We start from the raw sequence: 70234 nt of genomic DNA on the forward strand, positions 1-70234 counted from the left end.
CACAGCAGGAAGAACCTTCCCGGTGGATACCACTTGACAATCCCCCGGAGAAGGAAGGCTTCCTCCTCCCCCAGCAACAGCGCAGCCAATGAGAGACAGTTACAGTTCAGCCAATGAAAAGCCACTATACTTAGAGCTCGTCATTTAAGCCAATGGACATTTTGTTTATAACGGTTCTCCCAACTCCCCACTTTCCTCTGTGGGGGACTATTCCGTCCTTTGTTCTGCAGACTTGCTTACGCTTTTGCCGTGGTTCCCTGGTCCTAGATTACATTTCTCTGTTATTCCTGAATAAACCATTTTTGCTAGTAAAATAAGTGGCAGGGCTTTATTTTTTAAGATTCTATTTTTAAATTTTTAAAAATGTTTTATTTATTTCTGAGAGAGACCCACAGCGTGAGCAGGGGAGGGTCAGAGACAGAGGGAGACGCAGAATCTGAAGCAGGCTCCAGGCTCTGAGCTGTCAGCACAGAGCCGGATGCGGGGCTCGAACCCACGAACCTGAGGTCATGACCTGAGCCAGAGTGGGACACTTAACCGACTGAGCCACCCAGGCGCCCCAAGATTTTATTTTTAAGAGCGCCTGGGAGGCTCAGTCAGTTAAGTATTTGACTTCGGCTCAGGTTATGATTTCACCATTCGTGAGTTCGAACCCCACATGGAGCTCTGTGCTGACAGCTCAGAGCCTGGAGACGGCTTCAGATTCTGTGTCTCCCTCTCTCTCCCCTCCCCCACTTTCTCTCTCACTGTCTCTCTCTCTCTGTCTCTCACCCCCCCCCCCCGGTTTTAATGCTGTCTCTCATGTTATTTAAACTAAATAAACTTTAAAAAGTTTGTTAAAAAATGAAAATTATCAGGCCTTACCCGGACCTACTAAATCAGAATCTGGTTACCACAAACTTTCCAGGTTATTCTTATGCACATCAAGATTTGAGAAGCTGTCAAGGCCCCTGGGTCACCCAGCCAGTTAAGTGTCAGACTCTTGATTTCTGCTCAGGTCATGATCCGTTGGTTCTCGAGGTGGGGCCCCACATGGGACTCTGCACGGACAGCATGGAGGCGGCTTGGGATCCCCCCCACCGCCCCTCCCTCACTCCTGTTCTCTCTCTCTTTCAAAATAAATAAACTTGAAAAAAAGAAAACCTCCTCTCTTGACACTATGACCCCTTTAATATCCATGATCTGTTTAATGGGGCCAAGTCCCATGAACCAAATTCAATATACTACCTTTGCAAATTCTGTGTTTAGTTGTCTGGCTTCAGGATTTCCTATCTTTTACATTTTGATGACTTGGTCACAATTTCGGTTTTAACATTCTACTCCAGAAGCATAAGAGAGCTATCGAAAACAAACAGGGGCTATTTAAGCCAGAGAATGCCCTTACTGGTCAATATGATGCTCTGGCCTCCTGAAAGACATCTGCTATTGTCTTGTGATGGAATGGAAGTTACTTGCATCTTTCTTGGAAAGATGGGTTTGTCAGTTTGCAGAGCTTAAGGTCATTAAACCTTCCAACTAAATATCCAGCTTCCCCTGTTCGTTAACCAGGTTTTCTTTTTTTTATTATTATTTATTTTGAGAGAGACAAAGAGAAGGAGTTGGGGGGGGGGGGGGGGGAGACTTGCAAGTGGGCTCCGTGCAGTCATTGCAGCGCCTGATGTGGGGCTCAGATTAATGAACCATGAGATCACGACCTGAGCTGAAACCAAGAGTTGAACTCTTAACCCACTGAGCCACCCAGCACCCGGATTAGGTTTTCAATCATCACATACCAACCCCTCCCCCACCCTGTGCGTTACTGTCAGAAGATGTTTTAGTCACATTCAGGTTATATCTGGCCAATCTGACAGTTGCATTTCCCAGTGTAAATTAGTAAAAATGATATTCTGATTTAAAACTTAAATTGTTTTCTGAAAAGTTGCAGTTACTAGACATCCCTTTTTGTACATAAAAACAGAGTGACAGTTTTCTTAATGGTAATAATTTATCAATAATTATCAGTGAGGAAAAGGAAGAAAAGAATGAGGAATAGGAGGAAGGTGGAAAAGAAAATTCCATGTTATTCAGTTTTATCTAGTTAATGTTATCATAAAAATGCTTTCACATAAAGTTGTCCACGTCTCAGATTCTTTATCTGCAATAGAAAGGGAATTATGATTATTACATTTGCAGAAGAGAAATTTATTATAAGTTAAGTGGTAAAAATATTGTTTGTTACCATATTGCCAGTGGAGTACCTGGAAATCCTCCTATTCTCCTCTGAATCACCTAACCTTTTTCTTTAATTTTTTTAAATTTATTTTTGAGAGAGAGAGAGAGAGAGAGACAGCATGAGCAGGGGAGGGGCAGAGAGAGAGGGAGACACAGAATCTGAAACAGGCTCCAGGCTCTGAGCTGTCAGCACAGAGCCCGACGTGGGACTCGAACCCACCAACCATGAGATCATGACCTGAGCTGATGTCGGATGCTTTACCCACTGAGCTACCCAGGCGCCCCTGAATCACCCAGCCTTCTTAAAGGAGGAGAAAGAAAAAAAATAAATTTATCTCTTTCATCCCACTCCATGTCTAAGTCCCTCTCTCTTCTAAGATTGGCTGGAGTGGGGAGCATTTCAAGCTCAGGAGATGTGTTGAGGACTCCCCCAATCCCCACTCTCCTTTCAAATAGATATGGAGTCTTTTTTTATTTTATTTTTTATTTTTTATTTTTTATTTCTAGGAGAGAGAAGATATGGAGTCTTTTACATAGTCTTTGACAAGTTCCGGGCTTCTGAGTTCCAAATACTTAAATGAGCAATGTTTAAAAAGAAATTTCAAAATCAAACTAACTCACTCACTGTATCAGCGTACGTGTCCACTGTGTGGAAGCGGCCGCTTCTGCCGGAGTGCTCAGGTTCCTGGTCACAAGTGTGCAGTTTATAGGATCGCCACAAGAGGGCAGCGCTGGGAAGGCCAAGTTCCTGGAAGCAGAAGGAGCCAAGAATAAAGGAATCGCTTGTTTGTTTTATTTTCTAATGTTTTACTTATTTCTGAGAGAGAGAGAGAGAGAGAGAGAGAGAGAGAGACAGTGTGAGCAGGGGAGGGTCAGAGAGAGAGGGAGACACAGAATCCGAAACAGGCTCCAGGCTCTGAGCTGTCAGCACAGAGCCCGATGCGGGGCTCGAACCCACGAACCATGAGATCATGACCTGAGCCAAGGCCGGACGCTTTAAACGACTGAGCCACCCAGGCGCCCAAATCGCTTGTTTTTTTGTTTTGTTTTGTTTTTTAAAGATCACAATATGGGGGCGCCTGGGTGGCTCTGCTGGTTAGGCGTCCAACTTCCGGTCAGGTCATGATCTCATGGTTCGTGAGTTTGAGTCCCGCATAGGGCTCTGTGCTGGCAGCTCAGGGCCTGGAGCCTGCTTCGGATTTTGTGTCAGCCCCTCCCCTGCTCGCTCGCTCGCTCACGCTCTCTCTCTCTCTCTCAAAAATAAATAAACATTAAATATTTTTTTAAATTTAAGTGTCCTAGAAGATCTATTGACTAAGATATCAGTGTTCTATTGTTTGAACAATGAAAGAAATTAATGAAGACAGAAATATATTAGTATTTGAGGGCAGTGAAATTGTTCCACTTAAAAGATAGTTTGAAATAAATTTTATATCTACTCTGAGGATGCCATAGCTGTAGAGTTAATCAAGTAAATACTTTGACAAGTGTTGGAACCTACCAGTTAGGATAGATGCTACACTATTCAGATGGCGAGAAATCGTTTCATGGAAACTTTTATGATGTGAAACAATTTATCAAATATTTTAAAGCATTTATACAAATGACACTGAGTCTCAACTGATGAAATCTCTAGAATTCATAATTCATACACTCTATAATTAATAATGGCAGGTAACAGGGGCGCCTGGGTGGCTCAGTAGATTAAGCGTCCGACTTCGGCTCAGGTCATGATCTCACGGTTCGTGGGTTCGAGCCCCGAGTCAGGCTCTGTGCTGACAGCCTGCTCAGAGCCGGGAGCCTGTTTCGGATTCTGTGTCTCCCTCTCTCTCTCTGACCCTCCCCCGATCACACCAGTGTCTCTCTCTCAAAAATAAATAAACATCAAAAAAATTTAATAAATAATGGTAGGTAACATTTACTGTGGATCTACTAAGTGACGGAAATATTGCTAAGTGATTTACACAAGTAATATACTCTCTGTTGTTGTAGAAAATATTGGCTCTTACCTCCCACACTAGGAGCATCTGCTCCAGAGACGTGAATTTTCATGACTCAGCTTACAAGAACAACTCCAATTTAGTCCTTTGTTCCACAAATATTTATTGAGGAACAAATAAATTGCGCCAGGTGCTAAGGATGAAAAGGTCGTGTTTTTAGGGAATGAAACTTATACAGTTTTATCTAGAATATCTGGTATGCCCAACATCCGCAGGGATTGTTATCAGCAGAACCTTCCTGGACCAGGAGTACAAATGGAAATCCACCTTCTATTGTCGAAATGTTTAAATGTTCTAAGTCAAGCTCACAATCTGTTAAATGAAATATGTTCTATTCTCCTAAAAACTTATTTTTTTTAATTTTTAAAGGGAAATATAGACACTAAAGAAATGGATTAGATAGGTGGTACGATTGATGACGCTGGTGATAGTTTTGGGTGCTGATGGATAGATAATAATAGATAAATAGATGATAGACGGATACAATATCTAGACATAAGGGGCTTTTTTTTTAAATTATAGTTTTTTAAAAATAGTTTTTATTTATTTCTAGGAGAGAGAGAGAGAGACAGTGTGAGCAGGGGAGGGTCAGAGAGAGAGGGAGACACAGACTCTGAAATGGGCTCCAGGCTCTGAGCTGGCAGTCAGCCCAGAGCCCGACGCGGGGCTCAAACCCACAAACTGCGAGATCGTGACCTAAGCGAAAGTCGGACGCTTAACCGACTAAGCCACCCAGGCGCCCCCATAAGGGGCTTTTTAATGATGCTACCCTTTTTTTTTTTAATTGCACTTCATTTTATGTGAACTGTCCCTTTCAGCTAGTCACCAAATGATCTTCAGGTGAGAAAGAGGTTGTTAATACAGAAAATAGAGGAAGAAGGAGTCAACATTCAACTCCAGCCCTCCAAAGTAAGATTTTTAAGTCTCCAGAAGAAAATAGTTTCAAAGGATTATGGTTTTCTAAACTTCAAAGCTTTCCCCTTTGTATATTAAGAGCTGGGTTTGGTAGGGCACAGAACACACTCGTATTATAAACCATAGCTAAAGAAGGCACAAAATATAATTTAAGAGAACTGCCCCCAACAGAAAGAGAAAAGAGAAAGTCTTTTGCTAGGAGAGTGGCTGACAAAGGTAAAGGTCACAGGAGAGGCAGGTGAAACAGAAAAGATAAGGCAGATGCGGCTTGAAACCACCAGTGACCACCCCCACCTCCTTAGATCTAAGGCCAAGAGGAAAGGTGGGGTGGCGTGACCCTCCCCTGCTCACACTATCTACCTCTCTTTCAGAAATAAATAAAACATATAAAAAAGTTTTTTAAATTCTGTGTCTCATTTGCCTCCATATTCTGCATTAAAAAATAGTATTAAAGAATCCCAAATTCTATCTATGAAGTGAATGAATAAATCAAATGGCACTCAGGTAGGTGTTTTACACAGATCACCTCAACCAGAAAGAATTGTTTTGAGGAGAACCTTAGTGGCTGAGTGGGTTAGACGCCCAATTCTTGGTTTTGGCTCAGGTCATGACCTCATGGTTCGTGGGTTCGAGCCCCGTGTCAGGCTGTGTGCTGGTGGTGCTTTGGATTCTCTCTCTCTCTCCTTCTCTTTCTGCCCCTCCCATGCATGCCTGTTCTTTCTCTCTCAAAATAAATAAACTTGAAAAAAAGAATTGTTTTGAGAATGTTATTCAACTTGATGACATGACGGCTTCACATCACAGCACAAATGATATCACTTGATAGAATGATAATCCAGTATCATTCACTGGACGCTATTCTATTAATATACTTAATATAATACCATTAAATGGTATGAGCTAGGGTTCAAAACAACACAATGTTTCTGCCATAAACACAGTTAAATTCCCAATTCCAGAAACCAAAGCACCCCCATTTCCAGAGCAGCAAGGAGATAGCCCGTTTTAAAAATATACATTGGGGGGCTCCTGGGTGGCTCAGTCGCTTAGGCATCCAACTTCAGCTCAGATTATGATCTCGCAGGTTGTGAGTTCGAGCCCTGCATCAGGCTCTGTGCTGACAGCTCAGAGCCTGAAGCCTGCTTTGGATTCTATGTCTCCCTCTCTCTCTGCCCCTCCCCCACTCATGCTCTGTCTCTCTGTCTCTCAAAAATAAACATTAAAAACATTTAAATAAACACACACACACATATATGTATATATAGTGGGCACCTGGGTGGCTCAGTCAGTTAAGTGACAAACTCTTGGTTTTGCCTGAGGTCATGATCTCACGGTTCGTGGGTTGAGCCCCTCATCGGGCTCTGCACATTGATTGCACGAAACCCGCTTGGGATCCTCTCTCTCCCTCTCTTTCTGCCCCTCCCCCAACTCATTCTATCTCTCTTTTTCTCTCAAAAATAAACTTTAAAGAGCACATCCAGCTACTGCAGGTTTCTTTGTGTGCCTCCAGATACAGAAGACACCTGCATCATATTGACAGGTGAAAACCATGAAGCCTTTTATTCTAATCTTAATCAGATATGGCTAAGTCGGCAGGATGTTATAGATTTATCACTTAGCACATTTCCAACTAAAACCACACATGACTGTAACAGGAAGAAAACTGTATTATAAAAAATATTAATTCAGCATCTTCTGTATTAAATACAAAATACAGAAGTAAAGAGAAGAAAGAATGTTGTTTTTCTTTTTACCTAGGATATCAGCTTGATCGGCCTTATGGACTGGAAGACAATGCAGTGGGTTACAACTGTATCGTAACACGGCGTTATAATTCCCAATTTACCCATGAGAGAGTGGTTTAAGAGGGTAAATAATCTCTTTTCTGGAAGGTCAATAATGAAGCATTCTTGCACAAGGGACAGTTCCTCGAGAGCTATTAGAAATAGAGTAGCTGAGGGGCGCCTGGGTGGCTTAGTCGGTTAAGCGTCCGACTTTCGCTTAGGTCATGATCTTGCGGTTCGTGGGTTCGAGCCCCACGTCGGGCTCTGTGCTGACTGCCAGCTCAGAGCCTGGAGCCTGTTTCGGAGTCTGTGTCTCCCTCTCTCTCTGACCCTCCCCTGCTCATGCTGTCTCTCTCTCTCTCTTTCTCTCTCTCTCTCTCTCCTAGAAAGAAAGAAAGAAAGAAAGAAAGAAAGAAAGAAAGAAAGAAAGAAAAGAAAGAAAGAAAAGAAATAGAGTGGCTGGGGCGCATGGGTGGCTCAGTTGGTTAAGTGTCTGACTTCAGCTCAGGTCATGATCTTATGGTCTGTGAGTTCGAGCCCCACGTCGGGCTCTGTGCTGACAGCTCAGAGCCTGGAGCCTGCTTCGGATTCTGTGTCTCCCTCTCTCTGCCCGTCCCCTGCTCACATTCTGCTACTCTCTCTCTGTCTCTCAAAAATGAATAAAAACATTTAAGGAAGGAAGGAAGTAAGAAACAAAGTGACTAAGATATTAAAATTAAAACATCCCAACTAAGATATAAAATAACCCTTATGAATTAAAAAATATCTATACAACATTAGAAAGAAATGAGTGATGGAGTTGTTTTAGCAGAGTATTGGGGATCCACCTCACCAATCTGTGCCCCTTGTGTAGATGGTACAAGAGTTAGTAAAGGCTCCTTTTACCATAGCCCATTTTGTTTCAAGAGAGAAGAGTCCCGAGCTGGCTCAGGTCTAACCCATCATGTTTATTGAGCCTCCTGCAGCCTGTGACCAGCAACATCTAGCAAAGAGCTTGGCACTGAATAAGCCTCATTCATTTGTCCACAAATCCAATACATGATGCCCAGAAACCAGATCAGATCATACCTATTAAATGGAAGACAAGCAGATACTTAAGTAAGGAGACCAAGGCCCCTACACTGCCATTCAGATAATAAGAAGCCCCTTGGTCCCAGATACCATCTCTGGAAAGAGAAACCGAAGAAATGCTTCCTGAAAAACCAGAACCAACTCCAACAGAGAGTTTCCGCCTAGAATTGGCAAAGTATTTAATGCACTGAACCTGAGCTAACTTGACGAAGACATTTTAAGTGGTGGAGTCTGCGTTAACTTTATGGATATTTTTAATTCACACAAACACGTCTTGTCAGTGAGCAAGACGAAATCAGTTATAAAAATAGAAAACACTACATTTGTGCTTATTTGAGTTCTAGAGGACATTCTCAAGTCCACTAAAGATAGATAATTCCCAAATCTACCCAAGGTATTTTTTCTTTTTCACTTTATTTTATTTCTGCATCCTGATACATGTACTCTTAAATATCCATCCCTTATTTTCCCCATCCCCCTCATCTGGTAACCATTAGTTTCTTTTCTATAGTTAAAAGTCTGTTTCTTGGTTTCTCTCTCTCTCTTTCTCTCTCTCTCTCTCTCTCTCTCTCTCTCTCTCTCTCACACACACACACACACACACACTTTTTCATTTGTTCATTTATTTTGTTTCTTACATTCCACATATGAATGAAATCATTTGGTATTTGCCTAGAGTTCTCTAACTTATTTCATATATCATAATACTCTCTAGCTCCATCCATATTTGTTGCAAATGTGGCAAGATTTCAGTCCCTTTTAAGGCTGGAAAATATTCCTTCCATTGTACATGTATACTGCATCTTCATCATCCATTCATCTATCCATGGATAATCGATGCTGCTTCTATATCTTGGTTCTTGTAAATAATTCTGCTATGTATCCCTTTGAATTAGTGTTTTTGTATTTTTCGGAAAAATACACAGTAGTATGATTCCTGATCATAGGGGTGTCCTATTTTTAAATTTTTTGAGATACCTTCATACTGTCTTCCACAGTGGCTGCACCAGTTTGCATTCTTATCAACAGTGCACAAAGGTTCCTTTTACTCCACATCCCCACCAATACCTGCTGTTTCTTGTGTTTTTTATTTTAGCCATTCTGAGAGGTGTGAGGTGATATCTCATTGTCACTTTTTGTTTTGCTGAGTTTTTGTGTGTGTGTGTTTTTAAGTAAGCTCTATACCCAATGTGGGGCTTGAACTCATGACCCCAAGATCAAGAGCCATGTGCTCTACAGACTGAGCCAATCAGGTGCCCCTCTCATTGTAGTTTTGATTTGTATTTCCCTGATGATGAGTCACGTTGAGCATCTGTCCGCATGGTTGTTGGCCATCTGTGTGTTTTCCTCAGAGAAATATTTGTTCATGTTTTCTGCCCATTTTTAATCAGATAATTTGTTTTTTGGGTATTGCGCTATATCAGCTCTTTATATATTTTGGATACTAACCCTTTATCAGATATGTCATTTGCAAATGTCTTCTCCCATTCCATAGGTTGCCTTTTAGTTTTGTTGATTGTTTCCTTCACTGTGCAGAAACTTTTTATTCTGATGTAGTTCCAATAGGTTTTTTGTTTTTGTTTTTGCTTTTATTTCCCTTGCCTCAGGAGACATATCTAGAAAAATGTTGCTCTGGCCAATGTCAGAGAGATGACTACCTGTTCTCTCTTCGGGGATTTTTATGGTTTCAGGTCTCACTTTTAGGTCATTTCTGAGTTTATAAATGCACAGAGCTGTCATCTTTGTGAAACACTTTCTAATCCCTCCAGCCAGAAATGACTGCTGTGTCTACTTAATCTGTACAAACTTGCTTTACTGTCTCCAAGTTAGAAGCTTCTTGAGAACAGGGACTGTGTTTTATTCTTCAATGTCTCTTTAGGGCCAGGTAAAGACACATAGTAAGAGATTAATAAATACTGGATAAAGAAATGAATGCATGAACAAAGGATGAAAATAGCTCTGGCATTCATAGGAGGTAGGGAATAGGGAAGACAGAAGTCTGTCTAATCACCTTTGGCACAGACTAAAGAGGAGGTAAGGAGTTAGAGACTCCACCAATCAAGGGAATCAAATATAAAATGTCTTCAAAACCCACTCTGGAGATGTTCAAATCATGTTCAGTTTCTACGCAAACCTAGACCTCACAAGCTTCTCCAGGAAACAGCTGACAACATTGCTATCAAATGTTTGATTGAAGAATGTGGCATAAAGAGTAACATACTCATCATTTTCCTGGGCCCAAATGACTAGTTCTGGCCAATGAAATGTGAGTATGTATCACATGTGTCACTTCCAAGTGGAGACAATGGAAAGCCCAAGTATGACTCTCTAGCCTCTCTCTTTCTTGCCCCAGAAGCTTCATGTTCCAGATGGTACATCTACAAGATGGCGGAGGCTTCAGTCAGCCTGGGTCCCTGAGTTACTAAAGAGAGCAAAGCCCTCCTCTACTGACCACATGGTGATAGATAAATCTCTGTGCATGTGCACTACTGAGATTTTTGTGTTAACTTGTTCCAGCGGCATAAAGTAGTCTCTTCTAATTGATGTCAAGGAGAAAGAAGACCCGGAAAGAAGATGGAAACTGGCACACGAAGAAGGTGTTTCTCGGCAGTTTCCTGCATCCAGGCATCCTTCTGTGTATTCGTTCTGAGCTGCTCTCTCAGGTCTCAGCGTGCTTCCTCTGTTGAACTTTGTTGGTTCCCTGTCACCATTTCTTACTGACAACTAGAACTAGAACCTTAAGAGCAACTGGACCCAGGGACACCTGAGTGGCTCAGTCAGTTAAGCATCCAAGTCTTGATTTCTGCTCAGGTCATGGATTCAAGCCCCACATCAGGCTCTGTGCTGACAGTGCAGAGCCTGCTTGGGATTCTCCCTCCCTCTCTTTCTCTCTCTCTCTGCTCCTCCCCGACTCGTGCTGTCTCTGTCTCTCTCAAAATAAACAAACTTTAAAAAAGAAAAAAAAAGCAACTGGACTTGGATGCATCTCCTTTTCCCTTTTACATCAGTCTGTGCTGTCACACTCCCCTTTCCCTGCTTTTGTCTCTTAGCATCTTGACCTTAACCCTTGACCACCTCTCCTTTCCTCCAGGTTAATCAAGCTATCACCTTTGACTCTATGTTTATCCTTCTGCCATTCCCATACTAATGAAAAGGCAGCATGTGCTTTAAACCTCTTCAGTTGCTCCTTAGTTTCCTGAACAAACTTGATCCCTGGATTCAGTGCTCCACGCACAGGCTCCTTTAATGTCCTTCTTGGCCTTTGGGTAAGAAATAACCTCCCTGAATTGCTTCTTTTCCTCAACCCAAGAAAACGGCACATGCAAAACATATGCCTTTGTGAACACAGTGTTGGGGCCCCCTCCCAAGGTTTTAGAGGCCATGATACTAGGCTCTGTTTGTTTCATGATTAATCCACCGCTGATCACAGTCTATATGATTAGCAACTCTGGAGCAATTGGAGTTCTCATGAGTGGTGATTCTTTAGCCACTTAAGTCCAAGGTTAGTGCTACCAGTTTGTTCTCCAAGCCAGAAGACAGTTCAAAGCAAAATATAGAAAATGTTATTATTCCTTTTAACATTTAAAAAGTCTATAAACAAACTCACTCCCTCATCATTAAATCCTTCCCCATCTGGGCATTCTAAGACATCTGGTGACACCCTGGAAGACCTAAGGCCCAAGGCTATACTACATTCACACCCCATTACCTCCCAGGTACTGCTACCAGAGCACCCGAAATTTTTAACTCACTTATTTATGTGCCACGTAACCTCCTAAACTAGACTTTGGGGGAACGGCTCTGTATTTCCAATGTCTGTAACTTATTAGATGCTCGACCAGTGTTTATTGAACAAATAACACTGTGCTGGACATTGAAGAGAAATGATCTTCTGTAAGAACAACCATCTTTGAGAATATTACTTGGTAATTGGATATTTTTTATGCCTTTGGAGCTTGGTAATTGGATATTTTAGCTCCAAAGGCATAAAATTTCAGCAATTGATAAAGCAAATTCCATTTTAGAAACAGAAGCAGCTCATCACCCATGAATGTATGACATCAAACTCTGCCGATCTCTCTGTCTCCAAAGATACACAGGACGAACCACAGCAGCTGGCAGGTGGACACTATGAGACCTCTTATTAAATCTTAATCAGACACAACGGAAGAGATAGGATATTTATATATATATATTTATAATTTGGCTGCTTTTCAATTAAAACCACACAGGAATATAACAGGAAGAAAAGAATGTTATTAAAAATGTTCTGCAATACTGTCTATATAAAGATGGAGATGAGCTACAGAAAGAATTGTTTTGCTTAAGAAAACAGCTCATTTATGGGGTGCCTGGGTGGCTTAGTCGGTTAAGCGTCCGACTTTCGCTTAGGTTATGATCTCGCAGTTCGTGGGTTCGAGCCCCGCGTCAGGCTCTGTGCTGACTGCCAGCTCAGAGCCTGGAGCCTGTTTCAGTCTGTGACTCCCTCTCTCTCTGACCCTCCCCTGCTCATGCTGTCTCTCTCTCTCTCTCTCTCCTAGAAATAAATAAAAAAAAAAATTAAAAAAAAAAAAGAAAACAGCTCATTTAGTCCTTCACGCTTTGAAAGGACAGTCCTCTTGAGCTGGTCTTCAAGACCAAGACAACTAAATTGTTCTGCACAATAAATTATCAGTAGGAATAACAACAAATAGAGAGAAGAAGACACAGGGTAGACGGCAGGAAAAGGATATGTGTGTGCCTCACAGATTTCTATGAGGATTTTTCCAGGAGGTTCAATGGCTCAAGAAGTCTGATTGTCCCTTGACCTGAGGTTTATAGCTGCTCTCCTAAAGTGGAAAGAAATTAGTCATTCGAAATGAAATTAAATGGCCACCTGCAAACGTGTTACCCTTCAGCTCTGGAAAAATAGCACGGTGTCACCTTAACAGTAAGAAGGGAAGAAAAGAAATCAAAAGGAAGTATGGAAGAAGACCAAGAAATAAAGGAGCTCAGTCGGTTAAGCGTCTGACTTCAGCTCAAATCATGATCTCACGGTTCGTGGGTTTGAGCCCCACGTGGGGCTCTGTGCTGACAGCTCAGAGCCTGGAGCTGCTTCCGATTTTGTGTCTCCCTCTCTCTCTCTGACCCTCCCCTGCTCATGCTGTCTCTCTCTCTCTCAGAAATAAATAAAACATATAAAAATTTAAAAAAGAAAAAAAATGGGGACTCATGTGCACCCATCTGATTAAGACTAGAGAAAAAAGGCAACAAGATAGAAAAGTTAATAGATGATCGGTTCCATCCCCTGGATGTCACAGATGCTTCTGATCAACTATGGGAAGTTTTGGTCCTTTTTAAACATGAACGGTGTCGCACGGCTTTCCAAATGTTAGAAGGCATGGTGGCTTTTCAGCATCAGCTTTTCCATGATAAGAAAACTGTAATATACCAACAGGAAACTCGCTTACCTGGACAAACCACTCAATAGAAAATACCAAAGAATACACCTTCATTCCACCCAAACTACTAACAGAATGGTACTTGGTGGGCATGGGGGTGGGAGACTGTCAAAGAGATTCCCTATGAACAATTATGATGCTAAGAATAAATTCTCAGAGAAAAAGGAATTGCATGGGGGAGAAAGGATCAAGCAGTAGAACACAGAAGGGAGTTTTTTCTAGAATCCAACTAGAACTCCAGAGCCATTGTCTATAATGAATTTACTGGAAGGATTCCTGCAGGAAGTTTCCCCATTAGAAAGAGTAGAGGAGAAAACTCATTGAAATCCTCACGTCACTCAACATACATTTTTTTTTAAAGAAGTTGTGTTCCTTGAAGAAGAAGGAAGGTCCATAAGTGATACAGTTAAGTCCATGGGAAGTCCGTTGGCACCACCTGCTGTTTCTCCAGGACTGGCAATACCGAATGGTTTCGATTTCCCGTATAGCTGATGTTTTCTTCTTATTATTGGAACATCTGCATATGATGTTTTCTTCTACTGTTGGGTCACTTATTGTAACAAAGATTGAGATTATTTGGATCTTTTTTAAACTAAAAAAAAAAATGGTGCCTTGAACTAGCTGATTGAGAAAAAGCAAAAAAGACAGAGAATGAGGACTCCAGGGTGAGTTCACCTCCCTTTGACAACTAGGTCCTGACTTGTGCTTCCTTCTCACAGGACCCAAACAACTTAGGGTAACTTTGGCTGAGAACCAACAGAAAGTGAGAGAACTTCAAATATATAATAGTGGGAGTAGTCGTTTATGCTGCACGGAAGTGGCTGCCAGATGTTAGTGGAGTCAGCACAGGGATTTTTTGAAATGATAAAGCCTGTGTAGTCAAACTAAAGGAAAAACGGAAATTTTTGGAAATTTTCTTGGAAACTTTGTAACTTATTTGAAAATTTTATCAGTTCAAAGAATCCAATTTATTAAGCCAACTTGAGACAAAACAGGTATCTCTTTGTGACTTGTGAGATTAAGCCATTCAGCTGGGGTCAGGGGATAAGAATTCCCAGGCTCCCAGAAAACTTCAGCTAGAGCAGAGCTTAGAGGAGAACAAAAGACATGGTCCCAGCAGCCGCCCTTCATCAAGATAAGAGACACACTGCCTTAGAAGTTGAATAATGTGCGGTTTGCTGGAAATCCTAGAACAAGCTGATTTAGGTGTTTTTTTCCTGAGATTGTGGATGGGTTTTTTCACCTGATTCAACTATTTCTTTTCTTTTCCTTTCTTTAAAATACAAGGCTATCATGAATATCTACGGGAACTGAAGTTCAACAATTATCCTCTTTATTTTGAACAAATGAGTTTTGTTTTGTTTTATTTTTCCATATGAATGCCCAAGAAGACTGAAAGATGGTGTGTAAAGAGCCCAAGATGATTTCAGGATCCCAAGGAAACTCCAGCCTTTTGATTCAGCAGCAGTGTCTGCTGTCTAGTTCTGGAGAAAAGAAATGGGTAAATGGAATGAAACCAGCCAGAGGAAACTTTGATCTAGATTAGTTTACCTGTCTACTAAATATTCTTAAAGGACAGAGAGTATCTCAATTGTAATGGATTCCTACTTTAGTTGCTATAAGAAAGATCACTAAGCATTTTACATAAATTCTGGAAGGAATCTTAATAGCTACTGTGGTAGATCACGGTAATCATGGTCCTCAAAAAAAATCTCACTTTGCTGTATCCACCTCTCTTTGTGAAGCATCATTTCTTCTCTTCCCATCAAGAGATGAAGTCTATTTCTCCACACCCTTGATCCTGCATTGGATGTATAAGTTTGTAAAACAAGTGGTTTGTCTTAACCAATAAAATGTTGCAGAAGTGAGATGGTATGAGACCCAGAGACTTGGACTTGAAAAGCCTTGTAGTTTCTGCTCTTTCTCTTTTGACAGGGAGGCCAACACCATGCTATAAGAAACCTAGTCTAGTCAGTTGGAGAATACCAGATCACCTGGAGGATTGAAGAGGCCCACCCAACCAGACACGTTATCCAGACCTTCTTAGAACATTCCAGTCCTAGTAGGGCCATCAGATGACTGCAGGAAGTCCCATGAATGATCCCTGACTACAGTCCAACCAGTCAGATTGCCAACCCACACAACTATGAGAAATCATTAATCACTGTTGTTTTAAGCCACTAAATTTTAGGGTGGTTTTTATGCAGCAAAAGATAACTAATGCATCTCCCAAAAACATCTAGAAATTGAATCAAACTCTGAGTGCTTTAAGTACACTAGCTCTTTAAGAAAAACTTTCCTGCTTGAAAATGAAAGTAACAATCTTTGTTGTCACCACTCTAATCTGCCCAAATATATCCATATCCCCACAAACTAGTAGTTCTTAGGACCTAATCTTAAAATGGTGATTTTCTATTTGGATAAGAATTTTTCAAATAAGCATTAAATTGCTTTGAATTAGGGCCACCTGGATGGCTCAGTCAGTTAAATGTCTGACTTCTCCTCAGGTCATGATCTAGAAGCCAGTGAGTTTGAGCCCCGTGATCCTGTGCTGACAGCTTGGAGCCTGGAGCCTGCTTGGGATTCTGTGTCTCCCTCTCTCTCTGCCCACTCCTCACTCCCCCACCCCCCTCACCTTCTCTCTCTCTCTCTCTCTGTCAAAAATAAATAAACATTTTAAAAAATTTTAAATTGCTTTGAATTATAAGTCCTTTATTTAAAAGTAAACATTACACTAAGACAAAAAAGTAAATACATATGTGTGTATAAACTAATAAATTATTAATAAAAAATTAAACATTTTTATTCTCTAGTAAAAACAATTTATCCCTTTAAAAAGGATTTTGGATGAGAACAAAGGAAATACTACTTTGGTTTAATCACCTTCATGTCCCTTCCATGTTACAAGAAAATGCACAACAGAAATATAAATGGACAATAAGCCAATGATAAGTTATCATGAAAAGCCTGAAGAGAAAATAAAAATAAATATTAAACATTCCAGGGTCTAAATTCCTTTCCAATATGTTGCTGCAAATGGAAAGATACTTTATTTAAAAATTTTCTTGTTAGGATCCTAAGATCTTAAAAGCCAAAAATAGAAAGTAAGAGGGCAAAAACAAATATGAGATTTAAATTTTAATACAAATTCACTTGGATTAAAGTAAATTGATGTGTGAATTTTGGACATAGAAGATTTCTATATACTTTCCTCCAATTTTTCTCACAGTGTGAAATACAACTACAAACATGGCATTATAATTTAGGTAAAATTTGAATTTTTCCTTCTAAAGACTGGATTAAGGGGCACCTGGGTGGCTCAGTCGGTTAAGCATCCAACTCTTGATTTCAGCTCAGGTCATGATCTCATGTTTGGTGGGTTCAAGTCCCACATCGGGCTCTTTGCTGACAGCATGGAGCTTGTCTAGGATTCTCTCTCTCTCCCTCTGGTTGCCCCTCCCTCTCTCTCTCTCAAAATAAATAAATATATACGTACGTACATGCATACATACAAGACTACATTAAATGAAACCTACTAAATCACTTACATTTGCTTAGAGAGAAAGTTGAGGCACTTGGCTAACTCAGTGGGAGAACATGCAACTCTTGACCTTGGGGTTGTGAGTTTGAGACCCATGTTGGGTATAGAGATTGCTTTAAAAAATTAAAATCTTAAAAAATAAACAAGTTCACTTTAAAAAAAGAGAGATGGGGCGCCCGGGTGGCTTAGTCAGTTAAGCATCCGACTTTTGCTCAGGTCATGATCTCGCGGTTCGTGGGTTCGAGCCCCGCGTCAGGCTCTGTGCTGACTGCCAGCTCAGAGCCTGGAGCCTGTTTCAGTCTGTGACTCCCTCTCTCTCTGACCCTCCCCTGCTCACGCTGTCTCTCTCTCTCCTAGAAATAAATAAAACATTAAAAAATAAATAAATAAATAAATAAATAAATAAAAAAAGAGAGAGATAAAGTAAGTTGGTACTTTTGCCATTATTTAACAGCATGTAAATGTTTATATATGCAAGTGGATGTTTAAATGATTTATGTAATTAATATTTAAATTTAATAGTTCAAATAATTAATACCTTTATAAAAGGGCTCTCTTCATCTTAGTCATTAGTCCAAATTATGTAGACTGCAGAGTTACCCTATATCCACGATCTGAGTAAAAGTTTAAGATGCCACATTTCTCTAATAAATTCAGATTATCAACAGTAATTGTACTGTAATTTCTAACATCCCAAAATGACTTTAGAACTTTGGAATAATACAATATGGTAATAGTTAGGTAATAGTCTATGTTTATTTGAAGATTTCTAAAGACATTAAATTCAATGCCTCTTCATGTTTTTTTTTTTTTTTTTTACAAATAGTTTATTGTCAAATTAGTTTCTACATAACACTCAGTGCTCATCCCCAAAGTGCCCTCCTTCATGCCCATCCCCCCCTCCCCCCCACATCCATCAGTCCTCAGTTTTTGTCAGCATTCAAGAGTCTCTCATGGTTTGCCTCTCTCCCTTTCCCCCACCACTTCCGCCCTTCTTCTCCCCCTTGGTCCTCCGTCAAGTTCCTCCTAATCCTCCTATACGTGCAAACATATGGTATTTGTCCTTCTCTGCCTGACTTATTTCGCTCAGCATAACACCCTCAAGGTCCATCCATGTTGCTACACATGGCCAGATTTCATTGTTTCTCATTGCCATGTAGTATTCCATGGTATAGATAAACCACATCTTCTTGATCCATTCATCTGTTGATGGACACTTAGGCTCTTTCCATGTTTTAGCTATTGTGGAGAGTGCTGCTATGAACATTGGGGTACATGTGCTCCTATGCCTCAGCATTTCTGTATCCCTTGGGTAAATTCCTAGCAGTGCTATTGCTGGGTCATAAGGGAGTTCTATTGTTAGTTTCCTGAGGAACCTCCACACTGTTTTCCAGAGGGGCTGTACCAGTTTACATTCCCACCAACAGTGCAGGAGGGTGCCCGTTTCTCCACATCCTCGCCAGCATCTAGAGTTCTCTGATTTGCTCATTTTAGCCACTCTGACTGGCGTGAGGTGGTATCTCAGTGTGGTTTTGATTTGTATTTCCCTGATGAGGAGGGATGCTGAGCATCGTTTCATGTGTCTGTTGGCCATCTGGATGTCCTCTTTGGAGAAGTGTCTGTTCATGTCTTCTGCCCATTTCTTCACTGGGTTGTTTGTTTTTCGGGCGTGGAGTTTGGTGAGTTCCTTATAGATTCTGGATATTAACCCTTTATCTGATATGTCATTTGCAACTATCTTTTCCCATTCCGTTGGTTGCCTATTAATTTTCTGGGTTGTTTCCTTGGCTGTGCAGAAGCTTTTAATCTTGATGAGGTCCCAACAGTTTATTTTTGCTCTCGATTCCCTTGCTTTTGGGGATGTGTCAAGTAAGAAGTTGCTGCGGTGGAGGTCAAGGAGGTTGTTTCCTGCTTTCTCCTCTAGGGTGTTGATAGTTTCCTGTCTCACGTTCAGGTCCTTTATCCATTTTGAGTTGATTTTTGTGCATGGTGTGAGAAAATGATCTAGTTTCATTCTTCTGCATGTTGCTGTCCAGTTCTCCCAACACCATCTGTTAAAAAGGCTGTCTTTTTTCCATTGGATATTCTTTCCTGCTTTGTCAAAGATCAGTTGGCTGTATACTTTTGGGTCCACTTCTGAGTTCTCGATTCTGTTCCATTGGTCTATGGGTCTGTTTTTGTGCCAATACCATACTGTCTTGAGGATGACAGCTTTGTAGTGCCTCTTCATGTTTTTTAAATGTAATGTTCACAAGTTTTTTTAAAAAGCTCTTAGCAAATGAGGAAGCATCTATAAACTGAAAAATTGTTTATACCAAAAAAATTACAACAAAATCATTCCTACTTGTGAAAAATTAGAAGCATTGCATGTATGAACAAGAACAAACTTTTTTAAAAGATTTTATTTTACATAATCTCTACACCCAACACGGGTATTTATTAAATATTATGTTGGAGGCTCTAGGTAGTACAGTATGGTTTATAAAAGTAGTTACAAGGATTGAAGAGGAAGAAATAAAAAGGTCATTGATTTTATATGATATGATTGTGATTATCAAAAATATAAAAGAATATGTCATAAGATTAATTAAACCTACTGAATTTGTAAGAGAATTTGTCAGCTGGATACAATTGGATACAAAAGATCAATTGTGGGATACCTGGTTGGCTTAGTCAGCTGAGCGTCCAACTCTTGATTTCAGTTTAGGTCATGATCCCAAAGTCATGGGATTGAGCCCCATGTCAGGCTCCACACTAAGCCTAGAGCCTGCTTGAGATTCTCTTTCTCTCTCTCTCTCTGCCCCTCTCCTCTGCTGGTGCTGTCTCTCTCTCTCTCTCAAAACAAAAAAAAAAAAAATTAATCAATTGCATTTTCATACACCAGAAATAAACAATTTTTAACACATAACTGAATAAAGACAATAATAATAGTAATAATAATCACAAGTACCTAGAAACAAATCTAACAATTCTAAAACCTTACATTAAAACAATAACAGAGGAGGCACCTGGGTGAAAAAAAAACATTAACAGAGATCTAAGTAAAGCTGAAAAATATTTCTACAAGTTTAACAGAAGAATTTTTGTAAAGATGTCAACTCTCCCAAAACTGATCTATAAATTAAATGCATCCCTAGTTAAAATCTCAACAGGCTTTTTCATGGACCTTTATAAACTCTTTATATATATAATGAATATATGAGCAAAGTCATGAGAATTTTTTAAAAAATTTTTTAATGTTTTATTTAGTTCTGAGAGAGAGAGAGAGAGCATGAGCAGAGGGAGGGGCAGGAAGAGAGGGAGACACAGAATTGGAAGCAGGCTCCAGGCTCTGAGCTGTCAGCACAGAGCCCAACACGTGGCTAGAACCCACGAACCATGAGATCATGACCTGAGCTGAAGTTGGACGCTTAACTGACTGAGCCACCCAGGCCCTGAGAATTTTTTAAAATGTTTTAAAATCTTTATTTATTTTTGAGAGATAGAGACAGAGCACAAGCAGGGAGGGAGCAGAGAGAGAGGGAGAGAGACACAGAATCCAAAACAGGCTCCAGACTCTGCACAGAGCCTATGCAGGGCTCAAACTCACCAGCCTCGAGATCATGACCTGAGCTGAAATTGGATGCTTAACTGACTGAACCACCCAGGCACCCCAATCATGACAATTATTTTTAAAAAAACTTAAAAAGAATAAACTGACAAAAGAGACTTTCTCTGAAAGAAACAAAGATTATGACAAAGATAATGAAAGCAATGTGGTATTATCATAGGGATACACAAAAAGATAAATGAAACCAAATAGAAAGGCAGAAACAGATCCACATGTATGTGGGCAATGGATAAATAATAGAGGCAAAATTGTGAATCACTAGAAAAAAAGAAGTCGTTCAATGTATGGTGCTGCAGTAATTAATTATCCAAATGGGAAAAAAATTAATTTGGTCTTTATCTCACACAAAGTATAAAAATCAATTTGAAATGGGTTAAAGTTTTATTTTTTAAGTTTATTTATTTATTTTGCAGGGTGGGGAGGGCATAGAGAGAGAGTGAGTAGGGGAGAGACAGAGAGAGAGGGAGAGACTCCCAAGAAAATCTGCACTGATAGCAGCAAGCGGGTAAGGGGCTGGATCTCATAAACTTCAAGATCATGACCTAAGCTGAAGTCAAGAGTTGGATGCTTAACCAACTGAGTCATCCAGGTGCCCCAAAATGGGTTATAATTTTAAATGTGTCAATCAAAGCATGAGAACTTACAGATTAATATATAAGATATTTTGATGACCTTGAGGTAGGTTAGGACTTTTTAAATTTACACACAAAAAGCACTACTCGTTTTTCAGAAAGACTGAGAAATTCAACTACATTCAAATTAAGAACTTCTGTTAATCAAAAAATACTAGAAAGTTAGTGAAAAGACAAGCCACAGACTGGGAGACTTTTGTAGCACATTTGTATAATACATTATAAAGTGTATTTATAATACATTATACATTAATCTCCAGAATATAAAAACTCTTCTTAAAAATCAGAAATAAGGGGCACCTGGGTGGCTTAGTCAGTTAAGCGTTGACTTTCGCTTAGGTCATGATCTCACGGTTCGTGGGTTCGAGCCCCGCGTCGGGCTCTGTGCTGACTGCCAGCTCAGAGCCTGGAGCCTGTTTCAGGCTGCGACTCCCTCTCTCTCTGACCCTCCCCTGCTCACACTGTCTCTCTCTCTCTCCTAGAAATAAATAAAAAAAATTTTTTTAAATCAGAAATAAAAAGATAACCCAAATGGGAAAATGTGCAATAAACAAGAATTAGGCAATTCACAAAAGGGAAATACAAACAAAGGAGGATGCTCAATCTCTATTAATCAGAGAAAAGCAAATTAAAATCATAATTCAATACCATTTCAAAATCACTGTAATGTAAAAATAAAAATTCATGTCTAACAATACCAAGTTAGAGAACAAGTTGGAATCCAACGATACTAAGTGTGGGAGTGATACAAATAAACAGGAATTATATAAACACGGACGGTGTATACGCTAGAATAGAAATCGGCCCACTCACTTTTGAAACAATTCAGCACTACCTTATAACCATTCACAATTCTCCTTGGCATATACTCAAAACTCTTGCACATGCGCACGAGGAAACAGCTGCAAGAATACTTAAGCAATGATTTGTTCCGTATAGCCAAAAGTAGAAACAATCTAAGTGTTACTCAACAACAGAATGAACAAATAATATGTGGTATATTTGTAAACTGCAGCTGTATACAGAAATATGAATGAGTCTGAAATAAAATGCTAAATGAATAAAAGCAGATTCCAGGAGACTACAACAGAATGATACCATTTTTAGAAAAGTGAAAAATAAACACACTATTGTTTAGGGAAGTATGCATGTGTGATCAAAGTATTTTTGTAAAAAGCAGGGTAGTGGTTACTTCTGAGGAAAAGGCAAGGCGAGAAAACAGAGGAGAAGCACAGAGTTTTAATGTTACTGATAACGTTCCCCGGGCTGTGAAGTTGAAGGGAATGAATTTCATGATTGTGCTTTGTAAATTACATATTAAATGTATTCTTTGTATCAAATATTATATAATAAATGATTTTAAACAATGAACAAGAAAGGTTCAGTTACAATTTCGTAACTGATGAGATGTGGGAGTGAGGGGGAGTTGGGAACCAAGGTTTCCAGTCTGGGGAACTGAAAGGGGCTGATGGTTTTTGTAATCATAACTAATTGTATTAGTTAGAAAAAGCTAAGAGTTGGGAAAAAAAAAAAAAACCCATCACATGAGACCCATTATGAGAAGGACTTGGGCCAGGACTCTATTTACTTCTGGCTTCATTCACTCTGGAGTATACCAACCAAGCTTAGGATGGCATTAAATCTCCTGAACATCTGGGTGCTCTCCCTTCTCTAGCATACAGCTACTCTGGTATGTGACCATAGGTCCAGTCAGAGAGGATTTGGAGAATATTTATTGAAGATACTTGTGGTGGTGTTGCAAGTTTCCTTTTGACAGGAACCTACCCTCTCTTGGATCAGTAACTGACACAGATCTGGAACCTAGGCAAGGGGTCACGATTTTCCACACCCTCTGCAATACTTTCATTGACTACCCACTCCTGCGCTTAGGAACACCATGTCTATTAATCTTCAGAGTCATTTCCTAGGGGTCAGGGGCCCCTGATTCCCACTCCAACCTTACTATCTACTATGGTCATTATGCCCACCTCGCTCTCATGCTTAAGTGCTTCCACACAGCCTCTGCTAGTCTAGAATCCTATCATCCCATTGACACTAGGGAACCTAGTCTTTTTTTTTTTTAATGTTTATTTATTTATTTGGAGATAGAGAGAGAACATACGCGAGTGGGGTAGGGGCAAAGAGAGAGAATCCCAAGCAGACTCCACGCTCAACATGAAGCCCGACACAGAGCTTGATCTTCCAACAGCGAGATCATGACTTGCGCTGAAATCAAGAGTCAGATGTTTAACTGACCCAGGTGCCCTGGGAACCTAGCCTTGTATGGGACTCAGTATAGCTTTTCAGTCAAGTCTTGAGCCCAGGGACATTTTCTATTATTCATTTATTTGAAGGAGTCTGTTCTTCTTTTGGAAGTTCTCCAAGTTTTGTGTATTAGGTTTCCTAGATCTGCCCGCCTAATCCTGTTTTCCATCATTTGTTTTTTCTATGTTTTTATAGGTATCTATAATTTTTGTTTGACTTTCAGACTATTAATTTAGTTCTTAGTGGGGGTTCAACCTCTTGTGTCTGTTTCCCTATTGCATTTTTACTTAGAAAATCATAGCTGGGGCGCCTGGGTGGCTTAGTCGGTTGAGCGTCCGACTTTCGCTTAGGTCATGATCTCGCGGTTCGTGGGTTCGAGCCCCGCGTCGGGCTCTGTGCTGACTGCCAGCTCAGAGCCTGGAGCCTGTTTCAGTCTGTGACTCCCTCTCTCTCTGACCCTCCCCTGCTCACGCTGTCTCTCTCTCTCTCCTAGAAATAAATAAAAACATTAAAAATTAAAAAAAAAAAAAGAAAATCATAGCTATTGGTTCTAGAAAGTTCTTTTGTGCTCTATTGGCATTTTCTTGAGAATTCCTGTGTGTGTGTGTGTGTGTGTGTGTGTGTGTGTGTGTGTGTATTGCTTGCCGAAGATCTCTCTTCTGACTCTCTTACCATGTGGCCACAGGCTATGGTTGAGTTCTACCTCAATACTCTCCTCCTCCTCAGCCTGTGTAAACAAAAGCAGGATCAACCCAGGCACCAGAAAGCAGTTCATCCAGACATTGGGGGTCTCTGAGATGCCACTGGTGGTCAAGGCAATCACTGCTCATTCACAGTCACCGTCTCTCTCGTGCTGCTCTCCTCTGACACAAAGCATCAGGGTCCCCTCAATGACTACTCACAAGCTCTGTAGCCAACCTGCAGCTTGCAAAGAGCTCCTTCCCGTACTACACAACTGCTGCCGCCTGAGCCTGGTCCGACACGCCTCTGTGCAGGACACACAACCCAGCCCCTGCAAAGGTCCCTCTCTGGGAGCTGTGCCCTCCCTGCCAGGACAGAGCAGTTGGACAAGGTCTCTGGCTCACTCATCTAATGGCTTTGTTCTGAAGAATATACCCTTAGGAGTCTCTCCTTTAGAGGCGCCTGGGGGGCTCAGTCAGTTGAGTGTCTGACTTCAGCTCAGGTCATGATCTCACAGTCCATGGGTTCAAGCTCTGCGTCGGGCTCTGTGCTGACAGCTCAGAGGCTGGAGCCTGTTTCAGATTCTGTGTCTCCCTCTCTCTCTGCCCCTCCTTCCCTCGCGTTCTGTCTCTGTGTCTCAAAAATAAATAAATGTTTAAAAAATTGTTTTAAGTCTGTCCTTTAGCATAGCCCTCCAGAAAAGTACCTGTCCTATTGACTTCGGACTTTCTGTTGAGCGAGGGAAGGCACAGTGACCAAGGGTTTCAGTTCATCTTCCCCAACCAACATCTGTCTCCACAGGTGCTGTAGTTCCTTTGGTGTTTCCTGATTCTCAACCACCGTTACCAGGATATATTCAGTTCCTTCAACAGGCATTGATTAAACTTCTACGTCATGCACAATGGTGAGATGTCAGAGGCAACAGACAGCAGGTCTGGCTGAGGAAAATACATTAGTTTCAGTGATGAGGGGGTTGTGAATGAATGAAATGAGAAATACACATGCGCACGAAGCTAGTACAGCAATCTAAGGTACATGCTGTGCCCCTTAAAGAAAGTAATAACAAAACTACTGCGGTAGGTCCCCTCCCTAAGGAGTGTGGTGAGAAAAGATCTCAGGATAAGGGAAGGCAGCCTGGTTACGTGAGGTCCCTCATGACCCTGTGACCTGAGACCACCCGATCAGACTGTATGTCTATTCATTACTCATATAGGGGAGACAACGAAGTCAAAAACATGTAAAAGACTATCTACCATGTGGCTCGGTTTTTCAGGTACAAACCCAGCCGAGCTCAGTGCCAGCACCAATAAATTTGCTTCCTGGAAAGAAAAGCCTCAGTGTCATGACTCCTGTGCGAGCGCCCTGCCACACTACAGACACCAGGGGACACTTGCAAGGTGCACTGAGGAGGTAGACACTGTGGGGCTGGGTGACTGAACATGAACTACAGGACGATAAAGAGTCATCCAGGTCCATGCACTGCTTTCTCCCATGATGTCTCCAAGAGTAGACGAACAAGGAGCCATTTTTGGAAGGAAATTCCGGTTTTGAGTGCGTTGAGTTTCCGGAAACAGAACGTAAGTGTGCAATGTACCTATGTGGTAGGAACCCCTCCCTAAGGATAGAAAAAAAAATGAAGAAAAGAGGAGAGAAAACTTCAAGGTCACTTAGATATGCGCCCAGGTGCCTACATCCTCCATGTTCTTGTAAACTGAGACAACTTAATCAGACTGCCACGTTTATGTGTGTTACCATATATGGGAGACAAAGAAATAGAAAATGTATTTAAAAAACTATGCCATGTGATGTGGGCCGCTCAGTTCTTTGGGTACGAACCCAACTGAGTGGTGCCGGCACGAATAAAGTTGCTTCCTGGAAAGAAAAGCCTTGGTGTCACGACTCTCTGTGTGAAAATCCTGCAACACCTAAGGCCCAGGATGGAGATCTAGGTGAAATTATCATCAACACTCAAATGGTAGTCCCAGCCACAGGGGTAGGTGAGGCCAAGGAAGAATCCTGCAAAGCAAGGAGCGCAGGTAAAGGACAGAGCTCTGAGGGACATCCACATTTAAGGAGCAGATAGATGTAGAGACACACCAAGGAGATGGAGAAGAAGTAGAATCTTAGAAGAGAAAATATGAGAGAGATGGGGGAGAGGGTTTTTAAAAGAGAGCCATCATGGGGCATCTGGGCGACTCAGTCGGCTGGGTGTCCGACTTTGGCTCAGGTCACAATCTTGCGGTTCATGAGTTCAAGCCCCACGTCAGGCTCTGTGCTCAGAGCCCGGAGCCTGCTTTGGATTCTGTGTCTCCCTCTCTCTCTGCCTCTCCCTCACTTGCTCTCTCTCTCTTTCTCTCAAAAATAAATATTTAAAAAAATTTTAAAGACTCATCATCAATGCAGCCATGTAGATGGTTCACTGCACAACACTGGCTAGCATCAGCCACATGGACCACATTAATGGCACCCCCCAAAGAATTGTGCAGTGGATCACTTGCACAACCGAGTGTGGCCATAAGATCAAATGCCACAGTTAGACCAAGTAAGATCAGAAATGTCCATAGGCTTTGGCAACAAATGGAAGTCGCTGGTGACCTCAGCAAAGCAGGTTCTGTGGTGTAATGAGGGCAGAGAGTACAGTGAGACATGTGAATGGACTGGACGTGGAGGCGGCAGGCATGGCCCTGTCCCTGAAGAAGCTTGGCTACGAGGAAGGAGGAAGGTACTAGTGGGGGCGGACTCATGGCTGAGAAAGGGTTATTTTGTTTCATTGATTGATCAGTGGATCCTTGATTCCAGATGGGAAATAGTTGAGCATGGCTATTTAATGAGGGGAACGGACCAGTAGGGAGGGAGACATTAAAAATAAAAGCTAGATGTGCAATCCTGCCAAGACAGAAAGCTGAAAACCAGAATAAGGGCTTATCCTTAAAGAGGAGGAAGATAACTGTTCTCTTGAAACACAAGGAAGGCAGAAGGACCCAATGGCTGCACATGGAGTAGCGGGAATGTAAGGCCGTTGATGCAGAGTTTCCCTGATGACCTTGCAGGTCTCTGCTGAGAGAAAAGAGGAGCTGCCAGATAGAAAGCTGTCGTGTAAGGCCTCTGAGTACGAAGAGGGAATTTAATAGCTCCGAGGCAGAAACTTAAAACTCAGTTTAATGTTTTAAAGAAAGTGTCTGAAGCTATAATCATCAGGTAGAGAGATGCTGGTCAAGAAAGCACAGAGTACCCCCCACCCAAGGAGATCTCCTGATGGCAAACAAGCACATGAAAAGGTGCGATGCATCACCTGCCATGGGGGAAATGCTGATTAAAACCATGAGACACCACCGCAGGCCTATTATAACGGCCTGAATTCGAGACACTGACAACACGAAATGCCAGTGAGGATGTGGAGCCACACAGGAACTCATCACTCACTGCTGGTGGGATTGCAAAATGGTACGGCCGCTGGGGAAGACAGTTTGGAAGCTCCTTACGAAAATAAACCTAGTCTTACTCTACAGTTCTGCAGTTGTGCTATTTGGTACCTACCCAAAGGAGATGAAAACTTTCGTCCACACAAAACCCTACACACGAATGTTGATAGCAGCTTTATTCCTTTTTTTTTTTTAATGTTTTATTTATTTCTGAGAGAGAGAGAGAGGCAGCGTGAGCAGGGGAGGGTCAGAGAGAGAGGGAGACACAGAATCTGAAGCAGGCTCCAGGCTCTGAGCTAGCTGTCAGCACAGAGCCCAACGCGAGGCTCGAACCCACGAACCGTGAGATCATGATCTGAACCAAAGTCGGACGTCTAACCGACTGAGCCCCCCAGGCACCCCGATAGCAGCTTTATTCCTAATTGCCAAAACTGGGGGGCAACCAAGATGTCCTTCAGCAGTGAAAGGATAAAACAATAGTGACCCATCTGGACAATGGGATAATATTCAGCACTAAGAAAAATGACCTAACAAGCCATGAAAAGACAATAGGGACACTTAGTATTACAAAGTGAAAGGAGCCAACATGGAAGGATCCATACGTGAGGATTCCGACTTGTGTGACCTTCTGGAAAAGGCAAAACTGCGGTGACAAAAGCTTAGCACCTGGGAGTGGGGGTGGGATGGGGGTGGGGGGCACATGAATGGACAGGGCACAGAGGATTTTTAGGGCAGTGAAAATACTCCTGGGATACAATGATGGATATAGTCATTATACATTTGCCTAAACCTACGGATGTTGGGTGATTATGACATGTCAACATAGGCTCATCCTTGATAAAAATAAATAAATAAATCAATAAAGTACCGCTCTGGTGACTGATGTTGTTGATGTGAGGAAGCCGGACCTGTGTGGCAGCAGAGGGCCTGTGGAAAGTCTCTGCACCCTCCTCTTTACTTTTTGTAAACCTGAAACTACCCTAAAAATGTTTTAACTGAAATGAAAAATGAAAAATATAGTTTTAAGTGGGGCGCCTGGGTGGCTCAGTCAGCTCAGATCATGGTCTCACAGTTTGTGAGCTTAAGCCCCACATCAGGCTCTGTACCGTCAGATCCTCTGTCTTCCTCTCTCTCTTTGCCCCACACCCCCCCAAAAGTAAGTATACATTTTTTAAAAACAATGATTTTTTTTAAGTTAAAACAAAAGAGAAAATAAGGAAGAGCCCCAAGGAGGCCTTCAATGTCCATGCAAGCTCTAGGTGAAGGGGGTGCCTGACCTGCTTCTGTGTTTGTCTGCTTAGTTGACAGGACTGTGGAGCTGGTCCATCAGCAACAAGACCCTGAGGCCATTAACTCAGACCAATCTCTCTCAGTCACCAAGCAGCCTCTTAATCCTCCACGAATGTGTTTGCCATGCAGGCAGAAAGCCCTGGTCTTATTGAAATGAACGTACAGATCAACTGCCAGTTACCCTTCTTCCTGGAAACAGGAAATCTTGGGTTAAAAGTTAAATTGTTTCTTTCCAGTTGCAGGCCTACCATCAGTTTTTGTTTTTGTTTTTGTTTTGGAATAAGGTGGCCCTTAACAACTTTGTATCAAGGAAGAACAAAGAGCTACTCGCAGGAAGTACCCTGCGTGCCTGGTGATCCCTTGGGGTTTGTAGCCTTACACCCTCTTCGTCTACATTCTAGGCAAACCTAGCCAGTCCCATGGCTTGAAATGCCATCTGTAGTTATACGCCCAGCCCTGAATTCTCACCTGAGACGTATATACCCACTTTATCTACTTGATATCTATTTTTGGAGATCTCTACCTCCAATCGAATGTGTTTGGAACTTTCAGTTTTAGAAAGTTAGAAAACTTTCCAGTTTTAGAACTTCTTATTTTCCTTCCCAAACCCACTCCACCCACGGCTTCCCCTTTGTCAGTTGAGGGCATCACCAATCTTGCAGTTGCTCAGGCCAAAAACCTAGGAGTCATCCTTCATCTCATTCCCTCACCCTCTACAATCCATCCAATCCAGTAGCAAGTCCTAGAGTCGGATCTACAAAATACATACTTGGGGTTCCTGGGGGGCTCATTCGGTTGAGCGTCCGACTTCTGCTCAGGTCATGATCTCACGGTCATGAGTTCGAGACCCGCATTGGGCTCTATGCTGACAGCTAAGAGCCTGGAGCCTGCTTTGGATTCTCTCTCTCCTTCTCTCTCTGACCCTCCCCCACTCATGCTCTGTCTCTCAAAAATAAACATTAAAAAATATATATACACCGAATTTGTCCCAGCTTCCTCCAACTGCCTGCTATCCATCCATCCATCCATCCCGCACTCCATCTCCACCCTAGACTAAGCCACCAGCATCTCTCAGTGGGCGAGCCACCCAACTGGTCCACCTGCTTCAGCTCAAGCCCATGCAAGCCTCCCACACCATGGTCCATTCCTTATGCTGCAGCCAGAATGGCCTTCTAACACTAAATTGCATCACATCATTTTTCTGTTCAAACTCTCCAGTGATTTCCTGTGGAGCTTAGAATATAATTCCGACTTTTCACCATAATCAAAAAGAGCCTACCTGCCCGGCTCCTGCCCACCACCCCCCCCCCTCTCTCCTGCTCCTCTCTTATCCACTGCAGCCTTCTTCCTGTTGGTGCACAGGGCTCCTTTAACGTCAGATCACAGCCTTCACGTTGGCCCTGTGGGACCTGGGCTGTGCTTTCCCCCAGACCTCCCCGGTTGGCTCCTCGTGCCCACAAGCTCTCCCCATTACTCTCTAGTGCAATGTGCATTTTCGTTTCTTCTTGGAAATTAAGACACGTAAAAATTACATAAAACTGACTGGTATTTTCTTATTAACTTGTATATTCTGTTAGTTAACTAGTATGTAAGCCGTGAGGACAGGGATCCTGTCTGCCTTGTGAAGTGTATCCCTGAACGGCACCCGGCACATGATGGGGCTCAGTAAGTACTGGCTGGATTTGACTTGGGTTCAAGAGATGCCTAGCACTGGTCATGCAAGAAAAGCATCCTCTTGAACACCTTCATGCCACCAAAGGCAGGCAAAGTAGATACACGGAGGTTTCGATTAAACCGGAAGTCGGCTCGGCTCTCAAGCCAAGCGTTAGATCTATCTACACATCGTGGAAATTGCTGCCTCAGCATGCCCAGTCCCAGTCAGGCCTGTGGCTTTGTTGCCTGCTCTGCTGAGCCCAGGACTCCAGGTGTCCTGAGGTCACCCAGGTGGTGACAACAGATGCCTCTTTCTTCTCACCACGGTTTTTTTTTGGGGGGGGAGGGGGGATGGTAGTTATTCCAATGAAAGTATTCCCCATGCACTAAGAAAAATTGAAAATTACAGGTAAGTATGACAAAGCAGGAGAAAAATCACTCATGATCTTCACACTCTTAGCATTCTGGGATATTTCCCTACTTTCCAAGGTATGTTGAGATAACCCGTAAATAGTTTGCTAACCTTTTCTTTCTCATTATATTGTTAAGCACTTAGGGTCATTGGAAATTGTTCCATAGATAGAATTAAATGGCTTAGTAATATTTCATTGTCTGGATAATTTACTGAACCACTTTTCTTTTAGAAGGTTTTTTTTTTCCCAATACTAACACGGCTATGGACATTTATCTCCACATATAAATATGTTTATATTTAAAAAATTTTTCCCCGTGGATAAATACCGATCTCTTTACAGCCCGTGATAGAGTCCCTAATCAAACCAGGGTAAGCCCGATGAAAACCTTTAGAAAGCATAAGCATTGAAAAAAACTACCGAAGTGCTCCCACGTCGTTCATAATGAAAACAAGGCCAATTATATCACACCCCATGTTTCCCTTCAAAGTATTATCATTAAGTATGAAAAATGCATGATTGTCAACCATCAGTTTCTCCTGCCACACTGTTAACTTCTATGGACACAGGGACCTTGTCCATCTTATTCATAGTACCAGGCATACACTAGGTGCTCGATACTACTGGTCGGATGGATGGGTAATCGATATACTAGGGAGAATGTGAAAGACAGAGAGAGAAGAAAACTGCTGAACACCAATCCTCCAAACACTGGCCCGCCTCCCACACCCCAACGCCTCCCGTGGCAGCAGAACTCACACCCCTGTCCATTCCATTTATTCTTCATACAAATTTTATTCATACAGTTTTATTTTTAAATCATTTACACGTATTCATACAAAGAAAAATAAATTTCAGGATGGAACCTTGGGACCATGGTAGTTTAAAAAAAAAAATCTCTCTGATCATTAGCTACTGAAGACAAGGCAAGAGGCTCAGCAGTCATTTCAAGGGGTCGGTGAACCTCCCCACGTGTGGGGCAGCAGGCAAGACCTCAAGCTGCTCCCTCATCTTCCCTCCGTCTACACCTTGGGAAGGTGCTGCGGGGGGAGGGGGTGTTTCAATGCTCTCCCCTAGAAACATTTAAGAAGTACAGCAAAAGGCGTATGGGAACACTGACCTGCCTCTGCTAGGAATCTGGCAAGACTGCCATCTCTGAGCCACGTTTCTAGAAGAGCTAGCTCATTCCTGCTCGCACGCCTTTCTAGGAGGGGGGCTTGCTGCACTCACCACCCCCCTCAGCCTACTTGCTCTGTCCTCCCACCAAAGGCCCCAAATCGGAGCCCTTAATCTGATGCCATCTGGTCTCTTCTAGGTTCATTCCACAAAGAGGCCATCCCCCTACCCCCCCACACACAGTCTCTGTACAGGTGACCCCAGCCCTCCTGGGGACCCCTCAATAAAGACGCCAGCATTACTGTGAGTGGCACTGCACCCAGGGAGCCCGAGCTACAGTCAGGAGAGGCCCAGGAGCAACAGAACTGGGAGCACCCCTATGAAAACTCAGCTCCGCTGGGCCAAAGCAACATTTAAATCCAATAGGCCGACTCCTAACATCCCGTCCCAGATCCCGCCATCACGAGGTGTGCGGTAGAAGAACCTGTCACACACGACTGCCCAAGGAAACTGTACTATCATCAGCTCCCAGTAAAAGGGGGGGAAAGGACAGGCAGATGTTGCGAATGTGGTAGACCCCATCAGAAATGGCAGCTGATGACAAGTTACCCTAGATCTTTGGGTCCTACCCAAAAAGCAGCACCAAGAAAGGGCATGATGAGCAGAGAGATCTGTAGCTGGATGTACAGCCCCTGTACCAAGGGACTCAGAGTCAACACAGGTCATTTTCCCACAGCTACGTAGGAAGGACACAGACGACCCCACCCCCTAGATTGAGGCAGCTCCTGAGAGGCCGTACTGCTTGTGGTCATCAGCCCACCCCCTTGGTAGGCCCGTTTGGGGAGAGGGAGTCACATCCAGAGCAGGGACCCCTCCAAGCAGACACTCGCAGGGCAGCCCATCCCACTGTCACTGGGGCAGGCCAAACATAGTTAGGAGCGTGGGCAGGTCCCGGCTGTCGGCTGCCCCATAAGCATCACTCTGGCCTAACATAGACAATGCCAAACGTAGGGTGCTCCAGATATTCTCTGACATGGCACCCCCTTCTCCCCGAGGGCCCCGGCTTTTCCTCTGCATGTTCAGGGCCTCCAAAAAGTGTTCCACAGCCTCCCTGTGGGGAAGAAAAATGAGAGATGGTGAGCAGAACATGACTCAAAGGAGCAGGTCAACCGGCCTGGGGAGAAGGCTGGGGCCAGTGAGTCAGACGCGGGACCAGAGAATGAGGCGCGAGGCTCAAAGGCAGGGGGAGAGAGCTCGTCCAGTAACCACTCAAGAGCTGCCCTCACCGGTGCGCTCCGAGGTTGATGCAGCTGATGCCCAGGTTATAGCGGGACCGTATGTAGCCGGGCTGGAGCTCAAGGGCCCGACGGTACGCGGCTACAGCTTCTTCACTCTGGTTTCCGTTGGCCAGGGTGGCCCCCAGCTTGTTCCACAGCAAATAGTCCTGGGACAGGGATGGAGAAGGGTTAGGAACGAAAGCCGGGCTCGGATACACTTCCGCCCGTTCCTCCCCCTCTTCCCCATCCTGTCCGGCTAAGGTAGGCTCCTTGCCACTCCTGTTGTCTGCTGTTCACTGCGTGACACAGCGTGACCGCCCTCGGTCGCATGCAGGCTCCCCTACGTGCAGACGACCCTGGACTCCCAGCCGTCCCGGCCCAGTCCTCCCAAGGCAACCAGTCTAAGAAACGAAATCTCCTGCGACTCCTCTGAAGTTCCCAACAAGTGACTCTTGGGTAAGACACAGTCAAGTTCTAGTTCTGTTCCACCCGAGGCTCACGTTGGGACGAACGCTGAGGGCAGCTGTGAAACAGTCCACCGCCTTGTCATACTCCCCGCTCAGGTTGAAGAGGACTCCCAAGCCACACTGCACATCAGGGTCGATGGCTGTAGGGTCCAGGCGCACAGCAGCCAGGAAGAGCTCCTTCACTTCAAGAAATAGGGAGCTGGATAAGTAGGGGAAAAAGGAAAAAAAAAACCACAAAACACAGGTGGATGGAGGGTCGATATTCCTACCCTCCCAAATTCCTTAGCCATTCATAACCCCGAGATCCCCCAATCTATCAGTCACCCTCCTACCCACAAAGTCCACTTTAAAAACATGTTTCTCTGTTTCATCCCAGCACTGTACCATGGAGTGTGGACCTCCTTCAAGTGGATCCTGGGTTTCCTGTCCCAGTTCTTTTTTTTAAATATGTTTTTAAACGTTTATTCATTTTGTGTGAGAGAGGCAGAGACAGAGCATGAGCAGGGGAGGGACAGAGAAAGAGGGAGACACAGAATCTGAAACAGGCTCCAGGCTCTGAGTTGTCAGCACAGAGCCCAATGTGGGGCTTGAACCCACGAACTGTGAGATCATGACCTGAGCCGAAGCTGGACACTTAACTGACTGAGCCACCCAGGCGCCCCATCTCCCATCCCACTCTTAAACCCCTGAGCTTCAATCTATCCCAGCTTCCAAAATCAAGGTCCTCCTCCTACCGGGACTCAAGTCACCATCTGCCCCCCCAAGCATCCCTCACACTCACTCCGACAAGAGAGATCCCAGGATGCGCTTGCTGGGGCCCTGTCCTGCCCCACCAGCCCCTTCTTCACCACGCACGACCAAATGGGCATAGGCCGGTGTGTAGCGCAGCCAGTCTCGCAGGGTTTCACAGGCCTGTCGCTGCAAGGACTCGTTGGTGAAGCTCACGGCCAGGGCCATCAGTGCTGTCCGGTTATCGGGCTTTAGCTCCAGACACCTGTTTGGACAGAGAGGGGCAGAGCTGGCCTACGCAGGGAAGCTGGAATACAGTCATGGAATGCAGAGCCCTGATGGCCTCGCCTGCCAGCTCCCTCAGGGTAAAATCCAGAGGGATCCTCTACATATGAGTTATAAATAAAACTACAGAAATGAGAAGGGAAATGTTTTAGGAGCCGAGGAACCAGTGAGGGTTCCACATATAAAATTACCAGCTCATGAAGGAATGGAACCAGGTATCTCCAATTCCCTCCAAACCTGAGAGTTTGGCCCATGGAAACGCTCTTGCTGGTGGCCAGAAAGATGAGGGTCTGGGCCTGGGATCCTAGCATTTTAAAGGCTATTTGTGGGGCCCCGGAGCCACTGCACCCCACCTTTCATGTACTCACTTCCGCAGCGCGCTGATGGCTAACAGCTCTTGTTCATTCTCTGCCTGGGTGGTACCCAGGTACTGCCACGCCTAGAGAGAAGGTGCCAGATTCCATCACCCTTGTAGTCACCTTCCCATCCTCCCTTCCTCTGGCTTCCCCTGCCACTCGCCTTCCCACACTTACCCCCTAAGCTGAGGCCCCCAGCCAGGCCCCCCTCCACCTGCAACTGTTCTGTGGGGGATGGACTCCCTCCAGCACTGAAGGAGGCGGTGTCTCCTACGAAGACAGAGCACCCAGTCCCTCACCTCCATGTGCTTGGGCTCCTGCTGCACCGCTGCCTCAAAAAGTAGCACGGCGTTCGGCAGGTCCCCCTCCTGAAGCCGCCGGAGCCCTTCCTCAAAAGGCTGCGGGTGGTCGCGCAGGGGGTTCTCCTCCTCAAACTGGTACCCCTGCAGGGAAGGGAAGCCAGGTGAAGGCCTGTCCGGGCAAGAGCCATCACAGTCAGAGCAGCAGAGATGGGAGGGGATGCCCAGCACAGAGGTGGGGAAGCCGAAGACCTCCAACAAGTATCTCAATTAAACGCCAGCAAATTCTCCAAATTATAAAGGAGAGCCTCCAGGACGACGGTGAACTCACTCAGTATCAGGTTCAGGCTGCGGTCTCCGGTTCACAGTAACTGAAAAGCTGAGCCAGTCTACAAACTGGGATCCGTGCCGGAAGGAAGCTCATTTTAGGAAGTCTCTAAAGGCCTGGATTCCTACATCCTTGACTGTCACCCTGGACAGAACACATTCCTTACGAGATCTGCTGATGGCAATGAGATGAGCTCTGCTTAGCTCTTCAAAGGGCACTTCCTGTTTGCCTGCAGCTGTGTGATAACGCATAATGGGAATGCAATTTCGAGTCAGAGGTCCCACAGCTCCAAAGCCACTCCGGCCTAGCTCCGAGAATCACCGTGAGCGCCCACTGGATAGCATGCGGCCTAGCACTTCGAAAATTTTAGTTGTTCCCTAAGTTCATTCTTGGCAGTTGCTAATATTAACCCATATCTGACTGTAAATGAAAGCTAGATCCCAAAACCCTGATGGCACAAAATGCTTCGGAAAAACACCGTTGTCTTCTGGCTGAAGATTTCTCATTTCAGGGAAGGATTAAAATGCTATGTGCAGAGCTCTGTCTATGGGTATTTCACGCTGGGCAGAGAGGTACTAAGACAGGAGTCGCTAGGAAGCCGCATGACTTGGGACCAGCAAATAAAAGGTTCCTCTTTGGGGAATAAATCGTCACCATCACAAAACAATATACCAGAATGAAAAGATGCAGACTACCAGGGAGAGCCCTTCTAAATGCAGCTGAGGACAAAGAAGAATGAAACCATCTATAGCAAAGACAGCAGTGAGGCCCTTTTTCACTATTGCTATGGAACCACTAATGAACCAGAAACACCTAAATCTTACCAGCCAAGTTCTAAACCCTGACAAGTCATTGGATGAAAATTATTTGTGACAGAAACAAATAATTACAGTGGAAGTCTAAGAAGCAAGATATATTACAGGAGATGGATTAGGAATAAACGTATTAAAAGTATATTCACGTCGAGAGCAGGTAACATTCCTGGGATATAGCTGTACGATATGAATACTCTGAAGGTAGATCATGACCCTCGACCAGGGATCAGCACATCTTTTCTGGAAAGGGCCAGATATGAAGTATTTTGTCACTACTCACCTCCACCTTTGGAGAGAGAAAGGGGCCACAAATATGTAAACAAATAAGCATGATTGTGTTCCAATAAAATTTTATTTATGGAAACTGAAGTGTGAACTTTATATAATTTGCACATGTCACAGAATATTACTTTTCATTTTTTTCAACCATTTAAGAATGTTAACGCCACTATCAGCTCCTCGGCTGGGCAAAAGTAGCTAGCAGCCCAGACCCCCCTGTGGCCGTAGTTTGCTAACCCCCGTCCCGGACGCAGATCCCTCCACTATCAACCTCAACAATCTATGTTTTAGGCCACCCTGTAGGAAACAGATCATTGTCATTTAGAACACAGTTTCCTAATGAAACCAACTCCTGCCCCTCAGAACTGATGCGAGTATCAAATGAGAATATTCACCTAAGTCGTCTTATTCTCAAAAAGCATAAAATATCATCCACAAAAATAGGCATGATCCTCGGAAGACAAGGCAACACATCCCTGCCATCAGGAGGTCCTTGAAATCCCCTCTTGTTCCTTGCCATCTGTCCTCCTGGCCATCGTCAATGCTGATCAAAGAGGAACTTTTCAAAATTAGAACGTATGCATAAATAGAAAAAAAGAATATGGTGGAGGAAGCTTCAAACCAAAAGAACGTGGCATTAGCTTATGATCGCTGTTGCAACCTAAAAAATCTAATCTGAGCCAATCGGGTCTGATCAGCTGTCTGGTCTATTCCAAAATCTCACAGGATCATGCAGCAGAAATAGGATTACTCCTAAGAGTCCAGCCCGTCACAGAACCGTCTGTATGCTAAAGAGATACAATACCTGCTTGAGCTACAGATGTTGTCTTGAAAATTCAAGGACGATCCAGTAAAAAAAAATAGTATATTCAGAGACCCATGAATTTGCATGACAATCAGGATCAGATCCACATTTAAAAACAAAAAAGGCACTACTGACATATAACTCAGTAATAGTTAGCACAGGGCTGCCTGGGTGGCTCAGTCAGTTGAGTGTCCAACTCTTGATTTCAGCTCAGGTCGTGATCCCAGTGTCGTGGGATTGAGCCCCAAGGCAGGCTCTGCACGGAGCGTGGAACCTGCCTGGGATTCTCCCTCTCCCTCTCTCTCTATCCCTCCCCTCCTCTAAAAAAAAAAAAAAAAAAGTATTCAGGAAAATTTTATGCTACCTAGTATATCGTTAATATGAGAGTAAATATTGCTAAGAAATGCTACTCATACAAAACCAGTGATATATCTATATTTATCAAAGTTATGGGAATTTTAACCTAAAATTTATAATTTGCCGTTTGCAAGACGAAGGGACCCTGCAACTTATCAAATTGCTTGTACAAAGTAATAAATGTGTACTTCCTCCTCAGAATTCTACAGAAGAAACTCTTATTGGGCAAAACATAGGGCAAGGTCCAAGAAGTAAGCTCTCTTTTCTATCATGTAAGATGATAGCTCTTAAAAACTAAGAATGAAATAAATGGTAAACAAATTCCTATTTTTCCCAGGACTGTTTTTCATTGGCTTTCAAATGCTAGCTTTCTTTTTTTCTTTTCCTATTTGAGAAAGCAAGAGTGCACGAGCAGGGGAGAGGGACAGAGGGGGAGAGAGAAATAAATCTTAAGCAGGCTCCACGCAGAGACCGACTCGGGACTCGACCCCACAACTCTGGGATGACGACCCGAGCTGAAATCAAGAGCTGGACACTCAACAGACTGAACCACCCACAGGCACCCCAAATGTTGGCATGTTTAAAGTTATCTTGTACTTCACTCGGCCCTATCTTTGCATAGCTCCCCTCTGTGAAGACCTACACCTCCTGCACCCTGCTTTACATCTGTGCTAGCCCCAGAGTTCTTTCCCAGCCAGATCTGAGCTGAGAGGAGGTATCGCGATTCACCTCCACAGTTCCTGTTTTGCCTCTTCCAAAACAGTTCTCTGCCTTCCCCCTCGTGTTTCAGCTCAGCAGCTCCATTCTTTTTTTAATTTATTATTTATTTTGAGAGAGAGACACAATCCCACGCAGGGTCCATACTGTCAGTGCAGAGCCCAATGCAGGGCTTAAATTCACAAACTGTGAGATCATGACCTGAGCTGAAATCAAGAGTCGGATGCTTACCCGACTGAGCCACAGACGCCCCCTTAGAAGTTCTATTATTAACCGCATCCCTAAATACTTTACAGCCCAAGGCAGATTCTGTTCTACAGCCATACCTCTGAAACAGCATAAGCTTCTAGGTCTAAAGTATATGCTCTATGCAAAACTAGATCATCTTTCACCAAAGACAGCTGGTAATATAATTCTTTGAAAACTGAATTGGCACAAGTGGTCAGTACCCACAGAAACTTAAATCCAAATTTAAAATGAACCTGTGAGTTAAAAAAAGTAAGTAGATATTAAGGTGGGGAGACAGAGAGACAGTCTACCAATTACCACTCTCTACCAAGGGGGTCATCTATCTCCTCAAAATGTTCTCAGTCAACCTCCAAAGCACAGCTCCTTCATCTGGCTTCTGAATGCATCACGGGCAAATCTCTATCCTAAGTGTTATGTCACCGTATTACCATTATTTGACAAGGACGGTCTATCACTATGAATCTTTACACCCTCAGAACAAAGCACACCTTCAGACGCTGGAGGAGGGAGGCAAGGGAATGACTTAGACTTCCCTTTGTTGGAAAGGGGGTTCAAGGAAGTCCTTACCTGAAAGTAGGGACCCTCCAAATTCAGGATGAAAGGAGAAACAAAAAACGAGGAAAGCCTGCAACCCGAAAGCCGAGTTCTTACCTTATCGTAGGAAGCAGACGTGAGGTCATCATAGTCAGAAAGCCAGGGGTGGGCCTCAGCGTCCCGCTTCGCCATCTCCTCCAACTCTGCCTGCAACTTGTCCCAGAAATCGACATCAGACTGCAGGGAAGGGAAGGCAGCTAGAAAATGGAGATTCGTCATGGCCCACCCCCCAGCACCCGCCCCCCAGCACCCTCAGCGCCGCTCGGGCACATCCCTGAAGGCAGCAGTTCTTAAATTTCAGTGTATTTGAGATCCTCTGAAGAGCTGTTTAAAATGAAGATTCCTAGGTCCTACCCTCAGGTTCTGAGTCTGCAGTGTGAGCTGGTGCCCTGGGATTTGAATCTGACCGACCCCACCCCAAGCAACTCTGACACAGAGGCCCAGGGACACTGGGACGGACAATGTTTGTCAACTCTGCTGTTAGGACACCCCCTCTCTCCAAAGGAGTGACCTCTCCGGAGGTGTCTGCTCCTGCGCTGCCTGCTCTCACCTCTATAGCTGACTTGGCTCGTTCAAACTCCACGTCGAGGGCAGCTGTGTTTACTGGTCTTGTGAACTGGTCAACCCAGGCATCCGAGGTACCCTGTGACAAAGAAGGACGATCAGGCCACCACCAACTTTCTACTGACTAACCACCCACTGAACACCAGCAACCTAGACACTCCTGAGAGCATTCTCAGGGTCTCGTTCCCACCCACTCAGGACCTCGATGCTACCAAGACAAGTTGGCAATAAAATCCCTTCCCCGTCTAGGACCACTGAACACTGGGCCCAAGGCCTGGGGCACCGGCTGGCTCTCAAGTGGGACTGGGAAGTGACAGTGTCCTACCTGCTGTTGTATAAACTCTGCTGCCCACTGTTCTGCCTGAGCTCGGCCCGACCCTGCACCGGACTCCAGGGACACCTGCCCCTCGCCAATCTGCCGCACGAATTTCAGGAACTGGGGCACAGAGACACACATAGGCCACTTGGGAGAGGACTTCCAGGTCCTTCCATGCTCTCTCAACCATGCCCCGGAGAAGCCTGCGCTCCTCCTCCCCCTGACCACCTCTAGCTGCAGACAAGATCTGCTAAAGACCCTGAAAATGTGGATAACAAAAAGGAAGGGATTTCTGGCTCTAAAGATTCGAGAAGATAGAGAAAAGCAGAAGGGTTAGTGTGCAAGAAGCGAGGGAAGGAGGCCAAGAGGAAGAGGCAGGGTCCTAAGTCTCTGTTCTCAAGACAGGAAGGAGTGGACCCAGGAGTTTATCTCCTTCTCTTTCAACTGGGTACGAAAAGCTGGACTCTTGACTTTGAAGGCCAGCTCTGCTGGGCAAAACAGCGGCGGGAAGCGGCTCACCTCAGAGTTAGCCAACTTGGGGTCATCCACCTTGGCCACAAAATCACTGGCTGTGTGCTGCAGATCCTCCTCGGGGTGGTACTCGTCATACCTGCAACGGGTAAGGACAGGCCCGTTCCGCACACCCGTGGGCCAGCTGCTTCCCCCTCTACTCCCCGCTCCCAGCCCATGGCAAGGAAGGTTCTTATCAAGGAAAAGATACAAGTTCTTGTGGAAGGCCTACAAATTCCAATTTACGCTAAAAAAGGACCCTGCTGGGGGGCGCCTGGGTGGCTGTGGGTTAAGCAATTCTTGGTTTCACCTCAGGTCATGATCTCACAGTTGGGGGGGTTGAGCCTCACCTCAGGCTCTGCACTGACAGTATGGAGCCTGCTTGGGATTCTCTGTGTCTCTCTCTCTCTCTCTCTCTCTGGCCCTCCCCCATTCACATGGTCTCTCTCTCAAAACAAACAAAATTTTAAAAGAAAAAAAGGACACTTGGGCAGATGTGGCAAAGTACTAGCTACGTTCTTTTACCTCTCCCATTCCCAAACACACCTTTGCAGAGGGAAGGAATACAGTGGCAGCCTCCGGATTAAAAAGGGAATAGGGTACATAAGGTAAAGCTATAAACTTCTGGTTGAGGACACTTAGGATTCGCGACTCACTTACATTTGCAACATACATTTCTAGGGGTAATAATATAAGTGGGAACCTTAACACTGCTCACTTAGTTAAGTGTCCGGCTTCAGCTCTTGTCATGATCTCATGGTTGGTTCAGCCCCACATCAGGCACTGCACTGATGTGCAGAGCGTGCCTGGGATTCTCTCCCTCTCCCTCTCTCTGCCCCTCCCTTCCTCCATCAAAATAAATAAACTTTAAAAAAAGCGGGTGCACCTGGGTGGCTCAGTCAGTTAAGCGTCCAACTTGAGCTCAGGTCATGATCTCAGTCTGTGAGTTTGAGCCCCACATCAGGCTCTGTGCTGGCAGCGCAGAGCTTGCTTCAGATCCTCTGTGCCCCACCCCCCCCGGCACACGCTCGCTCACTCGCTCTCTCACTCTCTCTCTCAAAATAACTAAATTTAAAAAACAAGAAAAGAAAAGGAGGGGACTGCAAATCAGTTTGAGAATGAGATATAGGAGGTGAGGGTGAGGGAGGCTGGGAAAACTACCCAATGCTCCTTTCACGGGGATCCGTCCACAAGGAAGTAGCTGGACTCACCAGCGATCAGCGGCGGCTGTTCCCTCGGGCTCTCCCAGCCACAACTTTTCCTCGGACTGTTCCAGATACTCCTCAGCCCAGCGGGCAGGGGACACAGACAGAGGATCTGCAAGGAACGGAGTTGGAGAAATCACCCAGGGCTCGGTGAAGGGTCAGGGAACAGGAGGGGACTACATGGATTCAACTGACCCTCTTAACCAAGCCAAAGCCAACGAGATCCTACGGAATCCCTGAGAGACTCCTGCTCAGAAGAAAACACTACTAAATTCTCAATGTCCAGCCTACTCCCAAGGGGCCTGGGGTGGACGTTTACTGGGTTGGAAAAAAGAAAACAAATGAGGAGACTCAGGAAAGGAGTCCAGACCGAACCCTTTTGCTTGAAGTGCCAGAGGCCTCACTCAATAAGAACCAGCAGGCGCTGAGGGGCCCCCTGCCCTCCCCCCGCCCCCCGCCTCAAACGTGTGGCAGGACACCGGTAAGGAGCCGAGGGAGAGCAGGAGACCTCTGGTCTGTTCGCCATCGACAGGGCTCACACTATCCCAACAAAACAAGCCTCCTATTTTATCGTAATATACCTCCTGGGAGGACCTAAGAACCAGAATGCTGGGCTGGAATTAGAAAAGACCTAGGACCACTCTTCCCACTGGACATTGGTTTCATTTTTTTAGTTGAGATGCAATGTGCAAACATGAAAGTATATAAAGTGTACCAAACGTAAGGACACTGTTCATTAACTCCACACGCGAATACACGCATCAAGACACAGAACGTTTCACACCTCTCACAAGCTCCGTCAGGCCATCCCTCCCCCAGGAAGAGACTCTATTCTGACTTGTCACCTTTGATTCGTTTGTTTTTTAGTTTATTTATTTTGATAAAGAGTGAGAGAGCAGCAGGGAAGGGGCAGAGAGAGCGAGAGACAGAATTCTATGTGGGGGATTCAACGCAGGGCTCGAACCCATGAATCGTGAGATCATGAGGAGCTGAGCCTAAATCAAGAGTCAGACACTTAGTCGACTGAGCTACCCAGGTGCCCCTCACTTTTGACTCATTTTAAGGCTATGTTTTTTAAGTGTAATTCTAGGAACTGTCCCAGAAGCTCTAGTGACAAACATAATAAACAGAACAGATTGAACAAGGGCACTGAACTCTTTCTCAGCCTCCAGGACTTTGTCCTTTACTATTCTGGGGCCAGAGGGGGAAATAACAATTAAAAAAAAAAAAAAAGAGAGAGAGCACGCAGACATTATTCAAAGGGGCCCTAAAGAGGGGCACATGGGTGGCTCAGTCAGTTGAATGCCCAACTTCAGCTCAGGTCATGATCTCATAGTTTGGGAGTTAAAGCCCCCAATCAGGCTCTCTGCTGTCTGAGCCGGCTCCAAACCCGCCTTCCGTCCCTCTCTCTCTCTGCCCCTCCCCCACTTGCACTCTCAAAAATAAGGCGGGGAAGGGGCCTAAAGAATGAGTCAACACAGACAAGGCACCAGCCAGCAGTGTGCTTTTCCTTCCGCACCGCATCCACACTTCCCCACATGGGGACTGAGATGCCCACCCTATCTTTGTCCCCAGTTTGAAGCTCTGTCATTGCTTTCAACACGGAGAAGGCAGATTTATGTCCTCGGTATTAAGTGTGTAACAGAACTGTCTATTCCATTTAACTGAGACTGTGCCTCAACAATTTCAACAAGGTAAACTCAACATGTGGCAAAGTAATGTCAAAATCTGTAGAGAAAAAAAAGTGTACAGACTTTCAAAATACACCTAACTATAAATATTACTAATATAATAAACTAAGATGTGGTTGGCAAATTTTTTTTGAGTCCTTAATTTCAAAGACTCTCAACATTTTTATCCAGATTCCCTCCTAGTTCTTACAGGTGACATTTCTCTTTCCTTTGCCGCAACGAGGCCGTCAGCCCAAGAGTGGAGACCTAATAATATAGAGACGTCACTTACTTAAGGAGACTTCACAGCGCCCCCTGGTCCCTTCCTCCCATTCTGTTGAAAATTAACCACTGCTCCTCCTTATTCTCCAGCCACTCCTTACTCTCCACTAGAGTGTTTTCCAGAAGCATACTCCAGCCACAAATGCTCCTCAAATTAGAGAGAATGAGGTCTTTGTGAAATGCTCCTTTCAAGGACGAGAAGCAATGGAAAATATATAAAGCATCTGGACTTTAAGAGACATGAGGCAGATTAGAAAAAAATCCCAGAGGTGAGAAAAGTCATCCTCGAAGAGCTGCAAATTTGGTATTTGGCCATATTAGCCGTCAGACTCAGAATTTTCTGGCATTGGGAACCTGTTCCAACAGAGAGTCAAAATGAAATAACCAGAAGAATTCTGTTTGGCCTTCACACTACTTTTTGAGAAATTCTTACAGAAAATCAGATCCATTTGGATCCCTGAGATCCAGAAGGCATACAGAGAAGGGGCTGTCCTCGCTTACGTAAATTAGTAGAGTTAGAACCAATCTAGACTCCAAACATCCAATTCAGAACATTCACCTGACTTTCTCATTGATTGTTCCTTCCACCTAGGCACACTCAGCCCAAGCTCAAAAGTCAAAAATTCAGAGCTTCCCCCCCATCCCTAAACATTTCTGAGTTTGCTAAATAGCCCAGTGGTAAAGAATGTAGGTTCTAGAGTCAGCTTTCGGGCACTGAAATCCCAAGGCCACCTCTTATTCACTGTGCGAGTTACTTAACCCTTAAGTTACCATTTCCTTATCTACAAAATAGAGATAAGAAGAGCTACCTCATAGGGATGGTTGTAAAGACCAAACGAGATAACGCACGTGTAAAGCACAAAGTAACAAACATTGGCTATTACTATTCACATTATTACTGTCTGCTCACAGCAAACCCATAAGGAAAGGAGAAAACAGCAGGATGAGATCGTTACTCCTTTTATTCCACAGCCGTTCCTCTGCCATGGGACAGGGCGGGGGGGGGGGGGGGGGGGGGGGGGGGGGGGGGAATCCTTCAATGTCTGCTACTGCCGCCTACCCCCTTTCCAATGACAGCGCTGGGTTCTCTCCCGTGACTACCACAGGGGCGGCACATACCATGTTAGCTGGGGCTGTCTAAATTCAAATCCCCTTAAAGACATATTTCATCCCTGCAGCCAAGTCACAAGGCGGAGAACTATCTGGCCCAGGAGATTGAGGGGCAGGGGTGGAGGGTGGATTCCATCAAGAAATATGGCAGACTGAGAAATGAGCTTCATGTGCCAATGGAATGGCTCTGTAACTCGACTGTGATAGTAGTTACACACATCTACACATGTGATACAGCCGCATAAAACCATAAACACACACACACAAAGGCATGTCAAACTGGTTAAATTTACTAAGCTCTGTGGGCTGTACCAATGGCAATGTCCTGACTTTGATATGGGACGTAACGAATAGTCATGCAAAATATTACCCCTGGGGAAAACAGAGGGAAAGATACACAGAACCTTCCTCTACCTTATTTGGCAACTTCCAGGGAAACTATGAATTATTTCCAGATAGAACATGAAAACAAGACAATAAATGCACATCTAAGTTCCTTTTAAGCTTGAGTCTAAGATCTTAACAATAGGGACTTGAAAATAATAAGGATTTAAAGCATATAACATTCCATCTTGAAGTTAACGTATCCATAAAGCAAGAGGTAACCTATATCATTGATATAATATCAGCCACAAATATTATGAGAATATAAAAATGAATGACCAGAATTAATTTCCTTTAGCTTCCTCCCAGACCTCTCAATTCATTTGTTCAATAAATAGTGAAAGTCCACTACGTACAAAGCAATAACTATTGCAATTGGACATTTTTATGCAGGCGGGCCCCAAATAGCTCAACTTCCCTTTCCGGCTCTCCCTATCCCTGCCTCCCAGGAGAACGTACGAAACAGAGAAGGGATCTCCCAAAAAGGACTTAACAGGTAAGACAAGTCCAACGTGTTTTTCTAAAGTTGTGTTTCACTTACAGGTTAAGGAAGATTTCGCTGGTGGCAAGCAATTCAGGTCATTATAACAAAAATCTCATCAATCTCAATGCTTCCAGTAGCAATAATTTTTTTTTTCTGAGTTATCAAAACTGACTGATGCCGGGGCGCCTGGGTGGCTCAGTCGGTTAAGGGTCTGACTTTGGCTCAGGTCATGATCTCACGGTGCGTGAGTTCAAGGCCTGTGTTGGGCTCTGTGCTGACAGCTAGCTCAGAGCCTAGCTGGAGCCTGCTTCAGATTCTGTGTCTCCCACTCTCTCTGTTCCTCCACATTCACACATTCTCTCTCAAAAATAAATAAATATTTAAAAAATTTTTTGAAAACCTGACTGATGCCAACACATTACAACAGAAGTCTCTTTATAATAAGACACAGCATTTAAGTCCAAGGTTTGTATGAAAAACTGAGTGTTGGTCTGGTGGAGTATCCTTGTTACAACTCAGAGTTTCACTTGAGGGAATTTCACAAAGGAGATTCTCAATGATAGTGTAATGGGTCTAAGTATGGAGCCTACGGTCAGAAAGATACAAGTGTGAATGTCATCTCTGTCACCGAATGACTTTGGATAAAGTATGGAACCCAAATCTCAGTTTCTTTATCTACACAATAGGGAAGGAATACTTCCCTTGGAAGCATAACTGTGAAGACTAAACGTATTTAAGATCGTAAAGTGCAAAGCACTATTAATGAAACCAAGAAGATCTGCTGTTCTACCTTAACTCCAACTTAAAGGTGGGAAAAGGGAGTGATGTTAAAAAAGGCCAACAGCTTTTATTAAAGATGAGTTGCAATTGTTAGATTTGAGGGGTTTTTTCCTAAAGGCAGAAAGCCCTAGTTTTAGAGGAATAAAAATGATGGAGGGAGAAAACAATGAGGTCCCATTAATGATCTCAGGAATCTATGACAACGTGAACACCCTGAGAGTCTAGAATCTCTGTAACTTTGCCCATCTGTATCTCTTGTTATTCTTAATTTTTTAAACTGGGAAAAGGCTAACAAGTACTTCCCTTTGACAGCAATGAGGAAGAGGAAAGCTGAAGAGAATGCCCTTCCCCCAGGCCCCTATTCAGACAGGCTTGGGGGAGAGGAATCAATCCCAAGGGAGGTAATGACCATGGACCCTCTCGAAGAGGGAGACACAGATGGGACCCTGAAGAGCTTGGGGTGCAGGCCTGGCGGTTGAGCACCACGGTTAAGCCCACAGGGTCTGGAATCATTCAAACCCAGAGTGAAACACCACCGCTTACAAAACTGAATCAGCTTTGGCAAATCACAGTTTTCTTATTTATAGGCTAGGAATAAAAACAGTAGCTACCTCAAGAGTTCTCAAGGGGATTAAACAGATAATGCATTTAAGGCACTTAATACAAAGCCCAGAACGTGATAAGCAAACAGTAGCTATTATTATTAATTTTTATTATCATCATCAGGTTATGGTCTTTGCCCTCTAAGAACCTGTACTTCAGGCCCTTGAGCTCCACAACTGCACTTCCCAGGCCTCAACTCTTTTCAAGATGACCTAACGCCAGAATCCCGCAGGCTGTACTGACTCTTTCTTCCTGGGCAACACTGCCATTCATCCAGTCTGTGGATCCTCGCCACCAAACTACAGTAATAAAGTTCCAGATAACAAAAAGTACCTAACCCCTCGTGTTCCCTCTCCGGGTGCCCTCTCCCATTCTCTCTTCAGATATAGAGATATAAAAAGATGCAGTGAGATAATCTCCAAAACCTCTTATCCAGTTCAAGTTTCAACAATTCCCTATTATCACCTAAGGGAAATCAGGTGCAGGGCCCTAGAGAAATGAGTCGAGAATCCAGAAAGGTCACAGAAGCCAAAGTCACTCTACATCCTAAGAGGAAATAGGGAACAGACAAGAACTTTGCCCCACGCAAGCCTCACCTGTAACTTCAGAGATGAATTCTTGGGACCAGTCAGTCTCATTATAATCCTGAGTTACATCCACGGCATCTCCAGCTGCAAGGAACTCCTGGGCCCAGTTCTCGGACAAGGCCAAATCTGCCACACCAGGAGCTTAAAAGAAAGAGATAGAAGGAAGGGAAAAAAAAAGAAAGAAACACATCTCATTCTATTATGCCTAAGGAACCCTCAGTGCACGTGAAAACACTCTGCTCCTTTTGTCTCCTTCTGCATCTCAATTCCTCGGTCCTGGACACTGGTGACCACCCCTCCCAGCGGACTCCGGCCCCACCTCTCTGGGGTGCCTGGCGGAAGTTTGACTGTTCAATCTCTTGCATCTCTGCCAGGAGGTCATCCATCTTGAAGGTCTGAGGGGCACGGGATACAAGGGGAGCATTCTGGTCCTGGAGGAATTCGGCCACCAACTGTCAGGAGAGACATGATGACATGAACTCAGCAGGAGATAGGGCCCAAAGAATGGGGGACTGGGGTGGGGGAAACGGGGGACGGTCAGGGGGGTTACTAATGTCAAACACAAGCAAAGGGAAGCAAAGAAACTATAGATTTGTAAACACTCAAACGAATACATATTTCAAAGCAAGCAGGAGGAATAAGGCAAATCTCGTTTGGCCAGGAGGGTCCAAAGACTGAGATGACGGTGAGCCAAGTTTCAAGTAAAAACACAAGGGGCGAAAGAAAAATGCAAGAAGTGTGTTTACCTCATCTTCAGAGGCTACTCCCAAAGGTTTGGAAACCTAAGACAGAAGAGAAAGGGGGGGCAATATGGTTCGGTGGTAAAGACACACAACTCAGTTGAACATGGGTTAAAATTCCAGCTCTGGCATGCCGCGTGACCTTGGGCGAGTCACAAAACTTCTCTGAGCCTCAGTTTCTTCATCTATAAAACGACTGCCTTCATCCGTATGAAGAAGTACAATGCTTAGTGCCAAGTTAAGTAAACACTCATTAGGCGACAGCTCTACTTGCTACACAACAGAGAGCAGTTATCCCAAAGCCAGAGGGTCTGGCCCCTCCATCCCGGGTCAACGGCTTGTGTTTCTACATCAAGAATACTCACCGCCTCAGAGGCTGGGGCTCCTGGGGGCCAAGGGCCGGGCCTTAACCCCTCCTGTCGAAGGGCCTTGTCCTGGGTAAAGTGCCCGGCCAGCTTCATGAGTGGGTTGGCACCCCCGCATTCGGCCTCCACCAGCTCCCGCATTGCCATGGTGACCGCCAGCTCACTGATGGGCAAGGGTTTGGAACTGAGTTCCGGCAGCCAGATCCTTCCCAGCCCACAGCTCGGCCCGTAGCTCAGGGAAGCCGGCAGACGTCTGTCCCAGCCTGTTAGCTCCCGGCCACCCTCCACCCCTGTGCCTTTTGCGACGGCCCCACCTCTGCCGGGAGTCCGAGAGGGGGCCGGTGGCCTCCTGTTCCCCCCCCACACCCCAAAGGCCACCGCTTTCAGCCTGGGCCTCTCCAGCGGCCTCCTACGACTGAGGTGTCAGGCGGCGGGACCTGCCGGCAGCCGCCCCCTACGGAAGGGCCTGGACCCCATGGATCTGGGGGGACAATTCCGCAATTGGGCTGTACCGGAGCACTGGCCGGGCAAGGGCGAGTGGGACCCCGGTCCCCCACACCCCCAGTAGTCTGGCGAGTCCCGAGGGGAGCCATTCCTTCCCCCTAAGTCACCTGAGCCCCTCCTCGCATACGACCGGTCCCGGCCCACCCCTCTAGCCCCACGGCCCACCCATTTCCCGCGCCCCAGTCGCAGCTCCGGCCCCGCCCCCGGCACCCGCGAGGATCCGGCCGGAGCCGAGGAAGACGGAGAACGTGTCCCCGCACCCCCTCGGGGCCCTGCGCTCACCTACGCGCGCCGCGCTGCACGACCCGCCGGGGCACCTGGTGCGGCCAGAAGGGGGAGGGGAGGAGAGGGAAGGGGGTGGAGAGCCAGGGGCGGGGCTCGAGCTTAAAGGGGCCGTGGCGGTCGCGCAGCAGTAGTCTCCCTGCGAAAGCTGTTTGAAAGGGCGGGGCCTTAAGACTGCGACGCAGCGTGACGGGAGGAGCCGTGAATCTTAAAGGGGAAGAGCTCCTTAAAGGGGAAGTCTCGGAGTGGCGACTCAGAACGTTCAAAAGGATCCTCGGCACTAGGACTTGTTTGATGGAAAGCTCAAAGAAGAGTGGAGCTGAGAGGGGCTCCCTGAGCTTTGGGAGAAAGCCAAGTGCGCGTAATCCTGGACCCAGCTCCTCCTGACTCTTCCCTGCTGGCACATTGTGACCCAAGGGGATTCCCTGCCCTTTCTGGGCCTCAGTTTCCCCTTCTAAAAAGGGGCTGGCTAGTCTTAAATAAGAAAGACCCTCGCGAGGGTCGGATCCGAGGCCTCCCTCAGCCTTCTAGAGAGGGCCACTTCCAAATTGCCCCTAGTGGGACTTCGTCACAATCTCCTTGGAGACAGAGGCCTGCCCCCGCCCCCCATCCCTCTGCCACCTCTGCGTAATGGGGAAAATAGCACTGGATGACGACAAATTCCAGAGACTAAAATTGGGTCCAACGCATCCTGAGTCCTCAAGCTGGTAACATACAGCTAAGGTGCACGGTGAATCACTCCTCTTCCTTCTTCTCTCACCACTGGTCAAGGTCACCATGGTGGCCATATTCCCACCGCTCCAGACTTTGAAAGGACAGACATGATACAAGAAATGATTTTTAATCACAGAATAAGCCTCAGGCTCACGATCTGCCACAGAATTGGCTCTGGTGTCAAACTTCAAGGTCACTGGGAAATAAACCCTGATATCTCACCTGGCTCCAAGACCAAGGAAGTCTTGGTGCCATCAAGGGCAGAAGGTGAGGGGTGCCTCGTTGCTCAGTCTCAATCGGTTAAGTGGCCCACTTCGGCTCAGGTCAGGATCTCACAGTTTGTGAGTTCGAGCCCCGCGTCAGCTCAGAGCCTGAAGCCTGCTTCGGATTCTGTCTCCCTCTCTCTCTGCCCCTCCCCCACTCATGCTCTGTCTCTGTCTCTCAAAAATAAATAATAAAATGTTAAAGAAAAGAAGAAGAAGAAGAAGAAGAAGAAGAGGAGGAGGAGGAGGAGGAGGAGGAGGAAGAAGAAGAAGAAGGGCAGAAGGTGCTCAGAGCTGCTAATAATTGAGCAAGGATGAGTTAGTACCAAAACGACGGGAGCACCATCCCAGCCCAGGGGGCCGGAGAGGAGACAGGTAGACAGCAGGTGGCGCCCTGGGCTATGATTATTTCCCGGTGTGCCGCAGATTTCAAAGGCTTTCAAAGGCGAAGGCCCTAGGGGAACAGAGGGGTTTGGCTCCATAAACTCCTCCCTGGGAAAGTAAAGAAGCTGTTTTGACAACTCAGGGGAACAGAAAGGCAGGGCAGACCTGAAGACTGTGCAAAATTTCTCCTTTTCCTTACATTTTCACCATCTTTCAGACCCACCGCCCCCTTTCCCTGGAGAACACAAATCCGCCCTTGCCTGTTCACTGTCCTCACACTGCCCTCATAAAGAAAATATCTAGTACCTAATAAACTAAACCATGCCAAGGAGGAAGGGATGCCCTCTGTAGAGTGTAAAGGACCCCTGGAGAGAGCAATGTTTAACAGAAAGCATATGATAGGGTAGAATTTTAGGAAATCAAGGCAACTGGAAAGGATTTCCCAGTACCACCCAAATGGTACCACACAGAGAACCCCCTGATCTGCTAGGAATTTAGTAACCGATTAGCAATAACTCATTATGTGGCCCCCTCCTAGGAGAATGGTAATAATGATAATAACTGATGTTTATTTAATGTTTACGAAAGCCCAGGCATTGCACTAAACACTTCATGGGCATTAGTGCTTTTAATCTGCAGAATACCCTCTATGAAATAGGTATTACCAACCCCACTCTACAGATAAGACCTGCCCAAAATCACACAGCTAGGAAGTCAAAATTCAATCCAGACACAACTCCAAATACCCACCCATTATGCAACACTGCCTCCCAATCTTAGAGAAGCCTTGTTTATAAGCCCTGGAGAACTTCCTCTCCCAGGCCACAGAATTCTGCACAGAACCTGGCCCACAAGTCCAAGGGGAACTCTGGTGCTAAAAAAGGACTAATAACGCTAGTTAGGTGTTGAACATTCACTATATTGAAGCTTTAGATTTAAAATCCTCGGTTCAACTTTAAATTATTATTCTAGTCATCAAAGTAATACTTTTTTTAAAAAGAGACTCATTTTCTATTTTTTTTATTTTAGAGAGAGTGTGTGAGTGGGGGAGAGGGGCAGAGGGGGGGAGAGAGAGGGGGGGGGGTTCTCAAGCAGACTCCATGCTCAGCACAGAGCCCAAAGCAGGGCTCGATCCACAACCCTGGGATCATGACCAAAATCAAGAATCAGGCACTCAACTGACTGAGCCACCTGGGCGCCCCAGTAATAATTTTTATAGAATGGAAATTTTACTTCATACTTTAATGTTTAATTCTACATATTCTTTAATAACTGTTTGATTAATTCAACTTTAACAAGGGAAAACCCCCTTAATTTTAGAAATAGACTATATTTACTGTGTGCCAGGTATTGTTCTAAGCATTTTTCAAATATCGATTTATTGAATCCTCACAATAATTTAATAATAGCGACTATAATTATCCGCATTTTACAGATGAGGAAACTGAGGCACAGAGAGATTAAATGACAGGCCCAAGCTTATACTAAATAGTAAAGCTATAATTTGAACCTACACCGAGATCATCAAACTTTATCTGTAAAGAGCCAAACAGGAAATATTTTTGTCTTTTCAGGTCGTACAGTCTCTGTCACAACCACTCAGCTCTGCTCTCATAGCACAAACCCAGCCAAAGATAATACACAAACGAATGAGCGTGCTCATGTTCCACTAAAAATTTTTATGGACACTGAAATTCACATTTTATATAATTTTCACATGTCACAAAAAATCCTTTTGATCTTTTTTTAACCACTTAAAAATGTCAAAATGATTCTTAGCTTGCAGATTGTACAAAAACAGGCAGCAGGCCATAGTTTGCTAGAAATAGACTTTGACCTATGTAATCTGGTTCCAGAGTCCATGTTCTGAAATGTTATGCTAGATTTTACCTTTTTAACAACATAAATTAGATTTCCTTAAACATTTTTAACTACCTGACATTTAATATACATATGTTTTTAGGCATTTTTTTTTAATCCTTATGTTTTTGAAAGAGAAAGAGACAAGAGACAGAGAGAGAGCATGAGTGGGGGAGGGGCAGAGAGAGAGGGAGACACAGAACCTAAAGCAGGCTCCAGGTTCTGAGCTGTCAGCACAGAGCCCGACACGGGGCTCGAACCCACCAACCACAAGGTAATGACCTGAGCCCAAGTCAGAAGCTTAACCAACTGAGCCACCCAGGCGCCCCTATTTTTAAGCATTTAAAAAATGCTTTTAACGTTTATTTATTTTTGAAGGAGAGAGAGAGACACAGAGCGTGAGCGGGGGAGAGGCAGAGAGAGCGGGAAACACAGAATCTAAAACAGACTCCAGGCTCCAAGCTGTCAGCACAGAACCTGACACGGGGTTCAAACTCACCAGCCGTGAGATCATGACCTGAGCCGAAGTCAGATGCCCGACCAACTGAGCCACCCAGGCACCCCTAAGCATTTTAAATGCCTAACAGGCAAATAACCTTATTAGGCAAAACTTTTCTAAACTTATTCAACCTTGTGCATCTAATAAATTAACTCATAAACATTTGTCAAATTCCTTTAGTCCTCTTAAACTCTCAAGTCCAAAATTTTACTTCCCAAATTGAAGGCTAATACATCAGATTCTCTTAAACACCAAGTATTTTAGTTCATAAAGTCACTTACCTATACCTCTGGAAAACAAACTTACTGGCTCAGGTAGGTCAAGATCACTAGACTAAATTTGGAATCACAGTGAAGGTCCTTAAGAGTCATATTGAAGACCAAGGCAAAAGCCTTAGGAGCTCCATATTCCCAAGACAGTGCTATGTGAATCACAAGTAAACACTCTCAACCCGGTTTTAGAGACGAGTTCTGTCTGCCATGTTATGACACACTGTATATGACACATTATAGGACACATAAGGCCATTTCCTTCAATCAACACGGTATCCAACTCACAGGTTACAGTTTTACCCTTAGGTGCAACTAATTTCTTTACTCAACTTCAATTGAGTAAGCAAATTCTTGTAGAAGTGCTGAATTCTATATGTCTTTTTGTTGGAGGAGGAGCTGGAAATGGGAATCACCTCATCTGGTTTGATTCTTTAGTTTCTTAATGATGTAAGATGTAGTGTTATGCAACTGTCTGTGCTCTGGAGCTTGCAAATCAAGGGACAGTCTTTACACCAGTATGTTTTGGAAGGGCTCCTTGGCTATGATTCGCCCATCTTCCCTTCCTCTCAGTAGCCATCACTGGCAGAAATAACTTGGCAGAGGAAGAAAGCAGTATGTGTAGGGAGACATGGCAAATCCTGAGCCTGGGCCCATCTAAATACACCCGGAAAAAAAATCTCAGTTTCCTTTAAGTGTTCAGAAAAGTGAGATCTAGATATAGCCGGGTGTATCCAGGGCTACCAACCTAGTTTTAGGTGCAAAGTACCCAACTCCATCTCCGGCCACACAGCAGGGAACTCCCCAGGTAGCAAGGACTGTAATACACACTCTGTCTATCCCTGCTTCCAGCAGAATCTTTCCACTTTTAGAAATCCAGAGAGGTGTCAGAATATGTCACCCTTGCCAAAATCCAACTGGGAACCTTTTGATCCTCTCTCCTTCGAAGAACGGAGGGAAGGCAGAAAAAAAGAAGTCAAGGTTTTTTACTTGAGAGTCTTTCCCCAAATGAGTTTTGCTCCTTCTTCATTACTTTTCACCAAATATCTGTAGCTGACGTAGATAAGCAGTGTGTTTGTTTTCAGGAAGAATGGGGTAGATCTACTTTTCTCTATTCCTCCCACTAAGTACAACTAAAAACAAAACAAAACCTGGACATTGTATGTAAAATAAACATAAGGAGATTCCAAAAGGTGGAAAAAAGAAAGCAGACTAGCTACGGACTTCAGTGCCCAAGAAACAACATGGTAGTGGATTCTGTGGGTTTTCTTTTTGCCTCTTATACCCCAGGGTGCTAGAAAGGTCAGTAACCTAGAAACACCAACATAAACAGATAAAAAAAAATTCAAAAGCTCCAATAAAAACCCCACTCTCCCTGGCCAAAAGCCCAGGAATAGGGTAGCCTGCAAAGACAGAATCTTATAGACATCCACATTGCTCCAGCAAAACACTAAATAAAAAACTGTGGGGACCATCTGGGTGGCTCAGTTGGTTGAGTGTCTGACTCTTGATTTCAGCTCAGGTCATGATCCTAGGGTCATGGGATTAAGCCCCACATCAGGCTCTGTACTGACAGCATGCAGCCTGCTTGGGATTCTCTCCCTTCCTCTCTCTCTCCCTCTCTCTCTCTGCCCTGCCCTCATTTACACTTTCTCACTCTTTCAAAATTAAAAAAATACTTAAATAAAAGTGGTAGCCAAAATTTACAAAGAACTCTGAAAACTCAATAAGAAGATAGACAGCCCCAATTTTAAAATGGGCAAAAGATCTGAATAGACCAAACAAGATTTACAGGTGGCAAATAAGTATATGAAAAGATGTTCAACATCATATGTCATTAGGGAATTGCAAATTAAAACAACAATGTATTGCTAAACACCTATTAGAATAGCCAAAATCCAAAACTCTGAAAATACCAATTGCTGGCAAGGATGTGGAGCAACAGGAATTCTCATTTATTGCTGGTGGGAATGCAAAATGGTACAGCCATCTGGAAACAGTCTGGAATTTCCTTACAAAACCAAACATACTTACAAAACCAAACCAAAAAAATCCAACAGTAGTGATCCTTGGTATTTAACCAAATGAATTGAAAACGTTTGTCCATATGAACCCTATACATGAATATGATAGCAGCTTCATGCATAATTTCCTCAAACTTGAACACAACCAAGATGTCCTTCAGTAAGTGAATGGATAAACTGTGATACATTCATACAATAGAATATTATTCGATGATTTAAAAAAAAAAGAAGAAATAGACTAAAATTTAAAAAGAAAAAGAAATGAGCTTTTAGGTGTTGATAAACCCTTAAAAAAGAAATGGAGGAATCTTAAGTGAAAGCAGTCAGTCCGATAAGGCTACATGCTAATATATGATTCCAATTGTGTAGCATTCTGGAAAAGACAAGACCACAGAGACAAGAAAAAGAACAAAAGATCAGTGGTTTCCGGGGCACCTGGGTGGCTCAGTCAGTTGAGTGTCTAACTTCAGCTCAGGTCATGACCTCACGGTTCATGGGTTTCAGCCTGGCATCTGGCTCGCTGCTGTTGGCACAGCACCTGCTTCAGATCCTCTGCCCGCCCCCCCCCCCAACGCTTCCCCACTCACGTGCTCCCTCTGTCTCTCAAAAATAAACAAAACATTAAAAAAAAGATCAATGGTTCCATCAGGGACAGGGAGGAGGGACTTAGAGCAATGTAACTATTCTATATGACACCGTGATGGTGGGTGCATGACGTCATGCGTTTGTCAAAACCCATAAAATGCACAACCCAAAGAGTGAACTCTAATGTAAGCTGTGGATTTTAGTTGACAATAATATGTCAATATTGATTCATCAACTGTACTGAACATAACCACACTAAAGCAAGATGTCAGATAACAGGGGGGATGGGCACAGGGGAGACGTGACAAGGCATATGTAAACTCTGTACTTCTTTGCTCATATTTCTGCCAATCTTAACACTGCTTTTCTGTAAACCTAAAACTACTCTGAAAAATAAAGCCTACTAATTTTTTTAAATTAGTAAATGGCAAAACAAATACATCAAAAAGGTGGTTCTTTAAAACGTTAAGAAAATAGGGGGACTGGGAGGCTCAGTCGGTTAAGCGTCCCACTTGGTCTCAGGCCATGATTGCGCAGTTCGTGAGTTCCAACCCATGTCGGGCCCTGTGCTGACAGCTTGGAGCCTGGAGCCTGCTTCTGATTCTGTGTCTCCCGCTCTCTCTGCACCTCCCCTGCTCATGCTCTGTCTCCCTCTGTCTCAAAAATAAATAAACATTTTTTAAAAATTGTTTTAAGTTAAGAAAATAAACTACTAGCAAACCCAGTCAAGGAGTCAGAAGGGGAAATATAAGTACACAAAATCAGAAATAACAGGGAAGAAAGAATCATAAAAACAGAAAAAGAAATTTTTTAAAACATTGTGAGACTACAGTATTTTGCATACCTTTTTAGGCTCCTTCACCAGCCGACTTGAGTGTGGAAATTTGCATACACAAGGCTATTGAGGGTGCCTTTAGGATCAACCTGTGTGGTAGAGCGAAGAAAACAGGACTGAGCAAAAAAAAAAGAAGCTGAACTCCAGTGCAGTCAACACCAGTGTTCAGGTAACTTGTCTTTTAACTCATAAGTCATCAGATCACGAGGAATGAAATAGACAACATTACACACCATCCAGAAATGCCTGCTTGCGCTTGGGTGTGTCTCGTGGGAAAGGGGTAAGGGTATTCTCTATTTGGGAAGAAGGATTCAATGGATATTTTGCCAAAAATACCAGAAGGGTGGACTGTTGTAGAGACAGCAGGCTGATTACTAAACCTCATTCCTCTTCCTCATGGGCATGCAAACTACATTTCCCAGCTTCCTCAGCTGTAAGGGAGACCAGATGACCAAACATTAGCTCACAGAACCTCAGCAGTATGATAAGCACTACTGCCAGGTCTGGCCTGTGAAATCCCCCTATGTGCCATCCTCTGACTCTTGACCTTTCCATCTGTGCATAGTGACCTTGGAAATCATGTGGTAAAATAGCAGAGATACCTGAGTCTTTAACTCGAAAGTGATTATCCCAAGGAAGACACCCCAGAATCCAGGACAATACACATACAACCCAGACCCACATTTTCTCAGGTCCACAGTCCCTCATCTTAAACTCTTGGAGGCAGATGTGTCTCAGTATTCAGAGCTTTCAAGATTTTAATAAAGTAAATACAGTATATGAATTGCATACCTTCCCCAGCCAGCACCCTAGAATCAAGCACATTAGTACTTCTTCTGCAAAAATACATGAATATTTACCTCGAGATGATCTATAAATAGCCTCACCCATTCAGGCCAGGTTTTGTCATCAAATGAGTTTTGGCATCAGATCTATTAAAAACACTTTTGGGGGGCGCCTGGGTGGCTCAGTCGGTTAAGCATCTGACTTCGGCTCAGGTCATGATCTCACGGTTCGTGGGTTCGAGCCCCGAGTTGGGCTCGATGCTGACAGCTCAGAGCCTGGAGCCTGCTTCACATTCTGTGTCTCCCTCTCCCTCTGCCCCTCCCCTTCTCTCTATCTCTTAAATAAACATTAAAACAATTTTAAAGAGTTGGAAATTTTAAAATTTCTAATGCTGGTTATAAGCTTGAGTAATATCTTATAACTTTCAGCTAAAACTCATGACTCTAAAATCAACAGATATTCCAAGTTGAAAATGCAAAGCTTAACGTCATACGGAATTTTAAACCTACCTAAAACTTAACATCAAAATATTATGATTCACTGTCTCTATACTAAATTTTATATATCTTCTCAGAAGATCAATTTGACTATCTCAGGAAGGCTGAGGTCATTAGGTCAAAAAATTAGTGCCATGAAACAGTCAGTTATCAGTAAAGAACAGGACAGGAGCACACAGTGGGGGTGGTGGGTGAGGGAGGTGGTAAGGGGCTACCTGGTGCCCAAGTAATTTTTACTGATGAAATCACTGAGCTTTCTGCTGGTGGTATTAACCTGCATGGACCACAGGGCTGGGCTTGCTGGACGGGCTCACAATTTGCAGTTCAAATCAGGGCATCTTTTGCACAGAACCTTATCCCATCTTGGATAGATGAATGGCTAATGCACCCCCACCTAGCCCTGAGCAAGTTTCCCGTTACTTATGAGGTTCTCCATTCCTTCTCTGTTTTTCTTGTCTTACCCAATTTCCTAGCCCCTTCATTTGCCTCTTTTCTAATCCTCCATTTAAGGGTCATCAGTCCCACATAAATCTTTTCCTATTCAAACCTGCCTGGCCTGGCCTCTAAGACTTCACACTCCTTTCCTATGTGTCTGGCCTGTCTTTAAAGACCATAAACTTTTCTTCTAGTGAAATCTGTCTCTTCCTCCAGCTTAATCAGCCTTCTATTTTTCAATTTTTCTCATCTCCAAAATCCTACATAAAACCGAATCCTACATTGTTCCGTTGTTGTTGTTTGTCACTTGATCTCAGCCAGAAGGCCAAGAAGCTGTTGTTCTTAAGCAGTTCTTCCTGACGTCTTTTTTTTTTTCTAGGAGAGAGAGAGAGAGACAGCGTGAGCAGGGGAGGGTCAGAGAGAGAGGGAGTCACAGACTGAAACAGGCTCCAGGCTCTGAGCTGGCAGTCAGCACAGAGCCCGACGCGGGGCTCGAACCCACGAACCGCGAGATCATGACCTAAGCAAAAGTCAGACGCTTAACTGACTAAGCCACCCAGGCGCCCCAGTTCTTCCTGATGTCTTGAACAATTGTGATTCTTAGAGCCTGAAAGTTCCAGACAGAGGCCTTTTTATTTTTTTTATTTTATTTTTTTAAATGTTTTATTTATTTCTAGGAGAGAGAGAGAGAGACAGCGTGAGCAGGGGAGGGTCAGAGAGAGAGGGAGTCACAGACTGAAACAGGCTCCAGGCTCTGAGCTGGCAGTCAGCACAGAGCCCGACGCGGGGCTCGAACCCACGAACCGCGAGATCATGACCTAAGCAAAAGTCAGACGCTTAACTGACTAAGCCACCCAGGCGTCCCAAGGCCTTTTTAATCACCTTCTTGAGACTTTGGGCTTGGTGTACGTTCAATTATTTATCTTAACAAGGAAATGGTATATCTCCTACACAATAAAGGATCCCCACTTCTTTTTATATCTTTATTGGAAAACATGTGCTGCCCTTGGTAGGTCAAGCTGCAGTCTGGGTCTACCTACAAGACTCAAATTCTCAGCCAAGGGCTGTATAATTAACAAAAGGAGTATTATGATGGTTACAATTCCAGAGCCCCCATGAGATGACCGGAGGTAACTCCAGGCCTCTCCACACTCCGTCCCCTTGTCCCATGATTCAGCACACAATGACAGTAAGAGGCTGACCACGCACGGGCTACTCAGGCCTATACCAAGTTCACACACTTCGCTCATTTGAGGTACGCAACCCAACCCGAAAACCTGGCTGAAAAACAGAGCGGAACAGAAAGCTATTCTATCCACCAACACCTTACCTGGAAAGACTTCAATGCTAAAATTCTTCCCATTTTGAAGTGAGACCAAAAGACCCTCTATTTGGTGAACTAATCTCTATTTTTGCTTTTAAACGCAGTTCCAGGTCACCTTAGCCCATCTAGCTCAAGGTCAGCTGCAGGAGTTGGCACCTGAAAGCCTGTGAGACCTTGCTTGTTAAGACCCTGGCAGTTCCTGTTGCTTAAACCTCCACCTGTTATTAAAAAATAATCCTGTTGTTTTATTTTTTTTAATGTTTTATTTATTTCTGAGAGAGAGAGAGAGAGAGAGAGAGAGACAGCGTGAGGAGAGGAGGGTCAGAGAGAGAGGGAGATACAGAATCTGAAACAGGTTCCAGGCTCTGAGCTGTCAGCATAGAGCCTGACACGGGGCTCAAACCCACGAACCGTGAGATCATGACCTGAGCCAAAGTCGGACGCTTAACCGACTAAGCCACACAGGTGTCCCTAATCCTGTCATTTTAAAACAGCCTGACTATAAAAACAGTCACTCTCCTTTGGGCATTAGCCACAATAAACTTCTAGAAGCTGCCAAGGTGAAAACGAAAACCTCGGTGTGCTTGACTCCAAGCTATGTGTTCAACACCACAATCCCGGGCTTTGGATAGAAGGAACTTGGGGACCCTGCCATCCTCAAGACTTTGTGCTTCTAAACACCCCACTGCTCCCGGGGCTAGGGATGGCTTTGTCCATCTCCTGATAATCAGTGATAATGAGAGCTAACGTGACATACTGATTCTGAGTTACTTCAGAAAAAGTTACCTTATTTAAGTCTCATTCAACCCTTCAAGTAACAATTCCCCTTGTTAGGTGATAAACCAAAGCTGAGAGAAGTTAAAGACCAAGACTGGACGCTACGTGTCTGGGATGTGAACATAGGGGCCTGATGGCAAAGCCCACCTCAAGCCTTCCTCCCCACCACCTCATCTTGCCAGGTGATGCCCTTCTGGGCTTTAGGATTTCCTCAAACAACATGGCCGTTCGAGAGTAGTCTTGAGGTAGAAGATCATTGGCCCAGCAGTCTGTGAGGGGACGGCTGAACTTTCAGGGGACAAGGTAGCTTGAACAGCCCAAGTCCCCCTTGGGCCTGGCACCCTGGGGCCCTGTCCGGTTGTTGGGTGGAAGTGGTATTACCTGTCTTCACTGCTTCATGCCTTTTGGACCCTATCCTCTCCGTGGTGCCACGGAAAGAAGGAAGACTACTCCCCCTCCAGGGCCCTAGGTAAAAATCAGAGGTCTTCTCAAGTGTCCCTTTGGCCCGTTCACAACCTCTTCCTCACCCCCGCACCACCCCCACCCCCACCCCCACCCCCCAGAGCCAGCCACACTGCAGCCCAGGGAGAAAGGGCAGCATAATCCCAACACGCAAAAACTTGAGGAGAAAAGACCACGTATGATGGAGGGCACGGTGGAGGGCTGTAGAGTTGGGGTGAGAACTTCAAGATCTGGGGTCAGGTCTTCGAGACAGGATATTCGGGACAGAGCTCCCCTTACCGTCCTGAGCGACATCCCACCACGCACGACGGGCTTCCTACTCCCTTTCTGACAGAGCCGGCTCCGCCCGTCCCAGAGCCTCTATCCCCTCCTCCTACCCACCGCTGCTAAATTTAAACCCTCATCTGTCCTCTTCCTGTGGGATGTGGGTATTTTAAGGGAGTGACGGTGTGGTGCCGCAGGAGAAGCAGTGATACCAGCGCTGTGAAAATCAGCGTGCCAGCTCGTCCTCTCTGTCTGCCAGGCGCACCCACCCGCCAGGGACTCACCCGTCTCCCTCTGCACCTAGCCCGCTGCCTCCTGCTCTCACTCTCTCCCAGGAGAGAGAGCTCACCGTGAGCCCTCTACAGGGCACTGGGTGAGGAGAGGACCTCAGGGGGTGGAGTCCAGGAAAGCAGTACCCACAGTACCACCACTTCCGCTGTGGTACGAGCAGCACCACAGAGGAAGATAATGGACACAAACTCCCCCTCGGTCCATGCTTACGGACACCGCCACCAAACACCCCAGTGTCTGAGGGATGCACAGAATCAACACACAGCCCAGAGGAGCCCTGAGGTGTCATAAGCCTGGTGGGGGGGGTCTGGGGAGACATGCTTTAAGGAGTCCCCAGCATGAAGATTAAAGTCTGAAGGGAATATAAGATCTTCCATAGCTCCCAAGAAGACCAGCAGCAAATTCGTCATCCTTGACCTACCCCAACAAAGGCCGCAGGGGTCGGGGCTGGTGGGTGGGGAAATGGAGGCTTCCAAATTGTTCCTGATTGGTGCATCAGCCCGAAGGTTGCAGAGACTCCTGAGGTGGCTAGTGTGCTATGTTTACACACCACCTATGCGTCTGTGTCCACCTGCCTAGAAGGCACAGGTGAGTTTTCAGGTCTCTGGTCTGGTAATGGGAAGAAGGACACACTCTTGAACTAGCAGAGACCATATCTGCTTCTACAGCGTGGCTTTTCCCAAGGGCGTCGCTTTTCATCATGCACCTTTTAGGAAGCTAATCAATTTACACTGTAGAGAGTGAACTTAAGGGGAAAACAGGCCTCCAATGCAGAAGGAAAGATCTGAGTTAGGCCAAGGGAGATGTGTTGGCTGTTTCTAATTAACTTGAGAAGAGGCAAATTGGAAACCCTGTCCAAGGCCTGGCATCCTGAGGCTCTGCCAGCTGCTTGAGGGAGGTTAGGGAACATCCCTCCAGGAGAACTTGAGCAATGGAATCAAAACCCATTTGGACTCCTGCCTGGTGCCCTTTCTCTACATGATTGGAGTTGGCATTTTGCCTCACTCCTGATTCTTATTGTGTGTTTTTGTGTGTGGGGAGGGGGGAGTGGGGAGGAGAAAGACAAAGACACAGAGACAGAGAGATTGAGAGAGAGAAGGCAGGCCAACAAGCAAGAACAGCAATTTGGGGCATGCAATGGCATAAAGAGTTCAAGGTCTTCTCCAGGCCTCCAGGCTCCTACTCGGACGCTCAGCCCATCAGGACACATCTACCTGCCCAATTGTCAAAGAGGGAGATAATGGTCAGCAAGGGCTGACACCTATGGTGTCAGACGTTGAGGGTAAAAGGAGAGGAAAGCATACACCTGTAAGACATGGTGGTCAATGGTTCTGATTCTGGAGAGTGTCCAGGAAACGGGTACAGAATGATACATTTGGGCAGATGTTATGAGAAAGACTCTGTGCTGCCCTGTGCTTTCCATGCTGCAGATGTGTGCACGGCAAGCGAGGACAGAGTTCACCACAAGGTTGCCCTCTCCCCCACCTGCTCCCTAGAGCCAGGACTTGAACAAGAGGTCAACAAAGACCCCAAATCACCAGGCTTAGCCACGCAGTAAGGGTTCCAAGGGCAAACACAAGAATAATGGGATCTACTTGGCTTTCACTCTCTCTTGCACCTCTCTGAGAACAAGGCTCTCAGATGTCTGAAGTCTTTACCTTTGCAGCCGTCACCTGAGCTTCTGAGGGACTCCAGGTGGAACAGGTAGAGCAGTCTCCCACTTGGCATTGCCCCAGACACGGAAACATCAGTGTGGCACCGAGGAGGGCCCCACTACAGACAGGCTGCTGTGGGGCATCTGCTAGGTCCTCTGTGCACTGACCCCCCCCCCAAACCAGAGGCCCCCAGAGCCCCTCCCCTCCAGCTACGAGGTCTTCTCTCAGCCTGAGAGCCACACACATCACCTCACTCATTATGGAGCTCCTACCATGTGCCAGGTCCTATGTGAGTTGCTGAGGATACAGCAGACCGGTGCTGGAGACAGACACGTGCCACAGCCCAGGAGGAAATGCTGTGATGGAGGCGTGAACAAGGGGCACCAGAGCACAGACTTCCTGGAAGAGGCAGTATCCAAATTGAGTCTTGAGTGATACATGCAAGATTGCTAGGCACACAGAGGGAGAGAGCGTACTAGGCAGGGAGAGGGAACAGTACATGCAGAGACACTAAGGCAAAGGAAGAGCAGGGTGAGTTTGGAGAAGCACCAGTGGTTTATACAACTGGAGTCCAGGTGAATGGGGGTGGTGGGAGCAGAGAGGGCCAGGGAGGGAGGGGGGCAAGGCTGACCCACTGGGTTAAAGGGCCTCCCAAGGTGTTAGGACTTAACCCTGGCGGTGACAGGGAGGTAGAGAGGTTGTCAAAAGGAGAGTGGTGGACACATGAAACGATGCTCAGCATCCCTCCTCATCAGGGAAGTGCAGATCAAAACCACACTGAGATACCACCTCACGCCGGTCAGAGTGGCTAAAATGAGCAAATCAGAGGACTTTAGATGCTGGCGAGGATGTGGAGAAATGGGCCCCCTCCTACACTGTTGGTGGGAATGGAAACTGGTGCAGCCCCTCTGGAAAACAGTGTGGAGGTTCCTCAGCAAACTAACAATAGAACTCCCCTATGACCCAGCAATAGCACTGCTAGGAATCTACCCAAGGGATACAGGAGTGCTGATGCATAGGGGCACATGTGCCCAAATGTTCATAGCAGCACTCTCAACAATAGCCAAAGCAGGGAAAGAGCCTAAGTGTCCGTCAACTGATGAATGGATCAAGAAGATGTGGTTTATCTATACCATGGAATACTACATGGCAATGAGAAAGAAAAATCTGGCCATGTGTAGCAACATGGATGGACCTTGAGGGTGTTATGCTGAGCAAAATGAGCCAGGCAGAGAAGGGCAGTGAAAACCATATGTTTTCACTTATAGGTGGGACAGGAGAAACTTAGCGGAGGACCATGGGGGAGGAGAAGGGGGAAAATAGTTGGGGAGAGGGAGGAAGGCAAACCATGAGAGACTCTTGAATGCTGAGAACAAACTGAGGACTGATGGGGGTGGGGGGAGAAGGGGGGAGATGGTCATGGGGGAGGGCACTTGTGGGGATGAGCACTGGGTGTTATATGGAAACCAACTCGACAATAAACTATGAAAGAAAAAAAAAAGCAGAGTGGCGTAACCAGAGCTGCACTCTAGAAAGGTTACTCTGACCAGAGTTGGGCTGGAGTAGAGCAAGGCGCCCAGGGCAAGAACAGGTAGAAGGCAGGTAGGAGGCTCTTGCAACAGATCTGCAACAGGAGTCTCTTGAAGCATCAATTGAGGCAGCAGCGACAGTAGGGAGAGAGTAAGAAAACCGTATTTGAGAGATTTTAAGGGGGAAAACATGGCAGGGTCCACTCACCACTTGGACATGAGGTAAAGGGAGAGGGAGAAATACAGGCTGACTCCCAGGGTCCTGGCTTAGGGAATGGCACGAAAGGGGAAAGAGACAGGTAACAGGGAAGAGAGCAGAATTTGGGCAAAGGTTGGCTGCGGGGCGCAGGCTGCCTGGGCAGAGGGACCAATGTGTAGTTGTAACCAGGGGTGGGACACATAAGTGGGGAGGCATCCGCACACAGCTGGTGGACGAAGCCATGGCCAGGACAGGGCACCTGGCGGGTCCTGGATGACGCCTGGGGAAGGCCAGTGAGCTCCCCCTTCACCCTAGTTGTGTTAACGAGAACCACTGGTGGTCAAAGCCCCTTCTTCAACAGAAAGGAATTAAGACGTGGATCCCGGGCCTGTTCTGCGGCAGGGAGGGCACCGAAGGATGCGCTCTATGCAGTTCCCTCTTCTGACATGAGCCTGTCTTGTTACCGCCCCGACTACATGGGAAAGATGAACCGGAGCTCATCCTCCTGTTACAAATAGCAGGGTCGCCTGCGCTCTCCCCCTGGACTCCGGGGCCAGAAGCTACAGGCGGAACGTCCGAGAGACGGGAGGGCTCACAGCGTCTCCTGCCAAGCCCAGACGTCTGTGGATCCTCTGAACCGTCCATGCTTTTCTAGGCGGTGCTGAAGGAAGAAGGCGGTGGGGACCACAGCCTCACATACCCAGTGGCCTGGCCTTCTGGGGATTTATCTGGGGGCGCTTGGCTGGCCCCGCCCCCTCACTTCACCCCTGCCAGGCCTGTAGCACCCATGCAGGATCAGTCAGGCAGGAGGCAGCTCACGGAGCTTTTTCTGGTCATTTTATTTGAAAACCCTAGGGTGCGTCCCCTCCCTCGCCACACCCATCCCCTGCCCACCCTCCCCCGGGACATGACGATGCCACACACACACACACACAAGGCTGTGAGCTGCACACGGAACACAGGGGTTGCGCTCACAGCAACATGAAAAAATATACATTATATATAATACACCTGGGGCCCCGTCCCCCCGCCTTCCCCACAACCTGGCCACAACCAGGTCACACAGGAAGGGGCAGGGGCTGCAGGCCCTCAGGCAAGGGCGGGGGTGGGGGGTGGACAGAAAAGGAAGGCAGGTGAGCCAGGTGAAGCAGCAGGGATCCCCAGGGTGAAATGGAAAGAGAGAGAGGAGGGGACGGAGGAGAAGCCCCCAGCTGAGGAAGCCTGGGGAAGACAGGCCTGTGTGGACAGGAGGGTAGGGAAGGGTTCCCTCCAATCCCGCCGGCCCCTGCCGCTGCTAGTGACCCCCACCCCATGCAGCGCCCAGCTGGTGGGGAGAGACAGAGACGTGGGCGAGCTAAGGGGCCACTGCCTTGGGGACAGAGAAGGCAGCCAAAGTCTTCTGGGGACCAGGAGCCCAGAGGCACAGGAGGGAGGTGGGCTGGGGGGCAGGGGGGAGGCAGACCCCAGCGCGGCCCACTGGGATTTGGGGAGTAAAGGACGATTCATTCGGAAGGCTCTCTCCCTCTTGGTCTCTTCTCTGAGAATGTCCTTCTCTCTTTTCTGCGGGTGTGTCTGTCTCAGCAGGACAGAAATCTCTCTGTGTTCCGGGAGGGGCGCAGCCTCAGTAGCGGTGTGGAGGGGTCTCAATGATGCGTCTCTCGTTGCTGCTGGGGGAGTCTGCTGCCTCTGAGTCGCTGCTGTCCTCGTCGTCCTGCTGGCCACCGGCAGCACCGGCCACACAGGCCTGCCGATTCTGGTAGGACTGGGCGAGGCAGGGGCAGAGAGCACAGGGCTCGGTGGTCTGCACACACCCCAGAGCCTCCCCTTTGGGGGCCATGCTGTCTCAGGGCCCCACCCCCACCCCAACCTCCCTTTAAACCTTTCTCCTTCCCACTCCAGGCAGCTCTGCCCAGAGCTTCGCCCCAGGGCCTGGCCACTCTGCACTCCAGCTGAATCTGGACTCTAGACTTCCCCACCCCCTTGCCAGTGCCACTCACCTCCATGGGGTTCACGATAATGGTGAGCGCCGAGTCATCCCAGAAGAGGTCAGGGTCCTTGGGGTCACTGGAGGCCTCTGGAGGCCCGCCAGCCCCTGAGACACGGCGGTGAAGGGAGTGGATGCGCACGAGGCCCAGGACGACCATGAGCACCAGGAACCCCACACACACCACAATGATGAGAGTCGCTGCGCTAGGGACCACTGTGGGGAGAGCAGAGCAGCGCAGTGAGGGCCTTGGTCCCTGGGGGAGGGGGGAGGCTGGGGGGGGAGGGGACCGGGGTTAGAGGGAGTCCTGGAGTAAGAGAAGACAGGATGGGGGCGCCTGGGCGGCTCAGTGGGTGAAGCGTGTGAGTCTTGATTCCAGCTCAGGTCATGATCTCGCAGTTGTGAGTTTGAGCCCCGAGTCGGGCTCTGCACTAACAGTGCGGAGCCTGCCTGGGATTCTCTCTCTCCCTCTCTCTCTGGCCCTCCCCTACTCACATGTGCTCTCTCTGTAAATGTTAAATAAACATTTTAAGAGAGAGGGAGAGAAGACAGGATGGTCCAGTAGGGGGGCGTATCCTGTACAACAAGCTAGAGGAGAAGGAGACCCCTATTGAGAAGAACAGGCGATAGGGAGGGAAGGGGGCTGAAGAGCCGCTAAGACCGAAGGGACAGAGAAGCAGAGGGAGGGAGGTGTGCAAAGGGAGGGATGGGCAGTGCTATCAGAGCACCCTATCCGCAGCAGGCAGAGAGCAAGGATAGGAGCTCAGCGTCCAGTGGGCGAAGGTGAAGGGCAGCCATGTCGGCTGAACGGTGCAACAGGAGGGAGTGTCTTCCTGCATCTTGAGAAGCAGGCCCAAGCCTGGCCTGGCAGCCAGAAGAAGCTGCTGGCACCCAAGGCTGGGGGACAGCGCACGTACCCACCTGAACTGAGTTCATTCCTGTTCTGTGACTCCTCCCTTCTTCTTGTGGGTCTGGGCCTCCTGGACACCTGGGGCGTCTGCTCCTCCCGAATCTCCCCCTGAGGGATACCTACCTCCCCCTGGGCCCTGTCATGCCTCTGGCCCCGCAGCCTCACTCGGACTCCGAGGCTCAGGGGCGCACGGACCGTGAAGGGCAGCGAGACAGAGAAAGGCGCGTGCACTCGCACACGGACCGTGGAGCTGATGGCAGCAAAGCAGAGGTGCACGCACCAACAAAGCCCCAGGAAGGCCGTGTGGGCACACAGCTGGGCGAGGACGGCCACCCCCTGCACCTGGGCCAGGACACGGCCCGTCTGTACACCTGCCCGCACCAGCAGCCTGGCAGCCTGCTCCCACAACGGAAGCCAAGGGATGCATGTGAAGGTCTCCAGCAGGGCCCGGCAGAACCGGAGGTGCAGTGTCACCCAGCTCCCCGCCAGCTGGGCGCACCAGGCACCCCCCTGGAGGAAGATGTAGACCCCACAGACGTGGGCCGTGAGGGCCACGGAGCAGGCAGCTGCGAGCCCGACCCTGGCTGCCCCCCGCACGCACACACACAGCGCTCGGAGAAGCACCAGGACGCAGAGCAGGGGAGCCCACAGCCCCAGGGACAGCAAGCGGAGGTGCAGAGCCCACACACGTGTCCCCAGGCTGAGGGCCCGCACAGGCAGCTGGGCCGCCACGCCCCACATGGGTGCACACCCCTGCTCGCCGTGTACACAGCAGCTCGCCCAACCAGAGACACTCCGTGAGGCCCAGAATCCGCACAGCCCCGTTACCAAGTCCTGATTACCTGGGTGCGTCACACGCGCACACACACTGCATGCCGGCCCGTGCGTGTCTCTCCGGTCCCCAATTTACCCACAGCTGTTAAGACTCACATGTCGAGAGAGCAGAACGCAAAGAAGCCGACAGCGGGAGCCCCCTGCACCCCTCGTCGCACACCCCTCCTCCCCAGCAAGCGGCACGGCAGGCTGCCATGGCTGCAGGGCCGACCAGGTGTGTGCACCTGGTGTCGCCCTGCCTGAGCAGGCACGCTAGCCTCACACCTCCCTGGGGCCACCCCAACGGCTCTCCGCCAAGTTGGTCCCCATCCTGACCCGACCCATAGCTCCCCTGGGCCATATGCCAATGAGAGCCGGTTCTGTTCAACAGGGCGGGCAGGCTCCCCGGGCACTGGTTCTAGGGCAGAGATGGAGCAGCATTTCTCAACGGCCTAGGGATGGGGGCGGGGGGAAGAAGAGGGCAGAGGCGCTTTTTCTGGCCATCTGCAGGAAATGGTCCCTCCCAGGTCCCCATGTCGGTGGCCAAGATCCAGGAACAGTGACCCTGCCAGCAGGTGGCCCCTGTGGCTAAGCTCAGGCTCTAGAAGGAGTGGACACACGCCCCTCTGCACATCAGAGCTGAGGCCACAGCAGGTGAGCCTGCTCCAAGAGACACTGCTGACGACAAGACACCTTCATCAAATGCATGTGTTCTCCTGAGCCTCTAGCCTGGTGACGGAAATGGCACGTTGATGGCCAGGAATAAGAAATGATCACAGGAAAGACAAAAACGAGTATAGTTAATTCGTTTAGAATGAAGCTGGAAACCGGCGAGATGGCAGGATTTTTAAATGAGCCACGGACAAAAATCAAGAGTTTCAAAAGCG

The 70234-nt window shown here is 46.0% G+C and overlaps 2 protein-coding genes across 6 annotated transcripts in view; both read right to left on the bottom strand.

Annotated features, from left to right (window-relative positions):
• Positions 1-31761: 31761 nt before the first annotated feature.
• PEX5 (peroxisomal biogenesis factor 5) lies at positions 31762-57530 on the bottom strand. Of its 5 annotated transcripts, none has more exons than XM_039217557.1 (16): positions 57431-57530; positions 49203-49365; positions 48844-48879; positions 48417-48549; positions 48107-48238; positions 42204-42309; positions 41002-41092; positions 40492-40602; positions 40153-40245; positions 39660-39755; positions 35459-35602; positions 35172-35242; positions 34571-34783; positions 33823-33988; positions 33332-33489; positions 31762-33156 (listed from the first exon to the last, which is right to left on the bottom strand). In XM_039217557.1, the coding sequence occupies exons 2-16, from the start codon at positions 49347-49349 to the stop codon at positions 32955-32957; spliced, it is 1899 nt and encodes a 632-aa protein (XP_039073488.1). In that variant the 5' UTR covers positions 49350-49365; positions 57431-57530; the 3' UTR covers positions 31762-32954. The 5 variants fall into 5 exon arrangements, with proteins under 5 accessions (XP_039073488.1, XP_039073486.1, XP_039073487.1 ...); XM_039217555.1 differs by having other exon boundaries at positions 39660-39779; XM_039217556.1 differs by lacking the exon at positions 57431-57530 and adding an exon at positions 49989-50122 and having other exon boundaries at positions 39660-39779.
• Positions 57531-66539: 9009 nt separating this feature from the next.
• The window catches only part of CLSTN3 (calsyntenin 3), a 28104-nt gene continuing 24409 nt past the window's right edge, over positions 66540-70234 (bottom strand). Inside the window, exons 17-18 of the mRNA XM_039217509.1 lie at positions 67638-67840; positions 66540-67402 (exon numbers count right to left, since the gene is read on the bottom strand). Coding sequence (XP_039073440.1) covers positions 67262-67402; positions 67638-67840 — 344 coding nt within the window. The 3' untranslated portion in view covers positions 66540-67261. The remainder of the gene's footprint in view (positions 67403-67637; positions 67841-70234) is intronic.

Source organism: Hyaena hyaena, unplaced genomic scaffold, assembly GCF_003009895.1.
Source record: "Hyaena hyaena isolate Hyena2069 unplaced genomic scaffold, ASM300989v1 scaffold_700, whole genome shotgun sequence".
NCBI lineage: Eukaryota > Metazoa > Chordata > Mammalia > Carnivora > Hyaenidae > Hyaena > Hyaena hyaena.

What these genes read in the sequence shown, in the direction of transcription:
- PEX5 (XM_039217555.1), bottom strand. Translation starts at nt 49,349, where the DNA reads ATGGCAATGCGGGAGCTGGTGGAGGCCGAATGCGGGGGTGCCAACCCA. An exon ending in CCGCCAGGCACCCCAGAGAG is followed by an intron (nt 48,239 to 48,416) that starts GTGGGGCCGGAG and finishes CTTTCTTTTAAG; the next exon opens with CTCCTGGTGTGGCAGATTTG. An exon ending in ACAGCCGCCGCTGATCGCTG is followed by an intron (nt 41,093 to 42,203) that starts GTGAGTCCAGCT and finishes TACCCGTTGCAG; the next exon opens with GTATGACGAGTACCACCCCG.